Source organism: Papaver somniferum, chromosome 1, assembly GCF_003573695.1.
Source record: "Papaver somniferum cultivar HN1 chromosome 1, ASM357369v1, whole genome shotgun sequence".
In the NCBI taxonomy this organism is placed as follows: domain Eukaryota; kingdom Viridiplantae; phylum Streptophyta; class Magnoliopsida; order Ranunculales; family Papaveraceae; genus Papaver; species Papaver somniferum.
Genome location: NC_039358.1, coordinates 208,785,614 through 208,857,702, shown reverse-complemented (window position 1 = coordinate 208,857,702; position 72,089 = coordinate 208,785,614). Strand labels below are relative to the sequence as shown.

The following is a 72,089-nucleotide window of genomic DNA, read 5'->3' as shown; positions in this document are numbered from 1 at the left end:
TCAATTTCTACGGTTGGAATTAAAAGAAACCTGAACGTAAAATTGAATTTACGGCTAGGTTGATGAAAGGAAAATTTAATAAACTAAACCTAGACGTAAAATTGAAAATTACGGTTGGAATTCAACTAAATCTAGACGTAAAATTGAAAATTACGGTTGGAATTCAACTAAACCTGGACGTAAAATCATTTCTATGGTTGGAATTAAAAGAAAACTGGACGTAAAATCGGATTTTACAGTTGGAATTAAAAGAAACCTGGACGTAAAATGAGCTTCTACGGTTGGAAACTAATCCGAACCTGGACGTTAAACTACATGCAAATAAAATTTTACGGTTGGAATTAATCCTAACCTGGACGTAAAATCACTTCTACGGTTTTTAAGTTTTATTTTAGTTAAAGGGTAAGCTAGACATTTTATATATGTGTTAGGATATCCCATAACTACTTTTTTAGACATTAAAAATCCAAATGAAACCCCTCTATTGGAGTGTGACGCCCCAATAATAGCCTTCTAATGAAAAGAACTTCATATTAGATGAATGAAAAGAAAAAAGTCCCTTCAAGTAATCCGAATTCTGTATACTTTTAGAACATAATAACCCTATAAAAGTGAAAGTAAACCGAAACCTATCTGTGATTGAATTTCATGGATCAGGTGGGTGTTAAATCCATAAAAAACATTAATTAATTATCACAGTTAGTGCACGATCATTTATTTTATTTTTGGCTCATTATTTGAGATTTTGAAGCTTCGACGGTATCAGTTTAGTAGTTGATGGAGTGAATCAACGGATAGAGTCGTAGAGCCATGTTGGTCCTATACTCCCCAGAGTTCCGGAGACAGATATCATCTATATGACCCCCCTTATCAAATGATCATGATGTCCTATATAAGCGGCCCTTAACTAAATAGTACAAAATTAAGTGTAAAGGTTACTGACCTTCAAAAAGTTTAAAACCCTTGAAGCAAATGAAAGGGTGTATTGATCGGCTGATTAGTTATCCTTGACCATTGATTTCAATTAGAATTCATCAAAAATATGATATTAAAAGCTTCTAGTTTATTTAGTTACTTTGAGATTTTGCTTAGCTCATACTTATACTGTAAACATATTCATTTATTAGTTGTTTTTGTAGTTTCCCTTGAACTACAAGTCTACAACTCTTAGATACGTTGCCATGTGATGATAAAGATCATGAGAAATCTTGATGAGAGCAAATGTGGTGTAAATGACTCTTTTTCCACATCGAATTTGGCTTTTCTTATTTGTCATCTATTTCTTAGAAACTTCGTTTTTAACCAATTGAGGGGAAGATGGCGCTGACATAAGAGAAGATCTGAAAGCATGAAATGTCCCGTTATATTTATGAGAAGCCAAGAAACCGATTAAAGAAAACAAAGAGAAGGGAGGAAACAAACAAAATGTGGAGGATTTAGAGACCAAGACGTATCTATACTTCATCATCCGTAACAAATGAAATAGCATAAACTACAAAGATTAAGATTTCCAATCCACCTACTATAACATCAGTGCAGATTTAGCTACCTTATTTTTGGGATATGTGTGCCCTTTACTTGGATTTAAATAATACCAATTTGCGACATTCTTTTATGTTAGTTAGGTAAGCCTGCAAATATATTACAAAAAAAATAGCTAGGCTGCTGCCTCACAAAATAGGGCCATCCTCTAATCATCAGCATATTGCAGACAAAGTAAAGGAGCAGGACTAGCTACCCACCCATCTTACATGGAATCTGCTTTCTAGGCGAAGTGGCCAACTACATTATTACACGGTTGCTAATAGGATATCAGTTTTTTCTTAAGTACCAAAAATCATATAAGACAAATTAGATTTTTATTTTGCATCTTTATAAATTTTGTACTCTTCCAATAATCTGGCACGTCTGTTAACAATGTTGCATCATTAGCCTCCTTAAACTCAAGGTTGTAGGGGTTAGCAAAGGGAAATGTTCGATTGACGGCAGAGTCAATTTCATGGTCTATCCTGCCCTTCATTGTAGGTGAGACTTATGCCCAAAACTACCTGTCTACTAGTCCATGAGTCGGGGGTTTCATTTATTGTGACGGTTGGGACACATCACAACCGACATTTAGTCTAGCAGTCTCAATTACCAAATTATATGTGAATTTTCCAAACTCATAGGATTAAAGATTACCATTTGTTGATATAGTTTGTACCCTTTATAATTAGCCGCGAAGCTTGCTAGTCAAGCCCACCTATTCCGAAGGTTCTCGAAATTTCCAGATATCTTGTTTTCTAGGTTGCTTGACAAATAAGTCTGCACTACTATACAAATATAACCCTAAGAAGAAAGGAAACTCTATGCTTCTAACCTGGAACCATTATATCAAAAATACATCAATAATATATCTCTTCATATCGGGTTTCGTCTGTGGATGTAGGCATAACTCGCCGAACCAAGTTAAATTCTTTTTTCCTTTATTCATTTCTAATCCGTTTTCTAACGCTATTTTTCATAATCACCATCAAATCAATCATGTTTTATGCTAAAAGTTATTTTTGATACAAACACCGATAATTCTCATGAATTTGGTAACCCTCATTGCAATTTTGCATATTCTTATTAGTAAAATCAATTTTTACAATATTATGCATATGAAAATCAAGGAATTGACTCGATCAAGAGATGAGAGAGAGTGAGCGAGAAAAACAGAGTGGTGATGGAGGCAGGAAATTATTGTAACTTGAAAGGAAGAGCTTCGAAATATCCATGGAAACTTTTGGAAACAAATAGATGATTAAGATCCTAGAAATAGGATGGGGCGGATCGAGAGCATGGGTTGCATTCTCTAAGAAGGCTATTTTTTGAATTATTGATTCTCTTAGATTGATTCACAAAGGGAAAAACAAGGACTCGAGGGCTGAAATAGTTGGGGGAGATAATAGTATTGTGATTAAAATACAATCTAACAATGAAGGAGAATATGTAAGGATTTCTAGACAAAGGGAGGGAGATGGTGACAAAAATTATTGCATTTGTATCCCTAGTGGGGATGATAGAAGTTGTTGGTCTATACTGGTTGAGGTACTAGATTTACTCATGGAGAGGCAAGGTTTGAAAGGGAAGATTATTACGCTTCCAAAGGAGAAATATTTTCCATCATTTTCAACTTCTGTTAGTTCAAGGTTGCAAAGAACTGGGGTTGTAAAGATTTCCAGAAAATTAAACTGGAACTTTGTGGCAGTGTTAATCAAAAAGGAGATGGGTTTAAAAAGATATTTGGAGATTGAAAGATTGACATAATCTTCTGCGTTAGTTAAGTTGGAGGAGAAGGAGTGGTTGAGTATCTGGAGTCCTAAGAAATGGAATTACAGGGGCACTGAGATTGGTCTTGCTCAATGGACTAGGGATTTACCAGGTAAACAAACTAAGAAAGATGGTCAGAAGAGTGATCAGAAATCTTCAAAGAAAAAGCCGGGTCATGTTTTCGCTCTGGACAAAGTTGATGAACCATTAAAGTGGCTAAAAATCATAGGTTTGGATCATAAAGAGTGGACATCGCACACTATCTCTAAATATGGAATGAGTTGTCGTTGGGTGAGTTTGCTAAGATCGCAACTGAAACATTGAGAAGAGAAGGCACATATTTCTTCAGAATTGATGTTACCGGAAACTTAAGCCAGATACCGGCGGTGCTGGTTTCGGAGGTGGGTGAGAACAAGGTGTTGCTGACGGTGGAATGTGATCCGAACTATCAGGAGAAATTCCTTTTGGATGAAGCAAATTACGGGCGAGAAATCAGGGAATTTGATGTTTTTGCTGAGGAAAGTTTTGAGATTCAAAATTCGAATGGATTAAAAGTCGACGCGGTAAAGAAGGCACAGCTGGAGACTACAGCTGGTAGTGATGTGGAACATATAACTGCTGACGAGGTGTGTGAGATGGAGCAAAGTCAGTGATCTTATGTACCCAAACCCGATTCGAATCCAGTAAATAACCAATTGGTTATATTCGAACAAAACTCAGTTGGGAATGGTCAGTCTAATGAATCGAATTCTAGGGTTCTTGTGTATCATCAGATGGAAGAGGAAAACGAAGATGGAGAAATTCGAATGGATGACAGACAATTGGAAATGGGTATGAAGGAGATTAGGGAAATTAACCTTCTATCAGACATTGAAAATAGGGTGGTGAAGACGATGAGAGATATTAAGATTTCAAATATTGAATGCATGGAGAAGATTTTGGAGGCGTCGGAGCTGATGATGCTACATTGTTGTAGCTATGGTGGTGTCTGTGAAGGGGAAAAAGAAATTTTGAAGGGGGATATTATGAATCAGATAAAAAAATATAAAGAGAGATGCAGGAAGGCTTTATTGGAGAAGGATGCTTTTGAAGGGGGGAGTGAGTTGTTATTGATGGATGGTACCTCATCTAACATGGAAGCCAGTGAAGCTCAAAGTAGAACCTGATTGATGGATTTTAAACTTATTAGATGGAATGTCTGTAGGATGAATTCATTTGATAAAATTAATGCACTAAAAGCTTTGATTGAGAATCATAGGTGTGCCATCTGTTTGGTGCAGGAAATGAAGATGATGAAAATGAATCAATAATTGGTGAAACAGCTATGGTTCGATGATAATTATGATTAGATTTATCAGCCGTCTGCGGGGAGTTGCGCTAACAGTGGAGGATTACTATGCATATGGAACTCTGCTAAATTGGAGAAAATAGATGTGAGAATGAGGAATAATAACATTATTGTGGTTCTTAACACTAGGATGAATGGTTACAAATGGGCGGTTTTGAATATGTATTCTTCCTGTGAGTATAATTACATGTCTTTGTTTTGGGAAGACATGAAAGAGATTAGGCACTGGTGGAGTGGTCCTGTTTGCTTTGCAGGTGATATGAATTCCATTAGGTCACAGGAGGAGAGGAACAGGGGTGAAGCTGATAGAAGGAATGCTGATTTTTTGAACAACTTTATATATGATCAGGAATTGGTGGATTTGCCATTGTGAGGTGGGTCTTTTACCTGGGCGGACATGCACGTTGATCCATTACTTTGCAGGTTAGATAGAATTCTACTTAGTGTGGATTTAGATTTAAAGTTTCATGAGTCTGTTCAAATTGCATTGGCTAGGGTTATTTCTGATCACAAACCAATAATGTGGATTACAAAACCTAATATCAGCTGCAAACCTTACTATAAATTTGAAAACTCTTGGATTTTGCACAAAGACTTTATAAAGAAGGTGGAAGAGTGGTGGCAAGTGATGAATCTTCAAGGTGGTGCCAATTTTGTTTTCTTCAAGAAACTGAATAATCTGAAGTTTTTCTTAATGAGATGGGGAAGGGAGGAATTTGGTGGTATTAAAAAGGAGACGGTTGAACTTACAGAGAAGACCGACAGTTTAGATTTGTTGGAGGAAGGTGCTTCTCTGAATCAGGAACAATTTGCTGAAATGACTAGGTGTTGTCTGCAATTGAAGAACATAGAAGCTATGAAATCTAGGAAATGGTTTACAAGGGCGAAACAGAATGATTTCAAGTTTGGAGACTCAAATACTGGTTATTTTCATAGCATTGCTAATTCTAGGAGGAAGAGAAATACTATCGTTAAGCTGGAAATAGATGGGCAGGAATGTTTTGATCAAGGTAGAATCAAGATTGGGATGAAGAACTTTTATGCTGATTTATTTTCTGAAAAGAATGATGTGGCTTTCTCTCTTGATAATATGAATTTTACAAGAATAAATGAGGCTGAGAAGGAGGGAATGGAAAAGGAGTTTACAGAGGATGAGGTTTTTGATGTTATTAAGAAAATGGGGGCAAACAAGTCTTCAGGCACTGATGGCTTTTCAATGGAGTTCTGTAAAAGTTGTTGGCATATCATTGGAAATGAATTCATGAAGATGATGGAGGAATTTTATAGATTTGAATCTTGGGATTGAAAATTGAATTTTTCTTTTCTATCTATGGTTCCTAAGAAGGAGGATAGTTGTTCTCATAAAGACTTTAGACCTCTAAGTCTTTTGGGAAGTGCTTATAAAGTTCTTTCGAAGGTTATGGCAGATAGGTTGAGGATGGTTATGCCAAAACTTGTGTCTGATCATCAGGGGGATTTTGTTAAAGGAAAACAGATTTTCGATGGTGTTTTGATTTCTAGTGAGTGTATAGACTGCAGGTTGAAATCAAGGAAGCCAGATGTCTTGTGTAAGTTGGATATGGAGAAGGCTTTCGATAACATCAAGTGGAAGACTTTGTTGAATATTTTGGAGAAACATGGATTTTGGAAAAAATTTTATTTCTTGGATTAGGTGGTACATATATTCTTCTCACATTTCTTTTTTGGTGAATGGGACTTCAACGGAGAAAATCAAGCCTTCTAAGGGTCTTAGACAAGGGGATTCATTGTCCCCGTATATGTTTTTGTTGGTTGTGGAGGTGATGTCCAAGTTAATTACCAATGCTGTGTCGAGGGATCAACTTCATGGTTTTCAGGTTGTGGAGAATGGTATTGGTATATCTCATTTGCAGTTCGCGGATAATATATTATTATTTGTGAATGCATATTTGGAGGAGATAAGAAGACTCTTTGTTATTCTTAACTCTTTTGAAATGTTGACAGGCATGAAACTGAATTTAGAGAAAAATTCTCTTATTAGTGTTGGTGCAGATGATATTATTCAGGATTTGGCCATAGAGTTGGGGTGTGAGGTGGAAAGCATGCCTATCAAATATCTTGGCTTGCCTATAGGGGCAACGTCAAGAAATACTTCTGTGTGGGATGAGATTATACAGAGGATAAAAGTGAAACTTGCTACATAGAAAAAGAAGTTTTTTGTCCAAGGAAGGTAGACTTATACTTATTAAAAGTTGTGTTGCTAGCCTACCAATTAATTTTCTTTCTCAAATTCATATGCCTGCTGGTGTGGAATTAAAGATCACTAGATTAATGAGGAATTTTATTTGGGGTTCCAATGAGAACAAGAGGAAGATGTGTTGGGTGGCATGGATCAAGGCTTGCACGCCTAAGAAGATGGGAGGTTTGGGAATAAAGAATTTAAGGAGTGCAAGCAAAGATTTGAAGGATAAATGGATTTGGAGATACAAAAGGGAGAAGAATGCGCTTTGGAGAAAGGTAGTACAACAAAAGTTTAAGAACTACAGTGATACTTTGATGCCCTCGGATGATGCTAAGACATATGGTAGAGGTATGTGGAAGAATATCTTAAACTCTACTACTTTTATTCATGACTCTCTGGTCTTTTAAGTAGATAATGAGAAGTCCATTGGGTTTTGGATGGATAAATGGACAATTGATGGCCCCTTAAACTCTAAATACCATGCTATCTATAAAGTATGCAGACAAAAACAAGCAATTATTATTGAAGAAGGAAGATTTGTTTGTCATACTTGGAGGAATTTATCTGATATAGAACAACTAGAGTGGGATATGCTCTGTAATGAATTAGGGCCTATTTATCCTATGTCAGAGGTAAATGATTCAGTGAGTTTCTCATATAATGACTCTGTTAGTAAGTGTTATGAGATGTTACTTCAGGAGGAGGATGAATATAACTTTGAGAAGTTTTTGTGGAAGTCGGGAGTGCCACCTAAAGTTAGTTTCATGCTTTGGGACAATTTCCATGACTCTTTACCTATATTAACAATGTTGAAGCACAGAGATATGGATATTCAATGTGTTTTGTGTCCTTTTTGTAAGAAGGAAGATGAGTATACAGATCATATATTTTTGCATTTTTCATATGCATTCGAGGTTTGGGGTCATTTTCTGAAAGCTGTTAACGTCTCATGGTTTGTCCTTCTACTGTGTTAAGCATGTTTGAGTCTTGAAAATTTAACAAGCTTAAAGGAAGATGCAAGAAAATTTGGTGGAAGATAATATATGCTATTATGTGGCATTTGTGGAAGGAAAGAGGCAGTAGAGTTTATGGTGGTGGTAGACACAAGGAGGTTGAGGAGATTTGTCTTTTGATAAAGCAAACTATTCTTCTATGGTTTCATGATACTGATGTTTTTAAAGGTTATTCTGTTAACCAAATTTTGTTTAATTGGGATACCATTTTTCACAGTTAGATGATGTGTTGAATGTTCCTAGGATTGTAAATATTTTTTTTCTTTTTAATATAACCTTTTTTCTTCAAAAAATAAATAATATTATGCATATTTTTAGTAAATGCATTTTATTAAGCATTGATTCATTACTTCATTTAAGATATTAATGTACTTGTAACTGCAGATTTTCCTACAGTCACACCCAAGTCTCCTTTTCACATGATTGACTCATTTCAACCACAAACTCAAAGAAAAATTTCTAGATCTAACTTCTTTGAACTCTAAGTGATAATATGAAGTGCTAGAATATAAGGGAACACACAAATTTTGCATCGCTCGATCTTGAATAGATTTACATCCATGGATTTTACTATGATTTAATTGGTTTACAAGGTGAGACTCCATTAATGAGTTTTTGGAGCTCTAGATTTAGTTTTGGGAAGAAGGAGATAAGAGAGAAAATAAAATCTCCTCCCTTTCTCTCTCTTAGATATTTTCTTAAGTAGTAGAAAGTAGAAATGAATTTACAAATATAACCTTTACTTACAAACTAAGGGAACTAAGCTAAGATACTATGTTTACTATCCTAGAAAGGTTATACTACTTCGGCCTTCATTTGGCACCACATGTCGAGTATGGTATTTTGGTATCTGCATTTTGCCCTTTTTTTCCTTGAGGATTGCCTGATGAGCGATTCTTAAGGAAAAATCCGTTTTGGTACCGTCCTTGGAGCGAGACGTGTGGTGCTTGAGTGGATGACTTTGAGATTTGCTGATGAGGGAATGAGCGAAAGAATAATAACTTGAAAAGTATATACTTGCCTCTTATTCTTTCACGAAGTTCCGAAGCTTAATTGTTATATAGAAGCACCCTTCCTTGAACTTGTTGTTATCGATCATGAGTTATTTGTTGGACCCATTCATTTCTTCGTTTTGATTTTGCCCTTGTACGTTTTTTCTTTGCGAGATATCTTCGTCAACGTTACCCCTTTGCTTTAGACAAAATAATGCTGCAATCTCGTGTTGCCTCTATTATTTTGTCGTGTTACATGTAATGAGCTCGGGTTTGCTTGATCCACTTCTTGCACATCATTTCCAACGACCCCGTCGATTCTATCGTATTTCTCTTGCCGAGATATAGCTCGTTGTTCCACTCGATGTTCCCTTTTTGTTGATTGTCATTGACCGCTGAGTCCGATATTCCTCAACACGTCTTTATAGTCTTTAATTACGTCTGTGCCATCATTTTCAATCCCTACTTCGTTGGCTTTATAGTCTTCACCTGGTGGCTTCCGTCTTTGTCACCTCGCGGCTTTCGATCTCTTCTCAGTGGCCCTTCCTGCTTTCGGTCATTCCGCCTTAGCTCTCCTTTTGGTGCTGTTTCCAACTCTGCACGGGTCAGAGTGGCTGGCACACCTTCCTCTTTCGTCCATTGCGGTTTATCTTGCCTTTGCGAGCTTTCCAATTGTACCCTCAATCTTTGTGGCTCATGTAAGATTTCCTGATCCACAGTCCCTCTTCTTGTCCCGCATGTGCTTCTTTCTCGCACATTGTGTTTGCTTTCATTGTGGTGCTTTCTTCCTTCTTCACATCTTAGCCTATGATTTTCATATCTCGCCTCCACTAGAAGCCTCCTTAGGTCTCTCTTCCGTTCATATCCTTCTAGTATCCTTCTCCTCTGCATTCCTCGTTCGTCTTCTTCCTCGTAATATTTACAAGGTCCTTCCCTCGATATATGATTCGTTTTCGGGACGAAAATTTTATCGTTTCTGAATTTGCATCTCCTTCCTGCAATATCCCCATCACCACTTTGTTGCTGAGTTCATGCCCTTGTCGTGTCATCCGGTCGCCTCGTTTTTCCATTCCAGCTTTCTTTTCGGTTGGTATCTTATTCGACGGGGTGTCTTACTTGGTTATTTCCATGTCATATCCTCGTCAGCATCCTCCTCCTCCACCTCTCCTCGATTCGTCCCCTCTTCCGTGATAGCCCCGACTTTCATGATTCAGACAGGTTCCTTCATAGATTCAGATTCTTCGCTCGGCTTGTTCTTTCGTCGTTTTACGGTTTCTTGTCTTTCCCATGCCACTGATGTCTTCCTTTCTCTCCGGGCCTCCAACCGCTTGCTCCTTGGTTGTTTCTTTGCTTGTATCCCGCGTTATTGCTTTGTAGAACATGATTCCTTCGTCTTGACTCCTCATGTCTAAGATTTTGATCAACGTCATTTCTTCCAAGACCTCTTTGTTGAAGTTTCTTCATTTTTTGCGCGACGGTTGCCTCTCACTTTGTTAGGCCTTCCTTCTCCTCATCGAAGCTCTTCCTCGTATCTCCGATTTATTCCGCGTTGCTTTTCATTTTCTTGTCTCCTTTCATCTTCGTATCTTTGATCTTCCCATCTCGTTATTTCCATCGCCCTTCCCAGATCCTTTTCTTCGTCGCCGTATCTTCGTCGCCTCCTTATTTCCCTCCTCTATCGTCCTTGCGATCATATCTCCTTTGTCGTGAGCATATCTCTCTTGTCTGCTATATGTGTGCCTCCTTTTGCTTCGGTGGGTGAAGAAACTTTAGCTATCCAAAGCAAAAGTAATATGATGCTCCTTTGTTGCCTCCGCCCTTGTTTTATTTAGCGCCTTATGTTCGTTATGTTTTGAAGATATTGGTCTCGCTTCGTGTTTTTTTTGGTTCCTCGTTGCAAGGTTTTGGTTCTTCGTTCGTCCATTTATCTTCACATTGTTCCTTGCGAGCCCATTTTCTTTGCCTCATCGATTTCGCTTTTGCTCCAGGTTCGCTTCCATCCACGACTTCGTTCAACTTTAGCTCTTGCATTGAATCACTTCATTGCCTCCAAGTCTATTTTATTTCATTTTATTTCATGTTCTCTCTTTCTTTTGCCTCTTGAACGCATTTTGTTTCCCTTGCTACTCTACAAGGTCTTATTGCGCCTCCTAGTTAAGGTCTTATTGCGCCCCACTCTGTCATTAAGGGTCTTAATCGACGAAGTCTCAGGTGCTCGTTATTCTTTCGAATGACGATCCGTCAACCTCGCCTTAACATTCTCTATTGAGGTCTTACTTCGCGACAATACGACATGCCTAATTAATCCCATGAATAATAGCCCCATGATATTGCCGTCTTTTTTGGTCACGCAGCTCCCTAATCTGGAGGGTGCCGTCCCTTTATGTTCCCCCTGATTGCCCCTTCAAGGAGGTTAACCCTAACATGCATATTGGTTTCCTCCCATCCGGTTATTACGACATTCATTTGTTTTCGTGACTTCTTATCCCTTTCTCCGATGTGGATATTGGTTACGAAGTCACACCCTAAGTGAGGTTTCTTTGGGACCGAGTGCATCGTAGCCAAGACTTGCCAGACGGTCATGGCCGGTAACAATCCAGACGTCCCAGGCACCCGCAGATCAACCGAATACGTCGACGCCTTGGTCATATTTCTGCACCCCTTACCGAAGGCCATCATAAAAGGGACCCTCAGCGGATAGGTCTTATCATTGCCCCTAGCTTTCTGCCTGAGAGTTGTTCACGACACGCGTTAGGTCTTTGCCTCTTGCATTTTCATGTGAACTAGGGTGCATGCCATGGATTCCCATCCTTACTATGCGGAGTTTTTAAGGTTTCTCTTAAACCATTTCGTGAATCTTATTAGCCTCCTAATGTGAGGTCTTACTTTCTTGTTTTAAGGTCTCGCTTTTCCTTGCTGAGCTTGAATTACTTCGTTTCTTATTTGTCTTTGATTTCACTCCCTTTGCGGTTTTATTCGTGAACCTTGATGTTGTATTGTACTTCGTGTAGCGACTAAGTGAGCCACTCCAGTGGGTCGGAGTTAGTGTCTTCGCTGATTTATCACATTTCCTATCCGGTACTGCGATCGTCCTTTCTTCCACTTCGCCAATGATTTATCACATCGACGGCTTTGCGCGTTTCCTATCCGGTACTACCATCGTCCTTTCTTCCACTTCGCCAACGATTTATCACATTGACGGCTTTGTGTGTTTCCTCTTTTGGTCACTAGTGGACAACAACCGTTTTAAGATAGTCCATTAGTACCGTTTTAGGGAGTTATAAGACACTTTCATACTGCCGCTGAAAGTGCCGTAGATTCAGTGTCTTTTTCTGGAACGACACTTTCTGGTTGACTCAGATTTACGATACTTTCTAATTGTCGCTACGTAAGTCACGTGGGTTACGTCGTAGATTTAATTTTATAATATAAAAAAAAATCAGCTGAGTTCCAAAGCTGATTCAGCTGAACTCCAAATTAGACCTGACTGACTGCAGTATTTCTGACTCAGACGAAATAAAATAAAACCTAGATTTGATATTTAAAAAAAAATCATTGTATTGGTTACACATTTCTTAATTGAGTTCAGTTTACAATTAGGTTCAAAATCACAAAAGAATCTAAATAATCAAATCCTGAATTCATACAAAACATATATCCAAGTTCTAATGTGCAGAGGTTTGTTTTCTATCATTCTATACTATCCATCACCATCTTTCTTAGAAATAATTATTCTTAATGAATTTATAAAACCACAATATAGAAGAGTCCATACAAAAGTCTGACGATAGAAAATAGTCAAGAGTCCCGTATCAGTTGGATATATCCAAGTTCTAATGTGCAGAGGTTTGTTCTCTAACACTTAATGTGCAGTTCTGTTGGTATCTTGTTTCAACATCTCGATTCCCTTAACGAACGAGGCCAATCTGCATAACATAAAACTAATACATAATTAGACCAACAAATATTCTTCAATCAACAGATAAAATAAAAAATTCAAGTAAAAACTAGAACTCAAACAGAAGGGAAATAAAATTCAACTTACCTTCACCTCAAATCTTTCATTTGAAACAAATTATTCTTCTGTTTCATCACCAGAACCCAGAATGGAGTACAATCATAGTTACCTGAGCAAAATCTATTAGAATAAATTTTGAGGAGAACTAAAACGCTAATCAAATGAGTAATATCACCTCAAAACCCTGGACTAGCTTCATTCATTGTAGCTTCTAAGACCTAATTCACCCAAAACAAAAACACAAATAACATTTCAGAGATCAAGTACAAATAAATTACACATACTTATGGAATCAAATACAAATAAATTACAGCGAAAGAAAGAACCTCATATTCTGATGAAAAATGAGAAAGAATATTCATAGAAAAGAGTAAGAAATTATGGGTTTGTTACTGATTCTTACCAACTACGATGAGAATTTTAGACATTAGCGTGACCCATATTCTTCTTCTTCTTCACAACTAAAACCCTAGATTTGTTTAACTTATACAGAGGCGACTGAGAAGAACAAAAAGAACAAACAAGGGAAAAAAGCAGAGAAAAACCCTAATACCAAAATCAAAATGGAAAATCGATTTACCATATGTTGAAATTAAGATCTGCATAGGAAGAAGTGGTTTTGATAAAGTTGGTGAGGAAGAAAGAGGGAAAATCAAAGAAAGAGATAGACGGAGAAAAAAAGAAAATGGTTTCTCTCTCTCTGATAATCTGGTATAGATAAGGTTGTGAGATGTTTCATCTCTAGCCATCCATAAATTAAAAGAGTTAATCCTAACCATACAATTAAATATACATATTATAGGAACTATACTATTCAAATGACTTTGTCTAAGTCAACAAAAGTTCTGATACAACGACATGTTGACTTTAGTCAAGGACAAAGGACAATGTATCGTTGTTTATGTCAACAAAAGAATTTACACAACGACAATTTGAATTTAGTCAACAACACTTTTCAAATATAGTTACACCGAGATATGTACTTAGTGTCGTTTATAATGTCTCAGATAGCTCATTTTCCACTAGTGGTTGATTCCATCGTCTTCATCGATATTCTCTCCCATCTCTTCCGTGGGTTGTTTCCGTCGTCTTCCCTTGTATTTCTCTAGAACTATACCGGTTTTGTTTTGTGGATCGATTGCTTTCGTGAGTCATCATTCTTCTCCTTTGTTTTCTCCTAGTGGGGCCGAATGTTTCTGTTGTCTTGCAAACTTGTCTTCGTTGGCTTTGGCCTTCCGCGAAGTAGCTTTAAGTCCCACAAAAGTCCCACGAAGTAGCTTTCTCCACGAGGTATGTTCTCCACGAGATAACTTTAGTCCCACAAAATATCTTTCATCCATGAGGTATGTCCTCCGCATCCACGAAGCTCTAGTCCCACGAGGTAAATATTCACGAAGCAAAAAGTTATATTCACGAAGTAAAAGCCCTGCTTGAAGTGAGACTCAAAATCGTGTATGCATCTCCCAATTCAGACACTTCGCCATCTATGCCAACTTCCATTCATGAAAGAAATGAACAACACCCTACACTTATTTGCCTTCGCCCTTGACAGCTGAAGGAAAATATGCAAAAAATGTTGCGCGAAGGAGGAATTGAACTCGAGACCTGGCGTTCATTAAACTCAATTTCTCGTCGACTGTTATGCCTCTAGTTTGCGAAATGAAATATGACCCCATAGTATTTGTACTGTTTTTCAATCTTCCTGATTATGCACCGAATTTAATCATTCCTTGCAGATCCCCTTCCGTCTTAGCATCGTCCCTTAAATGGAGTCTCACCTTGTTCCCAATCGTGCATGCCACTTATCTCCTCTTCGTTGATTTCTCCTTGAGTTACATTGTTGATTTCTCCTAGAGTTATTTTGGTTTTACCAACGGTGACGACAAGATGGTTGAATGGTAGTGTCGAGATATCATCTTTGTTAACCTTCTTTCTTCCTTGAACTTGTGTTTCTCTTTTTTCGTCCCTTTTCTCGATGCCTGGGCTTTACTTCCTTTGCAGTTCGTTCCTTATGAATAGTGTTAGGAGTCCCCGGGCCTAACTAACCTCGAAAACCGGCTTGCAAGGTTAGGATTGTCCAAGACTTATTAAGCATGGAACCTAGGTTGCCCTAGGTGATGTGGTACTATTTAACACCCCCCTCAACGACTAGGGCTACACTGAACACGTTGCTGACTGGGCTACACTGGGTATGACACGCCGCTGACTGGGCTACACTGACTGATGAGTGTTTACACAATTAGATAAGGCAAATAAAATATACACCTAACAATATCTATAATATATACAGAAAGAATATATATGCAGTTACAACCAAATAACAAACACAATAATGTCAAGATATATAATATCTTGACCATATCTTAACACCCCCCCTCAGACTCAAGGTGGTGGAGTACACATCTTGAGTCTGGAAATTAAGAATCGAAGACGAGCTGCAGAGTGAGTCTTGGTGAAAAGATCATCCACTTGAAATTCTGATTTAACATACGGAAGAGTGATTGTACCTTTCTTGAAATGATGACAAGTAAAATGACAATCTATCTCTATATGTTTTGTACGCTCATGAAAGACATAATTGTGTGTAATTTGAATTGCAGCCTTGTTATCACAATACAGTGGTGTAGGAGCAGAAATTAGAACTCCCATATCACGAAGTAGCCACCGTAAACAAATGAGTTCAGATGTGGTGTGAGCAAGTGATCTATACTCTTCTCCAACACTTGAACGAGAAACCACACTTTGTTTCTTACTTCTCCATGAAATCAACGAGTCTCCCAAGAACACACAATAGCCTGTAATAAATTTTCTATCCGTAATATCCCCAGCCCAATCGGAATCTGAGTAAGCTTGAAGAGTGAGGTCAGACTTTGATGAGAAACACAGACCTTGATGAAGATACCCCTTGATATATCTTAGAATTCTGAGAACAACTGCATAATGAGTAGACCTTGTAGAAGACATAAACTGACCGACTATGTGAACTGCATGACTTATGTCTGGTCTCGTAATGGTGAAGTAATTTAGACTCCCTACTAGTTGACGATACAGTGTTGGATTAGACAATAGAGTCCCATCTGTAGGACTGTATTTTACATTCAATTCAAGAGGTGTGTCAGTTACCTTATTGTCACATATCCCTGCACGCTGTAGAATCTCAGATGCATATTTGAGTTGTGATATGAAATAACCAGTGGGTGAGAAAGTAACTTAAATGTTTCTTCATAATCAACACCATGCTCTTGTGCATAACCTTTTGCAATAACTCGTGATTTACATCGTTCAAACTCACTATCTGACTTGGTCTTAACTTTATAGACCCATATGCTTCCAACAACTGATTTTTCAAGAGGAAGGTCCACCGTTTCCCATGTGCCTACCTCTGCATGTGCTTCCAATTCATCATCCATTGAATCTTGCCATTCTGGAATGGCTGCAGCTTCTCTGTATGTTTTTGGTTCATAAAATGAAAAAATAGAAGACAAGGAACAGTGATAGTCTGCATACTTAGCTGGTGGTCTTCGATTGCGAGGTGGCAAAGAATTTTCTTCAGAATCAGGATCTCGTTCCTGAGTTGCACTGTCAGGTTGAGTCGTAGAGTGGTCTTGGTCATCCGTATTTGGTGGATCAACAACTAGAGGAGATGGACTTTCAGGAGTAGATATATGAAAAGTGCTAGGATTGGATTCACTAGGAAATGGATCAGAATAAGTGAAAGACTCAAAAGATAATGATTTGCTGCTTGGAAGTGACCAGAATGGAACTTTCTCCCAGAATGTGACATGACGAGAGACACGAAGCTTTCTATTAACTGGATCATAACAATGGTACCCTTTTTGTTCAATACCATAACCAAGGAAGACACACAAGACATTCTTTTGACCAAGTTTATGACGTTCACGTTCTGGAAGGAGTACAAAACAAGTTGAACCAAAGACTCGAAGCTCAGAATAGTTTGGTTTCTTACCATTGAGACGCTCATAAGGTGACAGTCCTCCTATGACAATTGTTGGGACTCTATTGATGGTGTAGACTGCAGTAAGGACTGAGTCTCCCCAGAAATTTGAAGGAACTGAGCCAAAAATTAACTGAGTTCTAGCTGTCTCTATAATATGACGGTGTTTACGTTCTGCAACTCCATTTTGTTCTGGAGTTTCAATACACGACAGTTGAAGAATGGTGCCTTAGGTTTTAAGAAATTCTTTGAATGGATTGGAAATATATTCCCCTCCTTGATCAGCACGAAAAACTTTGATCACTTTACCAAACTGAGTTTTTATCATGGTTGAGAAATCAACATATAACTTAAGAAAATATGCTCTAGAGCTGAATAGATATACCCATGTATAATGCGAATAATCATCAATAAAACTGACATAATACAAAGCACCTCCCTTTGACATAATTGTAGATTTACCCCAGACATCAGAATGTATAAGAGTAAAAGGTTCAGTTGAGACAGAAGTGCTAAGATTAAAAGAAAGAGCTGGTTGTTTTTCCAGTTTACAAGAGATGCAATTTGGTTCTTTATCTAACCGAGTATCTCCTAGTAAACCCTTATTGATCATATATGAAAGACGAGAAAAGGAAACATTACCTAACCTAGAATGCCAAGACATGAAGGAAGATATTGACACAGGTGCAGTGGGAGTAGCAGCTACAACATGACTTTTAGATTCCGCTGAGAGAGCAAGAGATTGAAGGAGATATAACCGACCAACTCTATGGCCTATCCCAACTAGCTTCCCGGTTTTGAGATCTTGTATAGCACAACCAAAAGGAAAACAATATGTGTTATAACCTTGATCACACAGTTGACCAACTGAAATAAGATTCATTGTAATATTTGGAACAAGAAGCACATCTGGTACATAGAAGTTATTTGAATTATTGACCAAGCCTATATGACTTGCAGTTACTGTTGATCCATCAGCAATATGAATCTTACGGGTGATGACAGGATGAAGACTTTCAAAAAACTTTTGATTAAAAGTCATATGGTTTGATGCTCCTGAGTCGAGAAACCATTATGTTGAATAAATACCTGAGGATATAGAGAAGGCAGATGCAGCTGTAGGGTTGTTACCAATTGAGAGTGCTTGTTTAATCATCTCTTGAATATCAGCAAGGTTTGGTGCTGAACCACCACCAGGTACAACTAATGCAGATGAGGTTGTCGATGTTGCATATGGATCTGTTGCAGATGAAACCGGAGCTGTCGTAAATCTGGTAGGTGTATTGAATTTGTTTCCTCCATTAGCATTGATCCTTCTCATGTTTCTTGAGGTTGGTGAGGTGCAGAATCTAGATGAGTGACCAAATTCCTTACAATACCCACGCTGTGTTGTGGGTGTGTCAGGTATTGTGGCAGCAGGTGATGTATTGGCCGATGGGAGATTGCAGTTCCTTGCCAAGTGTCCAAAGGTCTTGCAGTTATGACACTGTACTTGAGACATATCACGTTGCACTTGAGCATTTGAGTTTCTTGGAAAATTGTTAAGGCTGGATCGTGAGGGCACAACAAATACTTCTGATATCTCCGGTGTGATTCTTTTCCTTGTTTCTTCTGTAATAAGTTCAGACAAAGCAACTTCCACCGTGGGAAGAGGTGAACGATGAAGGACTGATGCCCTAACAGACTCAAACTCATCACGCAAAGCCATTAGAAACTGAACTAAACGTGTTTCCTCTCTATACTTCTGCCACAATTCCAAATCTACGGTCCATATTGGTTCCATGAGTGCTAATTGATTCCAGATTAAAGACATCTCAGAATGAAAAACAGAAATAGACTGATCATGCGATTGTTTTATAGATCTAATAACTTGTTCGAGTTTATACCTCTGAGCAAAGTTGATTTGGGTGTAGCTTTTCGATAGAAAATCCCATGCATCTTTGGCTACCTCAAAACTTGTGAGTTGCATGCTTATGGAAGGAATGACTGTGTTTCCAATCCAAGTGAGAATCCTGTGATTGTTAATCTCCCATTCTTCTTTTGGATCCTTTTTCTGTGTTTCATTTTCTTTCCCTTTTTCAACAGAACTGCTTGCTGTAGGTTTCTTTTCTATACCATCGACATACTTCCACATATTCTTGCCTTTAAGAAAACTCCTCATGAGGAATGACCAGTGATTGTAATTGGTTCCATCAAAACAGACAGTGATAGGTTGAGAATCTTCTCTTGACATGATTACTATGTTTTCTCTGGGTTGTATTTTCTCTGGATTGTATTGCAGCGGAAACTGGTTCTCAGATCTTTCCTATTTCTGATGCCATGATAAACATGAGCATAGAGATTCTAATGTAGTTGTGAGAATAATTCTCTGTATCTTCATTGATAGGCAAAAGCCTGATTTATACATGTTTACACAACTAGACAAGGCAAATAAAAGATGCACCTAACAACATCTAGGATATATATTACAACCAAATAACAAACAAAATAATGTCAAGATATATAATATCTTGACCATATCTTAACAAATAGGTCCTGGGGAATTAAAGGTAATTCTTCGTTAAACCCTATTGATGCTACGAACGGCTTTAGCTTCTAGGCGCGCAGACGAAGCTTAACTCGGCTGAACCAATCACTATCATCTTCTTCTCTCGCTTCATCTTTGGCTGCTCTATCGCCTCTTTCAAATTCATTCTTTCGTTGGCAGCTCAAGCTTGTTGTTCCGTCATCATCCACTGACGTAATAGTAGCAACCTATCTTCCCTGTTAATCTCCGACCCTAGCATAGCGGCATCACTGTTTCATGAAACTCTCAAGCTCAATCTCCTTGGCTTCATGATCTCAGTCACCAGCAACAAATATACCACCGTCTTCCATTCTCGTCTGCCAGCAACAGCTTCTCACTGATCAACTTCGCAGCTGCCAGCCAACACCCTTTTCATCCAAAGCTCGTCACCACTGCGCACCGGCTTTCTTCCCTGTTTTTCTTATCGAGCTCTACTGCCAATACCTCGAGTCCAGGACCCCTCTACAGTCTACATTATCCCATCGAGTTCTCCGTTATAGAAACAGCAGCTACTACTGCTAGCTTTTCCCATCTTTTTATCAACAGTTCTTTGTCCCTTCGTCGGCTTTACTCTTCACGAAGTGTGTCTTCGTTGGCTTTACCTTGCTGGTTCAGCTGCATCAACTTCGTCGTTTTATTTCGTTGAATTTACTTCGTGGGCAACGGCCTCGTGTCTTTTCCTCGTCGGTTTTACTTCGTAGGCAACGGCCTCGTCGGCTTTACTTCGTCGGATTTACCTCGTCGTCGGGTGTATTTACGCGAAAGAATAATAATTTGCTCCATCGGTGTTTGGATTTTATTCACCTTGTTGCCTCTTGCACTTTCATTCTCTTACTTCGCAGAGGTGAACAGATTGCTTACTCTGTTGTGAAAGACGTTCATCCATTCGTCGTTCGGTCTGGTCTTCACTCTGCTGTATCTCCTTTCATCTCCTACCTCTGTTTCGTCCCGGCTTTATCTCTTTGCTTCGTCCCGGCTTTATCTCTTTGCTTCACCAAGTTTATGCACCTGTAAATAATAGACAAAGGTAGAAGTTGAGTAAGGCTTATCCTCTCTCATTCATCCCTCATGGTTTTTTAGACAATTGATCGGCGAAGAATTGCGTTCTTCCTTGATTGACACAGTAGTTCTTCCTTCGTGTGTCCGCCTTGACGAGAATCACCCAAGAGAACCTTCACCGGAACTGTTGCCGAAGTTCAACTTCTGTTGTTTCTTGTTCATCGAGAATGGCGCTCTTTCACGAAGTGGTTCCACTACTGCCGCCATATTTATCATCCTTTTTCGTTTATAAATCCTCGGCTGAAGCTTGCAGCTAATCGACGAAGTAGTTCACTCTTTGAATGTTGTTGACGAACTGAACCTTTATCGTCTTACCTCGCTGAAACGTAATTGACCTCGTGCAAATATCATCTTCACGCCTGCATTCTTACTTCGTTGTTGTCAATTAATTCAACGAGCTAAATTCTCTTACGTACTCCTTGTGTCTCGCTTCCTCGTCCTTGACACTGCATACGAAGAGAACCATAGTACTCATCATACTTCGCTGCTAGTGCTTCTTCGTTTTTGGTCTTTGTTACTGTACAATAAGTAATCAAGGAAGGAATTAGATCTGCAATAATCAATAATCAGTGTTTTCAAAATCGATTAAATTAGTTTGGTAATCACAAATCCATAACTAAGACTTGTTTTGGATAAGTTTTCGAAAGGAGATCTGATTCTTTTGTATACCACTAAAGTTTATAAGAAAGCATTTTCGAAGTTCCTTTTATAAATCACCAGATCCAAAAGCAAACGATAATAAGAAAAGGGATTAATTATGAAGGAAGATTTTCTTCTTGATCTGCTGTTGACAGAGATCCCTTCGATCTTCTATTCCGCTGTTTTCTTCAAGTTTTGGTGAAATATGTTGTCGACGTAAATCTTCATCCAATCTTTCATTTCTGCCCCTCAATCTTTGAGATCCAGTGAGATATGTTGCCAAAAGTAACCAAACTACATTGGAACTCTCTTCAATCTACTAACACAGATCTCGTCCTGTTTCTGGCGCCAAAATAAAACTGCAGATTTTCCTACAAATTAGAAATGAATTTATAAATATAACCTTTACTTATGCTAAGATACTATGTTTATTATCCTGGAGAGGTTATACTACTTCGGCCTTCATTCGGCGCCACATGTCGAATATGGTATTTTGGTATGTATAGTACTTAAATAAATTAAGTTATTTTATGTTAGTAAATGTAAGAAAACATCAATGCATGCATGAACGTATTAACTAAGATAAAAACTCTTGCATGAGTATAAGACTATATAAGGGCCATGTATTGTTCGAGAAGACACCGTCAAATTACATGTTTTAATTTGTCAAACAAGAATTTCTTTTATAGTTATCATCTCTCGGGTGGATTCGTGGGAGTGACGGATAATTTTGTTTTAAGTTTGGCATTTGTAATTATCTGTTTAGTGCCACCGAAACTAGCCTCTAGTTCTTACTTTCATACGACAAATTACCAAAAGCTACCAAGGGCAAGCGGACTTATCTCTACAAAACCAGATAAAAGCGCGAGTCACTCTCACCAAAGTTTGGGATCTTCAAGCTGATCATCTGCAACAAAACATCCAATAACTAGTTGTCACTTGACCGAGTGGCTCCCTCAACATTTGTTGTTTGTTAAGGTTAATTCATTGCGGACACAGTGAACTGGCGCCAACGAATCAAGGATTTAGAGGGTGAAAATGACTAGTCACCTACATCTATGAGTACCGGGTGGCGCGAGTCTGTTGACTGTTTTCATGACTAACCTCATATGTGTATGTATGTTTCACTTTCATGGTTGCATGCATGTTCGACCTCCTCTTGATAGTACATGAGAAATCCAAAAAAATCAAATTAGGATTAACGAGATAATCCAACGGTAAATTGAAGAGCTGGGTATCAGAAGTCGGTTTTGGACAAAACCCAAATTTCCAACTGACAGATTGCCTTAGTTTTTGGGACAATACTAAGATAGGCATCAAAATTAACCATCTGAAAGTATTCTAAACCATAAGTCTCCAACTCTTTTGGAGTAATTTTCTCTCAACAATTCCTCTGATCTCCTTTGAATACTTCTTCGATTTTTCTCATTTCACGTGTCAACTATAATAAATTATATATCAGTGCTAACAAAAAAAAAAAATGGTGAATTTGCATGGAGCTTTCAACATTCTTTTCATTTTGGGAGTTGTTATTTCAACCCATATACACGTCGTAGCAGCGCAAGGAGTTTTCGACGTTACGGATCCGAAATATGGAGCAGTTGGTGATGGAGTAAAAGATGATACTCAGGTAAGTAATTCATCTTTTATTTTCTGATCGAAGAATTTATGATAATAATATAAATGGTTATTTGATTAACGACTAATATTTGATAATCAAGGCATTTACGAAAGCGTGGGCTGATACATGCGCAGCAACAGCAGGGATACCAAAATTGGTTGTTCCTAAAGGAAAGACATTTTTCGTCGGACCAACTTCATTTATGGGTCCTTGCAAAGCTAAAAATGTCACCTTTGAGGTATGTAAAAGACTGTTTAGTTGTGCATGGGACGAGATCAATGCGCTAATTCTTCATCTTCTATTTTTATTTTATTTTTTTTTCCGTTAAGCTTGGTGGAACAATTGTCGCGCCCGAAAACCCTGCAGCATGGAATAGTGCCAAGGGTGGTCCAGGAACATGGCTCGTATTCAACGGTGTGACTGGTCTTCTGGTAAATGGAGGTGGAGTTATCGATGGACGCGGGAAGGGTTGGTGGCAAAAGTCGTGCAGCAACACTAAACATCTAGGTGCACCAGGATGCACCAAGACACAACCGGCCGTAAGAATTCTATCAGTATACCAGACAAAAATATTCTTATTCTTCATTTTTGGAAGTTTTTTCTAATCAAAGTTAATGCGCACCGCATCTTCTGGCATTGCAGGCGATAAACTTTTGGGGGACAAGTGGTGGTCAATTCAGAGACATCACGGTTCAAAACAGTGGAATGTTTCATGTAACTCTCTTGAAATTAGAGGGTTTTGAAGCCTACAACATCAAGATTAACTCCCCTGAAGATAGCCCCAACACCGACGGTATTCATCTTCAAGATGTCAAACAGGTCACCATTGCTGACAGCCAGTTTAGGGGTGGTACGTAAATATACGCAGTTGTGGTGGATTCCAGAACTCATTTTTGTTTTTTAGAAACTTATAAACAACTTTCATTGATCAGGTGACGACTGCGTCTCGATTGGAGATCGAAGTTCATTTGTCTACGTCCGCAACTGCCATTGTGGACCTGGACATGGAGTAAGGTTAGTATTATGGGTATCCAAACAAAAAAAATGAAAGAATCTAGCTATAGACATCTAGATCAGATTGTAAATAAATCTCTAAATCAGTAGTCATGTCGAGCATTGCTGCCATGCATATGCAGTATTGGAAGCTTAGGGAAGAATGGAGCACAGGCAGATGTAGAGGAGATCCACGTTGAGAAGATTGAATTTGTCGGAACCATGTTTGGTGCTAGAATCAAGACTTACCAGGTATGTGTACTTACTTATCCGAGGGAATCGAAAAATATACCTTTCGTTTCTCGCTATATTTCTTTTCTGTGAGATTTAACCTCTGCAACTCTTGGTTCTTCAGGGTGGAAAAGGCTACTGCCGAAAAATTTCATATAAGAACAGCAATTTCACTAATGTGATGAATCCTATATTCATCGACCAATTCTACTGGTCCACGAATAAGAATGAGGTATGCAAAAATTCGAACGAACATATACTCTATAATTATTTTTATTCCTGTGGCATCCAATATGTACTGTTGATTTTTGTTTCAACAGGTGGGAAGCGCTGTGAGTATTAGCGACGTAACCTTCGAAGGTTTAACAGGAACAACGGATGTAAAAACACCAACAGCAATCTCTCTGAGTTGTAGTAAATTGATTCCTTGCAGCGGTATTAAAATCAGTAATGTCAACTTAACACCTGCAGTAGCTGGGACAAAGCTCACCTCTAATTGTAGTAATGCCAAAGGAACCATTCTTGGAAAAGTTGAACCAGCCGTAACTAGTCTGATTAGTTCAGCATAAGGATGTGGTGTTCAATGCCGAGCAATAAACTCTGGCTAAGAGTGTCAACAAAAAATTTGACGCATTTACAAGTAGGCAAGTGAAAGAGTGTAAATAAAGGTTAATGACCTTCAAAGGTTCTTTGAAAAACCCTTGAACCAAATGAAAGACTCATACGAATAGTAGTTATTCTTAACCATTGATTTCAATCAGGATTCATCAATCAATCAAGATATATATATATAATAATAAAACCTTCTAGTTTAGTTAGTTTGGGGGATGGATTCCAAACCCGGTCTCCTTTTTTTTCTGGATCTGTTATATTTATTGGGTTGAGGTACCTCTTTAAATACCTCTTTTCCAATGAATCTTTTCCTATTGACCGATGAAAAAAAAAGGTTAGTTACTTTGAGATTTTGCTTAGCTCATATTTATACTGTAAGCATATTCACTCATTTGTTGTTTCTGTACTTCCCCTTGACAGCATAAGTCTTGTAATTTTTACTCTTTTTCAACATTAAACTTGTCATTTATTTCTCAGAAGTTTCATTTTTGACCAATTGAGAGGTTATCGTAAGATGGCGCTGACATGAAAGGAAATCTGAAAGCATGAAGTGTCCCGTTATATTATGAGAAGCCAAGAAACTATACTAAGAAAAAAAATGAAGAGGAAACAAACGAAATGGAAGATTTAGAGACCAAGACGTATCTATACTTCATCATCCGTAAGATAATAGACTACAAATGAAATAACATAAACTACAGTCTACACAGATTAAAGTTTCGTTCCACCCGCTGCAACATCGATGCGGATTTGAGTACCTTATTCTTGGGATGTGTGCCCTAAACTTGTTTTTTTTTTGTTTCAACCGGCTAAACTTGGATTTAATAATACCATGTTGCAACAAAACACTTTTTTCACTTCTCTTTCTTTGCTTTTTCTTTTTTGAACAAAGTAGCCATATATTACATATATTACATCGAAAGATTTGTTACATCATGATTTATATGAGGGATTAACAAGTCGGGTGGATTAAACCATATTCCTGTTAGGATTTTCACGGATCGCCGAACCTTACTTCTGGGCCGACCACATAGCACCGATATTATCCTCACTTGACCACCTGTTGCAGCAGATGTGGGGTTTTAATCTAAAAGGCCTTGGTGCTATGTAAGGAGATGCCCAGGCTTATTAGACACCACATGTACTTCCTCTTATTCCACGTGGGACTATCCTAGCTATACATATGTGGTTTACATCGCGCCACATACTCCAACAATCTCCATCTTGGCGAGATTAAACCACCTCACCAATCCAATCATACTCCACCATATGATCACCGCCCGTATATGCTATCCATCGAACATGATTATTGACACTACGTGCCCTGGAACCCTAATCCACCTTGAGTTAATGGGAAGGCTAGCACTAACTCCACCTTGAGCACAACCTTTCCCACCATAGAACCCTGCTCCACCTGAGTTAATGGCGTGCGGCATTAACTCCACCTTGAGCGCCAGCTCTACCTTGGGCCCTGCCTGCTCCACCTTGAGTTTGACTCCACTTGCGCCCTAAACCGGGTGACATACACAACCACTTCTCCGTTCAGACAGTAGCCCCAACCATACACTCTGATACCAGTTGTCAGAATTTTCTTAGGGAACAATCACTGACAACCGCCGAAACGGATCTTGGGATATTATGATGAATAATAAGTAAACCAAGCACAAGCAACTATAATAATACGAGAAAGATAAATCAACTCACAAGACACAAGATTTATAGTGGTTCGACCAATACATACAACTTGTATATATTGTCTACGTCCATGTAGGATCAAAATCTCGCAACAATAATGCCTCAGCGAAATTATCAACAACACAACACAACAGCGTCGCAGAACAATTTCAGAAATGACATAATAAACGACGTCAGCTAAAATCATGAGAAAAATGTGATGATTTTGCGAAAATAAGAGAGTTTGCGAGATTAACATTTTTAAGGTTGCGAGAATGTCGCAAGACATATCCGAAAATAAAGGACAGATTAGCTGTCATCCACTATGTACTTCCCTATAAATAGTTGTTCAGTTGTAAAGGAAAAGGGGAGAGATCTTTTTCTAGGTGAGAAGCAAGTAAATAGGAGAGAGAAAATCTAGAGCAGTGGTTATTCTTGATTCCTTTATCTTTTCTTGTAAGATTGTTCAAAGATTCATCAATAAAATAAGATTGTTAATCTAAAATGAGCTGAATGTCAATAAAATCATATGAGGGGTGTAGTATAGGATTTCCTGCAACTATATAATGGCGCTAGAAACATGGAACATTGAAGATTATTCTAGAAAAATTGAAGATTCATATTGAGATTTGTGAAGATTTGGAGTGATATTAAGAATTTTACATAATTTCTTGCAATTCGTTAACATTGAAGAAATGGCTAGAAGAAGAAATATATCAGAACAACCAACTACTGTTAGAAGAAGCAAGAGAATTGTTGGAAGAGAAAGAAGTGAAATGGGAAAATCTACTAGAATGAGAAATAATGGAGAAAATCAAATTCAACCACCAGTTCAACAAACACTAGTACGAGGAAGGAATATAGATTATGATAGGGTGAGTATTCACACTTGGCAATCAAATTCCGCAGAAGAAGTAGAAGAAGAGCAGCAAACCAGAAACCATAGACAGGTAGAGTGAAATCAAGAGTCAGATGAAGGAATAATTCATGGAGATGAGGAAATTGGAGCGTTTGAAACGTTGAGACGAAGAATACATGAAGAAAGAAGATCTGAGGTAGAAGAACGTGCAAATCTAACAAGGCAAAATCACGAGGAAGGAAAATATGAGACTACAGAGTAGAAGATCGAGAAGTATTACAAAATCATATTCAAGATCGACTAGAAGAGAGATGAGGCGAAACTCACCCACAACTATTGCTGGAAACAATATTCAAGAAGAAATATCAAATCTTAATGAAGAATATCGCGAAAATAGAGAAAGAACTGATGATCGTTAGGTTCCACAAAATGAAACTTTTGATGATAGGAAAAATGCTAGAAATCAAGAGAATGGACAAAGTCATGGACGAAATGATCAAGATGGCGAAGGGAATCGAGAGGAAGGAAGGAGAATTTTACATGAGAGAGAAACTCACAGAAATCAAGAAACGATTGAAGAAGAAATTGAAAGACATTATGCTGAACAAGCACGTTTAATTTGCGAACGTGAAAGATTGAGAGCGGAAATGGAAGAACAAGAGCTTCAGGAGATAATTTGCCAGAACAATCACGACAATCGAGAAAGAAGGCGTACACAAAACCAGAATAACGGTAATACCAATGAAGAGTATGATAGAGTACAGAGGATGGCTGAAAGACATCGAATGGAATTAATAAGAAATGAACAAAATCATGAAGGGGAAAATGAGAGACATCATCATATGCGAATTCAAGATTGAGATGAAGAAGAGACTCACAGAAGAAGACGAGATGAGGATAATGAAGAACAAATGCAAAATTTCGCGAGAGAAGAAAGACTTGAACGCAGAAGAAGGGAGGCGAAATTAAAAAGACCAATGGATCAAAATTCAGGTGTAAATAAACAAATCTTGAAAGAATTAGAAGAAATGAGAGGAATGCTAAATAATAGAGGAGAAGTAGGCAGAAGACAATTGGATGAAGGTATAGAAGAAGCTGCGAAAACTCCATTTACAAGGGAAGTACAACTAGGAGGAATACCTCCGAAATGCAATTTTCCCGCATTAACCAGCATTTTTGATGGAACAACTTGTGCAATTCAACACATTAAAGCCTACGTGAGGTGTATGTTGCAATAGGAAAATCATGATGCCGTATTATGCAAATATTTTGCATCCAACTTAACAGGGGAGGCGTTAAAATGGTTCGAAGGTCTACCAAAGAATACAATAACATCCTTCAATCATTTGCAGACTACATTCCTGGGGCATATATAAGTAATAATTCTTCGCGACCTGGTATTGAAGACGTGTTTGGATTAAAACAAAGGATTGGCGAAAGTTTGAAGCACCTAACTAAAATATGGAGGACTATGTGTAGCGAAATGGCTTGCCGTGTGGATGAGAGATATCTTATCTTATTATTTATCAATGCTATATTTGCAACCAACCTATTGTACATCCAAATTTTCAGAGTCAAGAATACGATCACAATGACTGAATTACGAGAACTTCAAGAAAAATATATTGCTCTAGATGAAAGGCAAAATGAAATGGAATCATACCCAGTTGCGAACACCAGTTCACAAACAGCGAATGCAAGCTTATTACCCAAACTAATAAACACAGTGGAGAACACTTCGCAAGTACAACAAGAGAAGGTGACGGGTAACAATCAACAAAAACTGGTGGCTATAGGAAGCAGAGATCAAGAGGAGTATGAAAGAGAAAGAAATTTCTACAATCGTGGTGTAAATAACAAAATTCAAAGACTCGATCAGCCACAAGAAACTTATGGAGGTCAAAGACAAAACTATAATAGAGGACAAGGAGGTCACAAGGTAGTATGGGAAGAAATCAAGATGCCACCTCTAAATGCAAGTGTAGAGAAAATATGGGAAGCTATAATTTTGATGGAGAATATACCAACACCATGGAACATGGGAACGAAACCACCTCCAAACCACAGAAGTCATGAGTTTTGTTCTTATCATCATTTTCATGGACATACTACAAATGATCGTAGAAATGTAAAAAGAATTATTATGAGAATGATAGATCAAGGAAAACTAAACCACTTTTTGGTAGGGCACCCACAATCTCAACCATTGCCACCACCACCAGAGCATCACAAAGTAAACACGATGAAAAAGAAGGAAACATTCTTCATAGAAGTCGGTGCTAAAGCAAAGAATATATTCTGTCACTCTATCGTACATTCATACAAGACAATTGAAGATTTTCATGACAATGTTTTGAGTAGAGTGTTCGAAAGAGATAATGATGGAAGAGAAATTATGAATATTGAGAAAATCTCGCCACTAGAGGAATGGCAGAAACAAATTATTTCTTTTACCGCAGAAGAAATCCCCGAAGGTGAAGAGGTGCATGATAATCCATTGGTAGTAAAATTAGAAATTAATCCAAAACCGAAAGAAGATGACGATGATGAAGCTGAAGATTCATGGGAAATTAATAGGATTCTAATCGATACTGGAATCTCTGTGAACATCTTATTTTATCATACTTATAAAAATATGGGAGGAAGAGATGATGATCTTATACCATCAACATATAAGATATATGGTTTTAATGGTACTGCCAACAAGCCTAAAGGGGAGGTTACTAAGCGAATTCCATTGAAGGGAATATCTTCTGAAATCCCATTCTGTGTCGTTGATGTAGAATCACCCTACAATGCATTAATTGGTCGACCTTGGCTACATAGGATTCTAGGTGTAGCTTCAACTTTCGACCGGTGCATCAAATTTCCTCACCCCAGTGGTGTAGGAATCATAAAGGGAGATTGGGTTGAAGGAAAGAGGTGTTACGAAACTGAGGTGGAATCCTGTGAAGGAAGAGCAAACAAGAAGGCAAATTGGCGACAAAAAATCAAAGAGACACAAAGAAGTGATAAATTGATGGTGGATGCAATCGAACGAAAAGAATAAGAAATGTTGCGAAACTAATGCTAGCTCAGAACAAAAAATGATGAACATACCACTACCAAGGAAGCGGTAGCAGAAAATAACAAACAAGCAGAGGATGGCAAAGGTAATAAAAATAAGAAATGTATGAATGATTAATTTGTTGCGATACTCTCGCAATAAGTAAAATTCTCAAAAATACATTTTATTGAATGACAAAATTGAGATTGCGAAATGCAAATACGATATGATGATGTGCGAGAATCTCGCAGAGATAATGAATTTTACAGAAGACAATCATAAAACAATGACAAAAGAGAAAGGGGAGAACCTTTATGGCGTACACCCTAGTTCGCGAATACAATTTCGCAAGAGGAAAATGTAAGACCTAAAGTACGTCATATAAGGGGGTACCTGTTGCATGGCTCAGGGAAAGGCTACACCGCCACCGAAACCTGAGTCATGGAGATTTGGGGTCAATAAAGCCCATCCGGGAGAGGCACCTTGGATTCTCAGCTTAATCATATGACTTAGGTTGGGTGACTAAGGTAATAAAAACTCTCCCAAGGAGTGCAGAATCGGAGGCGTTTGAAGCGTACCTTGCCATTATTGACAAGTCTTAGCTTATACTGCACTCGGCCCGAAGAAAACCCCACTTAGGGTGCAGTCTCGTAACCATAAACCCTATAGGTAAAAGGGATAAGAGGCTGCGAAAACAACTGGTTGTTGTTAAGACCGGATGGGAGGAGCCAACCTTGTATGGTAGAAGTACGCCTCCTTGAAGGGGAAACCAGGGGGAAGATAAGGGCGGCACCCTCCACTAGGGAGCTGATAAGTGTCTTAAGACGCAAATGTCATGAGGATTTTTACTCGCAAGGGTATTAAGGCTTGTCATATTTGTGCGACAATCCTGAAGAGGCAATAATACAAAAGAAAAAGATAAGACGAGATCAATGGGTTTTCGCATGAAAGTGGAAGACGTCCTGCGATTTCGTCGCAAGACGGCAATGTCATGGGGCTTTATTTTCGCAAGAATATTTAGGCCTGTCATATTGTCGCAACATTCCTGATAATATTTTTGAATGATGTTGTAGTAATGAGGTTCAAACTCTCGGACTTGTGAAGATTAAATTTAAAGATTTAATAAAATTATATACAAAAATATTAACAAAGTGGGAGAGAGGTAACCAAGACACTAGATTCCACTATGACGCAAAATTGAATGATACATATTTCAAAACTCTAATTATCTTTTAAGACTCTTATTTCTTAATTCACAAATAATCTGGAAAATTATCAAAAATTAATTGTATCCTCTAAGCATAGATTATCTAAACAAAGCATAACCTATCTAATTGAATCACAACTAATGAAGAAATTTTTTGCAAACAATTAAAAACTCTGAAAAAGCAGTGATTGAGTGAATTATAAATTATAAATTAGAGAGAATAAATAATTACCAATTATTCATGCGTAAATAGCTTCCACATTGCCTTGGTTGTGAGAGAATTAACCGCTCATCATGTTGGAAAACCTCTCAAAGAATTTCATTGATGCTCAAAAATGGTTTACAAATAATGAGAATATGAGAAATACAATAAAACCGGGTTTGTAACAGTTATAAGTGTTACAAACCAGCTGTTACAGAATACAACAGACAGAAAGTGCTGTAAACACTGTGCTGCGACCCCCGCCTCTGTGTCGCTGACACTGTTGAAAAACTACTGTCTCTGGGAGTCTGTTCTTCGCGTTCTTCAGCACCAGCAGCAGCAGAAAACAGCAGCAGGAAGCTTGTTGTTCGTCTTGATTTCTCACTCCTCAGCCCTTCTAAAGCCCCCCAAACTCTCGACACCCCTTCTATGATAACTCAAGACCCTTTTTATACACCTACAACACAAGAAATCTCCTCCATAACTCGAGATAATCCTCTCTTTACTCGGGTGATAAAAAATATTTTCGGGAAGATTTTCTTCCCTGTTTTATGATTTTCACGCGTTCTCAGCTGTGTTTCTTTCCTTTTATACCTTATTCACGCTCCATAATATTGATTAAGTCTTCCAATCACAAGCAATACACGTTTAAACTCGTGTAAGTTTGTGTTTATCCTCCAACTCACTGTTTGGATTAAACCAAGTTATCCAGCCAAATTTGATCGAAACAAACACCCATACTAGCTTTTCTATGACATATCACATCTACCCATGAAGTTTCAGCGATTGAATCGCACAAAAACTCCTCCAAAATCCGATCAAAAAATCTTCTTGTGAAAAGAAATATTTTCCCGCCAAAATATTTTTTTGAATTTGTGAAGAAGGTCACCCCTTATCCAGTGGTCGCCCCTTATCCATTACTGGAGTCCGAATAACACATGTCCTTTGGGGTGCCTTAAGTAATTTTTCTGGGGTGTTTCCAGCATTTTTTCTGGGTTCCTCCGGCGCATTTCTGGGGAGTTTGTAGTCTCTATCCTGGGGTGTAAAACACCACTTTTCGAGCCAATTTCGCCTAAGAGCTTATTTTTCCCAAAACATCTACAAAAACATAAAATAACACAATAAGTATTTAGTCGAGTCTAACAATACAGAACATTGAGAACAAAATAGACACATAAATGCGTCTATCAAATACCCCCAAACTTATTATTTGCTAGTCCTCGAGCAAAACTAAAAAATAAAACTGAGTTAATCTCGGGAGGGTTTACCAGAGGTGTACCCACAAAACCATTATTTCTAATTGGTCACAAGTATCCAAAGAGCTACGAGGACATACATATTCTCAACCTATCTCCAAGTAACTAGAATGCCAGAGAAATTAAAGGTGTCAGCTCTAAAGCTGACTGAAGAAAAGGGGAGACACATCCGCAACACTGCTAGATAAAGAGATATCCGCTACACAGCTAGATAAACATTGTAAGATGTGTCCGCTGTTTTACAGCTGGATAAGATTAGGAGAGAGATAAAGATGAGAGGGATATCTGCTACATAGCTGGACTAATTACGTGTGATGAGTTAAACCAGTGCTAGAAAGATCTTGTACCAGATTGAAAGAGGACTAACAAAGCAACCAAATGTATCTTTCTTAGACTCTCTCATAGTGCTCAGTAGAAACAACGTCTTCTTCGGTCTTCAACTGTTGATGATAAACTATCGAACCTCATAGAACCTTGACAATTAACTCTTCTCTTCGATTTCTTCCTTGACTTATAAATTTCTACTTCCCTTTGGCCTTATTGAACAAAACGTAACGATGATTTTTTTCATTTTTCATTTTTTTTGATTTGTTTTTTTTTTCAATTTTTTTTTTTTTGGAAACAAAAATTACAAGACAACAATTTACATGGCCATGAGATAAGGACTTTCAAAACTTGGATCTTAGCAACTTGTGATGTCTTGGTATCATGGATTCTAACAACTTATATCATTTGCTCTTATAACTTCAACTTTGATTTTTGAATTATTCTCTTCTATTGTTGCTTCTAAACCTAAAACGTCTTCAATTTTCTTCATAGATTTTGATGTCGCTCTGCTTGTTGATGATGATAAGTTTCTACTGAGAGAGAGTCGCAATTCAGTAACTAAGACTACATTGTGAGGTTGCTTTGTCTTTCTGGCATTTCCTAACCTACTTGCCTTTCCATCATGTATGGTTAGGTCCATCACGGTTACCCTCTAAAAGGAACAAGTTCTATCCTGAATTTCAACGATCTCAATGTCTTTTTCTCTAATGTCTCAAAAGGTTGTTATCCCTAGCATTCCAATTTCTATCTTTTCGGTGAGAAACAATATGTAAACTTAGCTAACCGGATACCATGTGACGCTAGAAGTTTCAAAAGTGCAACTAAAAAGTTCTTCCCCACCCCCAAACTTAAATCTAACATTGTCCTCGATGTTCTAAAGATAAAATTAAAAGCATGAACAAAGAGAAACTGTTACCACTTGAAGAAAAAGAGTTAAGGAAAGATATTACCATGTTTCATGAGCATGGGTTACCTCCAAAGAAGTGCTAAGTTTAAAGTCTTCAGCCATACTTAGGAAAGGATTAGTCAACTCGAACCGTATAACAGTAGCCGAAATAATTGTGGGTCTTCAAAACCAAATAGAGCTGACCAAAGGAAACTGCAGTAAACCAAGAAAATGAACAAGACTAGCATGCCCTTACCTAGTTTCCTGATTAAGACAACTACATCTAATTGTGGTTCAGGTTCAGGTTATATAAAAGGGTATAAATATATTTCTTTAGGCTGCAACTCCTCAAAAGTGAGATACGAATTATTAGTTCCCAGAGTCTGTAAAAACTCAAATAAAAATTTAGAAGCACATAATAATAACCTAAATAATTGAGGATCCTCTAAGTCAATCAGGTTTGACTTACAAAATTGACCACAGTGAGGGTAGTAGTCATTCTTAAGAAAATGTGTTGATTCTAATTTCCTAAAGCATTTAGGTTTAGTCTCACAACTAAATATTCGACACATTTGAAATATAAACGTTCCCACATTTGGAAGAAAACTATTTGGTGGGAAAACAAAGTCAATAAGGGTATCATAGCCTGGGCAAGCCACATCAACCGGAGGATGGGTTTCTAATGACTGAACTTCTTTCTGGATATTATTATGTTCGGGAAAACGTGTGTGGAGATAATCTTGTACGATGGTTGAGGCACAAATGTCAAGCCCTACACGAGGGAACTTTCTAAGAGTTAAAGGTAAAGCACATGGAGAATGATAATCACCCCCAAACTTAGAGTTTTGGGTGTCTCTAGGTAGACTAACTACAATTTCCCTAATTTCTTGATCATCGGAATCCTGAAAATGGTAAATTGCTTCTGTTAGGTTATACTCAGGTGATGCATCCTCACTCATATTTAAAATCTCTACGAGTTCATCTTCTTCGTCTAAGACTATTGTTTCTAAATCGCTAGACTCTAAAACATTATTCTCAGAATAAACTCGTTCCTCTAAATCATTATCGGCTTTGTAAACAAGAAATACTACATCGTCTAAAACGAGGGTATCTCTAGTCAAATCCTCGTCCTTTTGAATAGGTGAATAATTATTCAAATTATTTGGATTTGAAATAGAAATAATATTATCATTGTAAAGATCAATTGGAGTATCCATTTCCTGATCACTATTTGATTAAAGATTTTTTGTGGGTTGTAGTAATGAGGTTCAAACTCTCGGACTTGTGAAGATTAAATTTAAAGATTTGATAAAATTATATATACAAAAATATTAACAATGGGTGCGAGAGGTAACCAAGACACTAGATTCCACTATTATGCAAAATTGAATGATAAATATTTCAAAACTCTATTCAATTCTTAAGTCCTCTTTTATCTTTAATTCACTATCAATCATACAGATTCTCAAACATTATTTGTAAACCTTAAGCATAGATTATCAAGAGATTAAACCAAGCATAACCTATCAAAATGAATAACAAATAATTAAGACAATTATTCAAACAATTTAAAACTCTGCAAAAGCAGCGATTAGGTGAATTATATAATTAAATGAGATAGTTACCCATTTATGTTGCGTGAATAGCTTCCTCCATTGCCTTGGTTACGAGGGAATTAGCTCATCATAGTATAAATGCTCTCAAAATAATTTATTATGGCTCAAAAATGATTTACAAATGATGAGAAGAAGAGAAAATGGTGTAAAACTGTAATCTGCGACGCACAAAAAGCGTCACAGAATGAACGATAAAAGAGAAGTGCTGCTGCTGTTTAGACTGCGCTGCGACCCACAGGTGTGCGTCTTAGACACTGTTCATAAACGACTGTCCTTGCGAGTCCGTTCTTCGTGTTCTTGGTGTTCTTCATCATCAACAGCAGCAGCAACAGAGTTTCATCAACTCTTGATTTCTGCTTCTCTGGACCTCCTCTCGACCCCAAACTCTCGACACCCCTTCTGCTCAACCCCAGCAACCTATTTATAGCCAACATACCCATCGAATATCGCTCATTCACTCCATATAATTCTCCATTACTCGGAAAATATTTTTCCATTTTCTTCACTGTCAGCCGAGATATGATCTTCTCCATCCCCTCTGCCTGCGCATATGAGCTGTAATACTTCCATAGTTGCATAAACACTTAAGAAGATCATATATCTTCCCCATTTAGTCCACAAAACTTCCCAAAAATTCCTCTCACAGAGAACTCGAGCGTATCTTCCCTGTTTAACTCTCGATTGAAAGTTAGCGGATTCTAGCCAAATTTAACTCATTCCAACGCTCAGAATAATCTTGTTATACTCAATAGATATGACCCAATTAATTCCAGCCATTTAGTTTATCCAAAAATCCATCGAAAATCAATTTGAAAATCTGTCAGGGAGAGAATATATTTTCCCGCCAAAAATGAAATTTGAATTATGAGAAGAAAAGTGTCCTCCCCCTAATCCTGTATGGGTGTCCCTTTAGCAATTGGGGTGGAAATAGTAATTTTTGGGTGGAAATAGTAATTTTTCTGGGTTCCTCCGGTACATTTCTGGGACGCTTCCGGTGCTTTTCTGAGGTGCCACCGGTACATTATCCTGGGGTGTAAAACACTACTTTTCGAGCTCATTTCGCCGCAAAGGCTTATTTCTCTAAAAATATCCACAAAATAACACAATAAGTACTTAATCGAGTCTAACAATACAGAAAATTGAGAACAAAATAGACACATAAATGCGTCTATCAAATACCCCCAAACTTATTATTTGCTAGTCCTCGAGCAAAAATAAAAAAATAAAACCGAGTTAATCTCGGGAGGGCTTACAAGAGATATACCCACAAAACCTTAATATTCCAGACCCTAGCTATCTACAACGAACCTTGGAAGGCACTAAAGAATCTCCTTGGTTGGCATACTTATTGACTACAAGAGGAAGTACCCTGATGCGAAATTCCAATTGATGTACACGAGTTTGCACTCAAGCATACTAAAATTCATATATAAGTGACAGAGCTCTACTCAGATAGTTGCACTATGGACATCATATTCGGAGTCAAACTAATCACATGGAAAGATTAAGAGATGGATATAGAAAAACATAGATGGTTTTGATGTTTACTAAGTGAACGGCGTTTCCCATATCTGTCTGAAGGCCACTGCCAGAATGAACCTATCCTAATGGACTGAGATACCGGTCTGACTAATATCAACACAACTGGCATATACAAGGGAACCAGTGGTCAATAACTTAAATCTAGATCAAAAAACTGGCAAATACAAGGGAACCAGCAGTTGACTACACAGAACAATAACCATTTTTTTTTTAACTTAACGGCATGAATAGATCTTTTTGATCCAAGCGCATGCTTCTTGTCAGCAGATTCCACGCTTGCTTAGGCGACGGAAACAGGGAGAACACACGCATATTGCTATCCAAGTGTTAATACTTATTCCGATTGGTCTAACTGGTCCGGTCTTTTTTTTTTTTTAGTAACTCAGTCACTCTAATTCACCCTAGCAGTGGTAACAACTTGAATCGTGTACCCCACCTAATCACTTAGAGTACATAGTTTAAAAACAAAATAAAATAAAAATAGAAGTGAAAAGGACTCAACGAGATATGGTGAAACTATCATGTTATTTCTAACACCTGAGCTCTGTGCTTTTATGAATAGACTCTTTAGATGTTTCCATCTAATCAGATTGGTTCCTCAACTCCTACAACCAAAATGCTTCCATCCATTTAGATTGGTTAGTGCCATCCTAAATACGCATAAATTTCTAGGCTCTGGAGTTTATTTATTGCAACTAAAAAGTTTCTCCCATACCCCCAAACTTAAATCTAACATTGTCCTCAATATTCTAAAGATAAAATTAAAAGCACTAACAAGGAGAAACTGTTACCATTTGAAGCAAAAGAGTTAAGGAAAGATATTACCGTGTTGCATGAGATTGGGTTACCTCCCAAGAAATGCTAAGTTTAAAGTCTTCAGCCAGACTTAGGAAAGGATTAGTCAACTCGAACCATAAAGTAACAGTCGAAATAACTGTGGGTCTTCAAAACTAAATAGAGCTGACCAAAGGAAACTGCAATGAAGTAAGAAAGTGGACAAGAATAGCATGCCCTTACCTAGTTTCCTGAAAACTATCGCTAATTGCGGTTCAGGTTCTATGAAAGCGTCTAAATAGAATATTTTCATTGGCTGTGTTTCTTCATAGATGGGATCTGAATCACTAGGTCTTAGAGTCTGTAAAAACTCAAATACGAACTTAGAATCACGAAGGAATAACCTAAATAATTGCGGATCCTCTAAGTCAATCAGATATGACTTACATAGTTGACCACAGTGAGAGTAGTGGTCATTCTTAGGAAAATGTGTCGATTCTATTAACCTAAAGTACTTAGGCTTAGTCTCAGAACTTAATATTCGACTCATTTGAAACGTTCCCACAGTTGGAAGAAAACTATTTGGTGGGAAAACAAAGTCAATCTGGGTATCATAGCCTGGGCAAACCACATCAACCAGAGGATGGGTTTCTAATAACTGAACTCCTTCATGGACATCATTAGGCTCGGGAAAACGAGTATGAAGGTAATCTTGTAAAATGGTCGAGGCACAGATATCAAGTCCTAAGTGTGGGGACTTTCTGAGAGTTAAAGGTAAGGCACTAGGGAAGTGATAATCACCCCCAAACTTAGAGTTTTCAGTGTCTCTAGATAGACCTCTAATTATTTCTTGAATTTCCGTATATTCAGAGTCCTTAAAATATTCAAGAGATTCTTCTAAGTTATTATCAGGTAGTGCATCTTTACTCATCTCTACGAGTCTATCTTCTTCTTCCAAGACTATTGTTTCTTAGTCGCTAGACTCTAAAACAGTATTTTCGAAATGAACCTGTTCCTCTAAACCACTATCGGCTTCGTAATCAAAAGGAAAATCTACATCGTCTAAAACGGTGTTATCCCTAATCAAATCCTCGTCCTTTTGAATAGGTGAATAATCATAAAAATTATTTGGATTTGAACTAGAAATAATATAATCACTATACAGCTCAATTGGATTACTAGACTCCTGATCACTATGCCTACATATTTCAGATTCTTCATTACTTCTATCCTCATCATCATAGTACGAAGATGATTGAACCTTATCTAAATAAGTAGTGTCTTTTATTCTAACCTCGTCCTCTAAATTAGGCAAATATTCACTATTTACATCAAGGGTAAAATTGGAAACACTATTTTGGAATGTAAGATTATTTCGAGCAAGTCTTTCGTTCGTATCAGCCATCAGCTTGAGGGATTCCTCTATAGAAAGTTCACTCATTATTGTAGTTCTTTCGTCTAGAATTACACTATTCATCTCAGCTAACTTACGCGTCGACTCAGCTAACTCCCTGAGGGACTCTTCTAAAGGAGGAATAGGAACAGGGGGATCATAAAAAGGACTACTTTTCAATAGTTTGATTGTATCCTCTAGAGACGAAGAACTAGTACTATAATCTTCTTGCTCGTAAGACTGATGCATGTGTGGATAGTAATTGGGCTCACCAGGGTATGACCCATATCCTTCCAAATGATGGCGTTCCCAACCACTATTCCCAACATGGTCATAGAAAGGATGATGTCCATATTCAAATTCAGGTCGATATTCATTGTATTGGCTTCTATCATACCATCTCGACATTCTTAAATGCAAGGGAATTCTACACAACCACAAACAAGGCCGACTCGACTCCACCAAATCAAACCTAAAGATTTCTAGCAAACAAAAAGCATGATGGCTCCACTTAGATTGTTTTCTAGACCAGCTTCTATTCCTTCGAAAAGGAATTCGTTACAATTTGAGCACACCCCTCTGGAATCAATCCGAGCTAATGTAAGTTGAACCGAGGCGAGGGAAGCTTAGTAGAGCTTTGATACCCAAGGCCTCACCGCATTAGAAGGCGGCGCAGTCACGCATTCAACTCACAGAAACCATCATGAACTTTGAAGTGTGCTTAAAGAGGAACCAATATTTTTCGAACGTGTTTTCTATTAAGCTCGTTACCCTATAGGTCTCGTTCTATTCCAAATTTTAAATCTTGGGTTCGCGTTAGGTTTCGTTTTCCTAAGGAGGGCAAGAAGGGAGCAGTGATGAAATCCGAACCCTTATCTTGTATTGGCCAGGCCTTGCCCTTTACTAGGAATTTAAAAACGTTCCAAATTCGTCCTCAATCAATGAATCACCTTAAGGAATACAGTAACTCGCTTACAGGAGATTCGCGAGTGTTTCGATGGACTTAGCTCCCGTACCATACGGGGGATGAACCGTTGAAGTCGACTCGGGCCACGACTCCTATGTCATGTACGAACCCGAGGGGCCGAGACGATATAGTAATCGTCGTCCTTCCCTGCACACAGTTTATATAAATTTTTTTTTTTAATAATACCCTTCCGTAGGGTAAAATAAATAAATAAAGTACAATTGTTTAAAGTCCAAAGTCCAAAATAAATAAATAAAAATTACAGTTTTCCCCACACACTCTAAAAAAAATTAAAAAAAAAATTAAATCCTAAAATTGTCCTTTTTTTCTTCTCTTTTCGCTTTAAGCTTTTTCCTCTCCAAGTCCTTAGTGCTCCACTTCGAACCTGTAATACAATGACACAACCAAAGAGACGTAAAAAAGAACAAATGGAATAATAAAAAAAATAATAAAAAAAAAAACCTAAAAATTCTACCTAAGCACAAATCCGCGTCGGCGGCGCCAAAATGATTAAAGATTTTTTGTGGGTTGTAGTAATGAGGTTCAAACTCTCGGACTTGTGAAGATTAAATTTAAAGATTTGATAAAATTATATATACAAAAATATTAACAATGGGTGCGAGAGGTAACCAAGACACTAGATTCCACTATTATGAAAAATTGAATGATAAATATTTCAAAACTCTATTCAATTCTTAAGTCCTCTTTTATCTTTAATTCACTATCAATCATACAGATTCTCAAACATTATTTGTAAACCTTAAGCATAGATTATCAAGAGATTAAACCAAGCATAACCTATCAAACTGAATAACAAATAATTAAGACAATCATTCAAACAATTTAAAACTCTGCAAAAGCAGCGATTAGGTGAATTATATAATTAAATGAAATAGTTACCAATTTATGTTGCGTGAATAGCTTCCTCCATTGCCTTGGTTACGAGGGAATTAGCTCATCATAGTATAAACGCTCTCAAAATAATTTATTATGGCTCAAAAATGATTTACAAATGATGAGAAGAAGAGAAAATGGTGTAAAACTGTAATCTGCGACGCACAAAAAGCGTCACAGAATGAACGATAAAAGAGAAGTGCTGCTGCTGTTTAGACTGCGCTGCGACCCACGGGTGTGCGTCTTAGACACTGTTCATAAACGACTGTCCTTGCGAGTCCGTTCTTCGTGTTCTTGGTGTTCTTCATCATCATCATCAGCAGCAGCAGCAACAGAGTTTCATCAACTCTTGATTTCTGCTTCTCTGGACCTCCTCTCGACCCCAAACTATCGACACCCCCTCTGCTCAACCCCAGCAACCTATTTATAGCCAACATACCCATCGAATCTCGCTCATTCACTCCATATAATTCTCCATTACTCGGAAAATATTTTTTTCCATTTTCTTCACTGTCAGCCGAGATATGATCTTCTCCATCCCCTCTGCCTGCGCATATGAGCTGTAATACTTCCATAGTTGCATAAACACTTAAGAAGATCAGATATCTTCCCCATTTAGTCCACAAAACTTCCCAAAAATTCCTCTCACAGAGAACTCGAGCGTGTCTTCCCTGTTTAACTCTCGATTGAAAGTTAGCGGATTCTAGCCAAATTTAACTCATTCCAACGCTCAAAATAATCTTGTTATACTCAATAGATATGACCCAATTAATTCCAGCCATTTAGTTTCTCCACAAATCCATCGAAAATCAATTTGAAAATCTTCCAGGGAGAGAATATATTTTCCCGCCAAAAATGAAATTTGAATTATGAGAAGAAAAGTGTCCTCCCCCTAATCCTGTACGGGTGTCCCTTTAGCAATTGGGGTGGAAATAGTAATTTTTCTGGGTTCCTCCGGTACATTTCTGGGACGCTTCCGGAGCATTTCTGAGGTGCCACCGGTACATTATCCTGGGGTGTAAAACACTACTTTTCGAGCTCATTTCGCCGCAAAGGCTTATTTCTCTAAAAACATCTACAAAAACACAAAATAACACAATAAGTATTTAATCGAGTCTAACAATACAGAAAATTGAGAACAAAATAGACACATAAATGCGTCTATCACTATTCCTACAAAAGTATGATTCTCCATCAACACTATCCTCATCATAATAAAATGAAAAAGATCGAACCTCATCAAAACAAGTAGTGCTACCAATTCCAACCTTGCTATCTTGATTATGTAAATACTCCCTCTGTTCTAAAATTTTAGTCCGCTTTGACTAAGTCAATATATTAAGGAGACCAAAGGAATATACAAAACTACCCCTATTAAATAAATATATGACGCATGTAAGAAAAATACATGTTTGGAAATGTTATAAAAGAAGATAAAAATAAAAATTTGTATGCATTGATTATAAGACGAATTGTTAAAAAAATTTCCCTCCAACTGATTTTAGTTTCCCGCCGTGACACTTGAGAGAACAAACCACTGGCGAGTTTAGAGGGAAAACAAAAAAATTCATTCGAGAGGGAAAACAGATTGAAAAGTGAATATCTAGTTTATTTCCTTTTCGTATATACGCTTACCATGAAATTTTAGATTTGTCATAAATTTTTTTGATCCTCTCTTATGTATATATATCCCTGTTAACCATCCCTAATCCATCAAAATCTTCCCGCTCACAACATTACGGTAAAGTTACCGAATCAAAATCAAAACGAGTAAAATTTTAGAACTGAAGTTTTGGAGGGAACTCTAAAATTTTGGAATTGAAATTCACTTCAAAATTGCATTCATAGATTATTTCCTCTTCTGTGTATATGCTCACCATGGAAACTTAAAATTTTCCTTTGAATTCCTTTGATCCTCTCCATTGTTTATATACCTGTGTGGGTCACCACAAATCAGTCAAACCCTTCCTAACTAGTACAAATCTCTCTCAATCTCCTTATAATCTTCATACCTTCAATATCAGATTCAGCTAAGGACTGGATAATGGAATCCCCAAAGAAAAAAAATCTTTCCAACACTCAACGACAAGCCATTTATGAGACGCTTCTCAAATAAAGTGCCAATGGAAAAATCAAGCACGGTTCAGGAGTTGAGATTGCTGCTAAGTTTTCTGTAAGCACAAGAACTATCCGTAGAATCTGGCAACAAGCAAAATCTGGAATGACCAATGGCTCTTTGGTTGATGTATCTCATAGCCTAACTGGACGAGCTGGCCGTAAACGAATTGAAATTGATCCAACCATGATATCTTCGATACCTTTACGACTGCGCACAAACATTCGAGTAATGGAAAGTGCGGCGAATATGTCTAAGTCAACGATTCATAAAAGAATCAAAGAAGGTGCCATACGACCACACTCAAAAACCTTGAAGCCAGCGTTAACCGATGACAATAAAAAGGCAAGGCTTCTATTTTCTCTATCAATGCTCGAAGATTATTGTTTTGCTAATAAACCTATTTTCAAAAGCATGTATAATTACGTTCATATTGACGAAAAGTGGTTCTATATGACCAAGGAGTCGCAAAAGTATTATCTTCTCCCAAAAGAAGATGAACCTTTGCGCAGTTGTAAGAGTAAACGTTTTATTACCAAGGTCATGTTTTTAGCAGTGGTTGCTCGTCCTAGGTATGATTCTGCTAACAATGAAGAATTTTCTGGAAAGATAGGAATTTTTTCTTTCACTTTCCAAGAGCCTGCACAACGCAATAGTAAGAATCGTACTGCTGGTACTATGGAAACAAAAGCAATTTTGTCTGTTACCAAAGATGTCATTTGTTTGTGTCTGATTAACAAGGTTTTTCCAGCAATCCGAAGCAAATGGCCACGCAGTAGTAACATGGAGCCTATATTTATTCAACAGGACAATGCCAAACCACACATAAACCCAAATGATCAAGAGTTTCTTGAAGATGCTTCCAAAGATGGATTCGATATCCGCTTGTCTTTCCAACCACCAAACAGTCCAGATTTTAATGTTTTAGATCTTGGTTATTTTCGGGCAATTCAATCACTACAGTATCGGTATGCGCCCAGCACAATTGATGAATTAGTTCAAGTTGTGCAAGAGTCTTTTGAAAATTTATCTTCTGAAAACCTTAATTACGTTTTCCTGACGTTTTAAGGTTGCATGATAGAAAGTATGAAACAGTTGGGAGGAAATAATTATAAGGTGCCGCAAATGGCGAAAGACAGATTGGCGAGAAATGGTAATCTACCCATTCAACTTGAGTGTGATTCCGCATTAATAGATAGTGTTCGAAACTACCTCAATCACCTCAATCAGTAAACTCGGTCTGCAGTAGTAGGTAATTAGTGTTTAGTTTGCTTTTGTCATGCTTTAATTTTCGTTTGGTTCCTAGGGTACTTTGATCATGTTTCAGTTTTTATTTGGTTCATTAGCAGTTAGTCTATCTATGCTTGTGCATGAACTGATTGGTTCAATAAAGTTTCTTATCTAGTACTTCCTCCTTGTAACTCAATGCTTGTATCTTTTTTTAATTTCTTGTTTGATTTTATTGCTAGAAGTAACTATGAAAGTTGCAGTCATTACAACTACGGCTAATACTCTATGAGTATTTTATTTTGTGTACTGTACTTTACTTGGTGCACTGAAGCAGAACGATTATGTATGCCATGGGTCCAATGCATATTTGTGCACATGGAATGTCTGAGTAATCTATAGTTATCTCTTAACCCAAATTCAGCTGCATTTACTAAGAATCCATCACAGTTCAACAACAATTTGATAGTCCTAAATTTTGTAGTACTACTAGAGAATCAAACTCTTGTCATTACCAGGAGTGCAAATTTTGGTGGTGACAAGGGAGAAAATCAGAGCATGCCAAATGCTTCTACAGCCAATAGTGACATCCGTGTCGGTTCTCTGTACATGCTCCAGTTTGCACCACTTGGAGACTATTCCATCCTGATGGAATTATCTAACGCTTTTTCTTCGAATCAATTTTTTTTGAACGGAACGGGCATGCTCTGCCTAGTCTTAAATTTACATCCAAAAATAGTTTTTGGTTAAAAATAGAATGAAGATAAATAGGATTGATATTAAACAGGTTTGTTACCTATTATAAAGATTTCATTTAAGATTTTCTTAAATTGGTTATTTTAAAAATAGTTTTGTAATTATAAAAATTAAGGGTATATTTGAGAGTTTGACTAAAAAATATGACTATAAACAGAAGCTGGACAGAATTTTAGGACAGACGAAAATAGAATAGAGGACATAAATTTTAGGACAGAGGGAGTAACTATCTTCATTCTCAAGGGTATTATTGGATACACTATATTGGCAATTTAAGTAATTTCGAGCAATTCTTTCGTTCGTCTCAGCTATCCGCTTGAGGTGGTCTTCTAAAGAAGGTTCACTCATTATTGTAGTTCTTTCGTCTATAATTATACTATTCATCTCAGCTAACTTACGCGTCGACTCAGCTAACTTCCTGAGGGACTCTTCTAAAGGAGGAATAGGAATAGAGGGATCATAAAAAGGACTACTTTTCAATAGTTTGATTGTATCCTCTAGAGACGAAGAACTAGTACTATAATCTTCTTGCTCGTAAGACTGGTGCATGTGTGGATAGTAATTGGGATCACCAGGGTATAACCCATATCCTTCCAAAGGATGGCGTTCCCAACCACTATTCCCAACATGGTCATAAAAATGATGATGTTCATATTCAAATTTAGGTCGATAATCATTGTATTGGCTTCTATCATACCAGTTCGACATTCTTAATTGCAAGGCAATTCTACACAATCACAAACAAGGCTGACTCGACCAAATCAGACCTATAAAATCTAGCAAACAACAAGCATGATGGATCCACTTAGATTGTTTCTAGACCAACTTCTAATCTTTCGAAAAGGAATTCGTTACAATATGAGCGAACCTCTTTGGAATCAATCCGAGTTTAAGTAAGTTGAATTGAGACGAGGGAAGCTGCAAGGAGCTTTGATACCCAAGGTCTCATCGGTATTATAAGGCGGCGCAGTCACGCATTCAACTCGCAGAAACCATCATGAACTTCAAAGTATGCTCAAAAGAGTAACCAATATTTTTCGAACGACTTTCCTATTAAGCTTGTTACCCTATAGGTCTCGTTCTAGTCAGTATTTTAAGCTTAGGTTCGCGTTTGGTATCGTTTTCCTAAGGCGGGAAAGAAGAGAACGGTGATGAAATCCGAACCCTTATCTTGTATGGACAGTCCTTGCCCTTTACTAGGAAATTAAAGCAGTCGTATTCAGTTCCTCGACATATATTCACACGAAGGAAGACAGTAACTCGCTGACAGGGGATTCGCGAGTGTTTCGACAAACTTACCTCCCGTTCCAGACGGGGGATGAACCGCTGATGTCAACTCGGGCCACGACTCATATGTCATGTACGTACCCGAGGGGCCGATACGATATTGTATTCGTCGTCCTTCCCTGCAAACAGTTTTATATTTAATGTACCCTTCCTTAGGGTTTTAAAAAAAAAATTGTCCAAGTCCAAAGTCCAAATAAAGTGCAAAAGAAAAGAGATAAAAAAAAAATAATTACAAAAAATGGAAGGTCTCTAAAAAAAATTCTCTTTTTTTAAAATTTTTTTTTCTTTCGTTTTTTTTTTTTTTTTTTTTTGCTTTGTCTTTTTCCTTTTCTTTTGGCTTTAAGATTTGATTCCAAGTATTTAGTATCCAACTTCAAACTTGTAATACAAAGACACACCCAAAGAAATGTAAAAAGAACAAATGAAATAAAAAAAAACCTAAAAATTCTACCTAAGCACAAATCCGCGTCGGCGGCGCCAAAATGATAATATTTTTGAATGATATTGTAGTAATGAGGTTCAAACTCTCGGACTTGTGAAGATTAAATTTAAAGATTTAATAAAATTATATACAAAAATATTAACAAAGTGGGCGAGAGGTAACCAAGACACTAGATTCCACTATGACGCAAAATTGAATGATACATATTTCAAAACTCTAATTATCTTTTAAGACTCTTATTTCTTAATTCACAAATAACCTGGAAAATTCTCAAAAATTAATTGTATCCCCTAAGCATAGATTATCTAAACAAAGCATAACCTATCTAATTGAATCACAACTAATGAAGAAATTATTTGCAAACAATTAAAAACTCTGCAAAAGCAGTGATTGAGTGAATTATAAATTATAAATTAGAGAGAATAAATAATTACCAATTATTCATGCGTAAATAGCTTCCTCGTTGCCTTGGTTGTGAGAGAATTAGCCGCTCATCATGTTGGAAAACCTCTTAAAGAATTTCATTGATGCTCAAAAATGGTTTACAAATGATGAGAATATGAGAAATACAATAAAACCGGGTTTGTAACAGTTATAAGTGTTACAAACCAGCTGTTACAGAAAACGACAGACAGAAAGTGCTGTAAACACTGTGTTGTGACCCTCGCCTCTGTGTCGCTGACACTGTTGAAAAACGACTGTCTCTGGGAGTCTGTTCTTCGCGTTCTTCAGCACCAGCAGCAGCAGAAAACATCAGCATGAAGCTTGTTGTTCGTCTTGATTTCTCACTCCTCAGCCCTTCTAAAGCCCCCCAAACTCTCGACACCCCTTCTATGATAACTTAAGACCCTTTTTATACACCTACAGCACAAGAAATCTCCTCCATAACTCGAGATAATTCTCTCTTTACTCAGGTAATAAAAAATATTTTCGGGAAGATTTTCTTCCCTGTTTTATGATTTTCACGCGTTCTCAGCTGTGTTTATTTCCTTTTATACCTTCTTCACGCTCCAGAATATTGATTAAGTCTTCCAATCACGAGCAGTACACGTTTAAACTCGTGTAAGTTTGTGTTTATCCTCCAACTCACTGTTTGGATTAAACCAAGTTATCCAGCCAAATTTGATCGAAACAAACACCCATACCAGCTTCTCTATGACATATCACATCTACCCATGCAGTTTCAGCGATTGAATCGCACAAAAACTCCTCCAAAATCCGATCGAAAAATTTGCCTGTGAAAAGAAATATTTTCCCGCCAAAATATTTTTTTGAATTTGTGAAGGTCACCCCTTATCTAGTGGTCGCCCCTTATCCGTTGCTGGAGTACGAATAACACATGTTCTTTGGGGTGCCTTAAGTAATTTTTCTGGGGTGTTTCCAGCATTTTTTCTGGGTTCCTCCGGCGCATTTCTTGGGTGTTTTTAGTCTCTATCCTGGGGTGTAAAACACCACTTTTCGAGCCAATTTCCGCAAGAGCTTATTTTTCCAAAAACATCTACAAAAACATAAAATAACACAATAAGTATTTAATCGAGTCTAACAATACATAACACTGAGAAAAAAATAGACACATAAATGCGTCTATCAATTCCTGAAGAGGCCATAATACAAAAGAAAAAGTTAAGGGAAGATCAATGGGTTTTTGCATGAAAGTGCAAGAACGTCCTGCGATTTTGTCCCAATGACAAGAGGTGTCATAATAAGACCTTTAATTAGAAAGGCAAAATAAGACCACACAGGAATGAGATTTTGAAAAGAATCAAAATTCACTTCGCATAAGATTGAGAAATTATACATAAATAACTACAAAGTTGAGGCACAAAATAAGAAAAATCTGCAAAATCTCTCATTTGGATACAAATAACAGAGGCAAGTATGGGAATGAATGAAATTAGAAAATGTTATTTGTCTCCATATGATAGATTTACACAAAAATTAAAAATTTAATGATTATATTGATTAACTGTATTGCAAGGAAGAATTGTTTTAGTGAATGCAGGTCAAAATGAAAGAAACTCATATATTAAGGAGTATGGGGAATCAAAAGAATTCGCAAATATACAGAAAGAAGGAATAAATGTACAAATATTACAGAAGATCAAAGAAGGAAACAAAGACTACTTCTTAGTTGATACTTCATCATCTTCATCAGAATTGTTCCTTTCTTCGTCTGCATCAGAACCTTCATCACCATTAGATTCTTCATCATCAACTTCGCTATCGAAAATAGTCAGACTGGGAATGTTCTTTTGGATCTCCTCCAAGAGACAAGGATAATCAGAATGAGGAATACTATGGTCATCACAAACCATTTGAATAGTTTGATTGCGAAAATGCACAGCATCATTCTTAAAGTTCGCAACAGTGATCTTGATTTGATTCTTTAATCTAGAATACTTGTCGTTGCAAGAAGAAAGATTCTTTGCGAGTTCCTCTTATTCAGCTTCAATTTCCTCAATTCTTTCGCGATATCTACTTTCAGAATCTGCGAGCAAAAGGCAATCAATTAATAACTTGATGAAAATTCATACGAAACAAAAGATTAGTGAAGAAGAACAGTTAATAACCTTCTCTGTCAGAAATCATATCTCTAATCAAGGATGTATGCTCAACTTGGAGACTAACATTTACACCTAAATCTTTTCTGGCATCGTCTAAGATTTTCGCAGCCCAAGCGAATTCATCCTCCTTACTTATAAGAAGACGAGAACGAATTTGGTTTTCTCTTTCGCAGAGCTCGATATTCTTGCAGTTAGCTTCATCTCGTTCAAGTTGAACTTCAAGAACGGTCTCTTGGAATTTCCCCAAAGCCTTAGCACCTTGATCAGAGATGCGATCCTTATCATCTATGAGACCGCTAATTTTGGTTCTCAACTCACTGATTTTCTCTTTAGAGTTAAGAAGAAGACACTTAAATTGGTTGGCTAAGCCTAAACTAGATCTATGGTCAATTTCTAAGAGGCGAAATTTGGATCTTAGTTCATGCAGAGAAAGAGATGAAATTTTATCATTTGAGAAACTATTCAAAGATTTATTAAGATGCTCAAGAAGGGTATCATTATCCAAGGCATTAGGAAATGAACGAAGAATGGTAGCTTCATCAGAAAGACCATAAATGTCTGCAAAAAGTATCAATTAAATAAGATAAAACAATAGGATGAATGAATGAAGGGAAAGGAGAAAAGTAACATACCATAGAGTTGATTATTAGCTTGCTGAAGACTAGAGATTTTGTTCTTATACGAAGAAGAATCAAATTCTAGTTGTTTGTTCTTCTCGCGAAGACATTTGATTTCAGCTTCCAGTTCCTCATTCTTTGTACGAAATTGAAGATTTTTCTTTTCAAGAATTTCGCGTATGCTCTCTAGATCTGAGGCAACAACGAAAGAAGCTTTTCCATCCTGCGAGAAAATATAAAAAGTATTAAAATAGAAAGAGACTTTGAGTTACAATAATGAAGAAGTAAAAGGATGAATGCATACCATACTATTAAGAGAATGCAGAAAATTGGGAGTCACTGATCTAGAAACTCCACGAAGAAAATTATCACCATCCAATAAAAGAACATTGCAAATTGTAGCGAGAGCTTTGCAGGTATTAGCGAATTGACTATCTCCCATTCCTTACAAAGAATCAGAAAAGAGGCCAGAAAGCTTAGCCGTAGAAGATTCAGATGGAGAATCTTCATTTGCAGCAAGGTCATCATTATCCTCATTATCCTCATCACTCTCGTAATTTTCATGAGAAGGAATATTTTAAGGAGAGGAAGAACGGATTTTTCTCTTCTTTGAAGGAGGAGCAGTTGGTTTTTCCCTGCGAAGAGCACCTTTGCCTTTATCTCCAGTCTTCGCAATATTGGTAGGCTCTTCTATTTCAACAATAATCTTCACACACAGATAGAAATAAGAAATAGAGGCAACATTATACTGTTTAAAATCATAAGAGAATATTTCTTACCTCATCTTTGTATGAGCGAAGAGCTAACAAGGTACTAGCCTTCCCAGTCCTGTGATAGCTATCTTTCAGTTTCTGGATCTGTAGAATTTTGCAAGAATCAGCGAACAAAAGAATAAATATAAATAAAGAAATGTAAAGTGATCGAAACTGTAAGAAACATACCTCTTTCTCCTTCTCGGGCCAAGAGAATACCCAAGGTTGATATGTAGCGAGATTCTCAGGAAGAACATTTGACCCAGCAACGTAAGGTCCTTTTAGCATCAAGGTAAAAACACACCATTTGTCATCTTTGGATTGGCGAGGAGTTGTGTTCTTACCAGAATTCCAATCAATGTCTTGCATGAGTATTTTAGCTTCATCAATGTTATCTTTCCTTTTCAAACGAATACCCCAACGAGTATTCTCTTTCTTCATGGAGATCAATTCATAATTTTCAAAGAAACTCGCTACAGTGTATTTCTCAGAAATTATCTCCAAGTCTGCGAATTTAGGATCCCTAAGTTCTTTGGAGTACAAATATCCTTTACCAGCACCACGGTTAGCGAACTCTAGCATCAGACGGATGCAATCCCCACTCATTTGGAAGATAGCTCGCGAAAATCCCGAGTGAGCGAGAATTTCATAGAACAGAGGAATATCTGGGTCATAAAGAGGAATGGGGAGACCTGCGAGAATTTGACCTAGCGAAATTATGATTGATTGATCATCACAATATTTATCATAGAAAAGTTTGATAGAAAGAATTGACTTGGCACTTTCACCAGGAATGGTAGAAAGTGTGAAACCTTTCTCAACAAGATCTTTTTGGACGTCTTTTAAGTTTTTTTCATGTTTGTGGCCACTTGGAGGCATATATGAATATAGAGTATGGGAATGAATAAAAAGTAAGAAGATTGAAGAGGGAAGAATTACAGTAGCAGAACTTACGGAAGAACAATAGAGTTGCAGAGATGAGAGAATAAAAACATAAGAGAAAATAAAAAGAAAATGGAAAGAAGAGTAAGAAGAATATATAAAGAAGATTTTTTTTAATCGAAGAGATAAACACCATTAATGAGAAAAGACGTGAGTGGTTGAAAAGCAGCGGTTACAAAAGACGTATCAAGAAATAAATGGAAGAAAGGATAGTGTGATAAATGCAGCATATGAAGAGATGGACAGCTGCGGCATTTCTCACATCATTCTCTACTTCGTAGAGAATATATGAGAAGAGGCAAGATGTAGGATCAGAATCTCGGAACAATAATGCCTCAGCGAAATTATCAACAACACAACACAACAGCGTCGCAGAACAAATTCAGAAATGACATAATAAACGACGTCAGCTAAAATCATGAGAAAAATGTGATGATTCTGCGAAAATAAGAGAGGTTGGGAGATTAACATTTGTAAGGTTACGAGAATGTCGCAAGACATATCCGAAAATAAAGGACATATTAGCTGTCATCCACTATGTACTTCCCTATAAGTAGTTGTTCAGTTGTAAAGGAAAAGGGGAGAGATCTTTTTCTGGGTGAGAAGCAAGTAAATAGGAGAGAGAAAATCTAGAGCAGTAGTTATTCTTGATTCCTTTATCTTTTCTTGTAAGATTGTTCAAAGATTCATCAATAAAATTAAGATTGTTAATCTAAAATGAGTTGAATGTTAATGAAATCATATGAGGGATGTAGTATATGATTCCCTGCAACTACAGTCCACTTTGAGCCGCACCAACTCAAATCCACTATGAAGAAAAAAAAACGATTACAACGTCGTGTGAACCCCAGCAAACCCTTGGTTACACCGCAACAATTACCCAAGACGATAACCTTGTCTCTTGTTCCTGACCAATATGCTCTCACAACGAAACCCTAGACCTAAAAGCTATACAAGAAATCTCTCACCGATCTCTTAATCGTTTTCTACACAATGCACAAATTCTACAAGGACTAACTACCTATTTATATAGGTTACAAACTTGGCCACCAAGAATTCTAACCGGTTTAGGAAACCCCTTCCCTAAATAACCACGGCTAACTTTAGGAAATAATTAATTAGTCTTCCATAACTAACAATTCCCCACATAAGCTATGTTTACGAGCAGATTTTACCAATGCATCAACTACCTTATTACACTCTCTATAAACAAAATCAAATGACCAAACAAAGTTAATATTATATAATCTTACACACTTCCTAAGAAGATGAGAACTCTGTCAAGGAGATAAAGTAGTCTGCCGTTGAAGATAAGAACTAATATTATATAGAGTTTGCTTTATAGGGTGCCTCACCAAAAACAAGGGAGAGCCATCCCTCTGATCATTACTGGGATCAGATCATTCTCCATTATTACATAACTTCTCTATTCCGGATATCTATTGGTTGTTTTGAACTTTGGTTATGCGAGAACATAATTGCTTCGAACTAGATTATCAATGCCCAAAGATCCCCAGCTTATGAACTTGTAGCTAGCCTCAAGTCTAATATATTGGCACTTCAAAAATGGAAATATGCTACTTTTTAGGGATATATTAACCAATATTAATAGGGTGTTTGGATACAAATCTTTTTCTGACTTCTGCTTCTCTTGAAGTAGAAGTCAGAAACAGAAGTCAAAAGCAGAACTATTTTTCTTCACAGAAACTTAACTTTTTTGCTTTTAAAATTCGTTTTGAAATTTTATATCCAAACTGACTTCTTATTTTTTGGCTTCTAGAAGTCAAAAAATAACTTTTGAATGTGCACCCAAACAAGCTATAAGACCACTCAAATATAACTTCAGGAAGCTACGGATTCAAACTTGGATTAAATCTGTTGGGTCACATGTATGACTCATACGATAAAATGATTTTTCAACAGTCTAGACTCAAGTGATATGTCTTCAGTGTGACGACAAAACACCAAATGTCAAAGGCCTATAAAGATGGCGCAATCATGTCACTAAAAGAAAAGTCACTTTTAGTGGTAAAATATTGTGTCACGAAAATCAATTTTTTCGTTGCAAAAAGAATTCAGCGGCGCAAAAAAGTTTCATCACCTATAGAGAGTCGTTGAAAGTGTTCTGTGACGTCCTTAAGAAATCGTCACCGAATTTTTTAATTAGCGACGTAAGTCTTTTTGCCACCAAAACTGTCTTTTCGTGAGCAAATAAAATTGACACTGTTCACTAATTTTGTGATGAAGAATTTTGTCACTCTAGGTATTATTGGTGAGAAAAATATTTTATCACTTAAAATAGCTTTAGACGTGAAATTTGTTCATCTCGAAATATACTTATCGTGAAGAAACAAGTTCGTCACATAAAATTGTTTTAGCCGCGAAATTTGTTCCTCTCAAGATATACTTACAGCGAAGGAACAAATTCGTCACATAAAATAGTTTTAGCCGCGAAACTTGTTCATCTCAAAATATACTTATAGTGAAGATACAAAATCATCACATAAATAGTATTAGCAGCGAAATTTGTTCGCCTCAAAATACAGTTATAGTGAAGTAACAAATTCGTCCCCTAAATAGTTTTAGCCGCGAAATATTTTTATCTCTGAAAAATTAATGATTTAGCAGCGGAATAAATTTAGTCATCTCTGAAAAATGAAAAATCAATAAAAAATTTAGTCATCTCTGAAAACAAGTATAGTGACCAATTAGGGTTGCCTCTGTATGGTCATTTCAATAACGAATCTCATCGTCTCCAAAATAATTTCACCTGCAAATGTAGTCGTCTCCAAAAAAAAAATTCAGACAAAGTCATTCGTCTCAAAAATAATTAGAGACATGACACTGCCTCACCATAAATATTTTCTCATCGTATACCAAGCTCGTCACCATTTTTTCTTTGGTGACTAGACTAGATTTAATATTAATATTATTCAAAAAATAAATATAAATAAATAATATAAATTGAATAAATAATAATTTCTCATTAAAATAAGTTCTTTAGACAAAATCCAAACTAGAAAAAACCTGATAAATAAATTCTACCAATAAATAAACATCACTATTAGAAAAGAAAAAAAATACTAAGACTAAAACATTAATGTTGTTCAGATCCACTAGCAGTAATATTGTTCAACCCGAGAGAACGTATCATCATATCCTGCATGTTTCTTATGACCTTTTCATTGTCTTCCTTCATATTTTTGATAACCTTATTTTGGGCGCGTATCTGCTTTTCCTGAGCTTGAATTCTATCAGCATGCTCTTGCAGCATTTCATGAATTCCTTCATTGTTAGAAACAGTGGTCGCAGAACGACGTCGTCTTTGCTTTTTATTTAAAACCTGAGCACATACTTCAAGATAGGGATGACAATTGCCATTCCAATGGATATGATATCACTTCGATTCTCATTCAACATTTCAAGTTTTAACTACTTCTTCCAACCCACCAATAGATACATATTTTCTATCTCTTATACCTAACTGTATCACAGAAGAAGACAATGTCAACTCAATATCAATTTATTCCTCCGCTGAAATCAAAGATATTGTCTTCCAGATTGATTCATGGGAAGCTTCAAGACTGGAGGCTTCGAAGCAGGTTTTTATCAAAAATAACATCATATTATGGGACATGTTGTTACTCAACTGGTTATTTATCAAAACAGTTTTATCATAATTTTTAAGTTCTCATCCTAAAATCTCAAAATGTTCATAAGTCCAACGTTGTCTTCATGTAAATTTATGTAATATATCTTGCAAAATTATATTGAAACTTCTCATTAATACACTGAAACCAATCATTGCTAAGATAGTTTTTCCTTGGTAAGCTGCTTCTGTACCTAGTATATACAATACAATTATAGCTCATGAAGTGATTGCATATATCAAACGAATATGTAAAGGTATTATGGAGTAATTGGTATCAAACTGGATATGTCCAACGCTTTCGATCGTATGGAATGGTCTTTTTCTAATTCAACAGTGCATCAATACAACATCTATTTCTCTATTGGTAAATGGTTCTCCTACTCCAGCTTTCTTCCCTACAGTGCATCAATATAACACTATGGTCTAAACATTAAATTTCTAACGGTGTTACTATTATTTACCTTTAAAACATGCACATTAAAAAATAATTTTTGGGTGATTTTTAGAGATTTGAGGGTGGTTGAGCACCCTTAAGCCACCACCCGGTACCTTCCCCGGATACGTTGCGCAAAACCCTAATTGATTATTAGAAAGGAAAACAAAATGAGGACATGCTAGCCTTTATTGATATAATTGAGGGGTTAATGTCTTTTGGAACCATGTTCTCTCCTATTTTCATTTATGGTGGGTTTGGATGTAGAATTTTAAAGGTGGGATTTACGGGTCCAGGGAATTTAATGGAATTATGTTTCCTTTCGTATGTTTGGTTGCCCAAATCCCCGGAATCACGTTTCCCATTGGATTCAGTTTTCCAGCAAATCTTCCATATGGAGTCCCACCCCTCCCCCCTAAGATTTGCTGGGAAACTTACCAAGGGATTTATGACCCATTTTTTTTTAACTTTCAATCTCATAAATATACAATTTTAAGATTCTGAGGGTAATACCAAGTAATATATGGACTTTAAAACAAGATAACTTTATGAATCCTAGGAATTTTAAATGAGTTACCAACACGAGGGATTTACATGAATCTTAGAATTTGTTATCCCATGGGTTTATAAATTCTGGAAATCGTGAATTCCGCAAACAAACCCACCATTACCTTATTCTCTTATCTCTCATCGAATTCTCCTCCTTGGTCCTTTTTTTTCTTTTTTTTCTTCTCTTTTAACCCTAAATCTATATCTGCAGAATAAAATCGAAGTTTGCAGAAATCAAAACTCATTCTCCTAAACCTTAATCACAAAAATCAAGAGAAATCTAAAGGACTTATTCAAATTGTGAAACCAGTAATGCACAACCCAGCTATTATCCATTTGTTTTCCTCTGGTGACTGTGTATTATTCTTTTCTTTTTGTTTTTGATAAATAACTCAACTTCATTGATAGTAAAGTTAGGTTACAAAGGGTTTCAATACATCAAGATTTAAGGAACACAATGAAATATCATACCATACAAGTACAACACCAACTATTCTAACAAGAAAAGAGAAAGAAAATTGGTAAAAGACTAGAAACAAGTATGAATAGAGAACCGATTGAATCGGTAGAGAAGTGGTTTTCGGAATGTAAATCCACCATTTTTGAAAGTTTTCTTCTTCTTGAGAAAGAGATACTCCATAGAAGGAGTGATTTGCTTTTGTTCTTGAATTTTCCGATGAAGTTTCTGGTAGCCGGAGATCGCCGGAGATGTACTTGAAACCTTGTAAACCCAACATAAAACGACCATTGAAGTCGAGATAGGATGCTCCAAGAGCACAAAGACAATCGTCATGAAGACGAAGATAACTTGCCGCCGGCAAGGATGGGTGAAACCCAAAACTAAATCTAAAAAACATCTAAAACCTAGCTAAAACAAAGAAAATCAAACAACAAAAACAAGGCAAAAGAGGGTACTGCTCAGATCTACCTCAAGGAAAATAGATCTGAGCAATAGGAGATCGCCGGAGAAGGAAGTGTTGGTCGCCGGAAATCACCTGTGGAGAGAGGATGAGAAAAGGAGAGAGGTAATGGCCGGTGACTGTGTATTATTCAGTATGGCTAAAGGTAACTATGTTCAGAATTTAATGGTTATGGTCCAAAAATTCAATCTACTTTCTGGGAAGATGATAAATTATTCAAAGACTAGCGAGTATTTTAGCTCTAATCCGTCTCCAACAGCTGGTGAGAACATTTTGCGTATGCTTCAAATGCAGCTGATGTCACTAAGTGAAAATAATTAAGATTCAATTTATTCACTGGCAGCAGTAAGTCGCAATGTTTTACAACTATTATTGACAAGATAAAATCTAATGACAAGACTAGCTAGGAAAAATTATCAATCACACGGGGAGATCAACTAAAATACAAAGATATATAACAAACTTTCATATTAATTATTTTCTTATGTCTCAGTCTACGGTTGCTGTCTGAATATAAAAACTTGAATGCCAAGGGATTCAATTACTTTTGGTGCAAGGATGATGATCTAAACACGGATAAGGAGTCTTGTGACTCACGAGGGTCATGTTACTTTTGTTAGTGGGTTTTATCTGAAAAGTTAAGCAGAGATGAGAAGTGTAGATAATGAATGATGTAACACTTTGTTTTCAATTCTTTCTAAAAGTAGAGAAGAAGAACATTCTAGCTTGAATATCGTGAGTATTCAAAATTTGAATTTGAATGGGTTTTTATTCGTTCCGTTGAATTTGGCACTTCTGGTTTGAAACCATAAGGTAATCATATAATAATATTGGTAACGAAATACATAAAATTAATAATAAACACTGATATAGAAATGTGGTGACATACGAATAGACATTGCATGATATATAAAGGATTGAAGAAGAAATTAAATACTATATATTAATTTAATTCATTTCCGTTTGTCAAAATTGATTGAGATCGAAGAAGATTACAGGGGAAAAACAAATTTAATTTGTCATAATCAAATACGATCAATGATTAATTATACCAAGACTTAGAAGTACTCGAAGGTTGGACCAAATTATTTAACTTGTTGACACTCTTAGCTAGACATTGATGCGCGGTATTGAACAGTACAATATCCTTATGCTGAACTAATGAGACCAGTTACGGCTGGTTCAACTTTTCCAAGAATGGCTCCTTTGGCATTAGAACAATTAGCGGTAAGCTTTGTCCCAGGTACTGCAGGTGTTAAGTTGATGTTATTCATTTTAATACCGGTGCAAGGAACTGCTTCACTACATTTCAAAGTGATAGCTGCTGGTACTTTTACGTCGGTTGTTCCTGTTAAACCTTCGAAAGTTACGTCGCTGATACTCACAGCGCTCACCTATACAAGCAAGAATTTCATTAAATGCCACCGGAGTAGAAGTAATTTCACAAGAGAATAGCTAACAGTTCGTTGGAATTTTTACATACCGCATTAGGTGTATCACTCACTCCTACATCAAGGTAGAATTGATCGATGAATATAGGATTCATCACATTAGTGAAATTGCTGTTCTTATATGAAATCTTTCGGCAATAGCCTTTTCCACCCTAAAGAACCAAGAGTATAGAAGTCAGATTTTTAATCAAAGAGGCCACAGCAAAGAAATGTTGAGAAAAATGAATTCCCTCGACGATACCTTGTAAGTCTTGATTCTAGCACCGAACATGGTCCCGACAAATTCAATTCTCTCAACATGGATCTCCTCTACGTCCGCATTTTTTCCACCCTTACCTAAGCTTCCAATACTGCATATGTATGGCAACCGTATGTATACCTCATTATTTATTTCGTTGTCATAATTTCTTAACTATGTCTAATAGCTAGATTTTCTTCTGGATACTCATACTAACCTTACTCCGTGTCCAGGTCCGCAGTGACAGTTGCGGACATAGACAAATGAACTTCGATCTCCAATTGAGACGCAGTCGTCACCTGATAAAAGTTGTTTATAAGTCTTCGGAAAACAAAAAATGTGTGACATTTTTATATGCATCCCAAGAATCCACAACTATGTATGTTTACGTACCTCCCCTAAACTGGCTGTCAGCAATGGTGACCTGTTTGACATCCTGGGTGTGAATACCATCGGTATTGGGACTATCTTCAGGGGAGTTAATCTTGACATTATAGACTTCAAAACCCTCTAGTTTCAAGAGAGTTACATGAAACATCGGACTGTTTGTAACCGTGATGTCTCTGAATGCACCACCGCTTGTCCCCCAGAAGTTTACCGCCTGCAATCCCAGGAGATGTGTAGTGCGCATTAACTTCTATGGGAAGAAAAACTGAAAAATCCGTCAGATATATATAACGACGGAATACACTTACAGCTGGTTGTATCTTGGTGCATCCTGGTGCGTTTAGATGTCTATTTTGATGGCAGGACTTTTCCCACCAGCCCTGACCACGTCCATCGAAAACACCACCTCCATTTACTAGGAGACCAGTCACACCATTGAATACGATCCATGTTCCTGAACCACCCTTGGCAGTATCCCATGCTGAGGGATTTTGGGGTGCAACAATTGTTCCACCAAGCTTGACGAAAGAAAGAAAAAATAAATAATAATAATAATAACAAGAAGAAGAATTAATTAACTCATTGATCTCGTCCCATGCACAACCAAACATTCTTTACGTACCTCAAAGGTGACATTTTTGGCCTTACAAGGACCCATAAATGAAGTTGGCCCAACGTAAAATGTCTTTCCTTTAGGAACAACCAATTTTGGTATCCCTGCTGTTGCTGCGCATGCATCAGCCCACGCTTTCGTAAATGCCTGGATTATCAAATATAAGTCGTTAATCAAATAACCATTTATATTATTATCATAAATTCTTCGATCAGAAAATAAAAGATGAATTTCTTACCTGAGTATCGTCTTTTTTTCCATCACCAACTGCTCCATATTTCGGATCCGTAACGTCGAAAACTCCTTGCGCTGCTACGACGTGTAAATGGGTTGAAATAACAACCCCCAACACGAAAAGAATGTCGAAAGTTCCCTGTAAATTCACAAATGCGGAAGAAGAAGACGAATCAACTTGTATATATATGATTAAGAAAATTGTGAACTTTAAATGATCATAAGATTATCTTGCAACTGGATATAAATTTAAGCTTTTCTTACCATGATTATTTTTGTTAGCACTGATTATTAATGTTGACAGGAAAAATGAGAAAATCAAAGAAGTATTTAAGGAAGATTAAGAGGAAATGTAGGTAGAAAATAACTCCAAAAGGGTCGAAAACTGATGGTTTAGAATTCTTTCGATGGTACATTGTTAGTTACAGTTTCTTAAAAAAAAAAACATTGGTAGTTAAATTTTTATGCCTTAGAATAGTTAAGCTAAAAGAGGTATAGTATGATTGAATTTGTCATATGTACAAAACCGAATTTCGATACCCAGCGTATCTTTGGATTATCGTGGATATTTTTTCTTCTGATGCATTGTTCAAGTATTTTTTATCTAACACCATCACATGCGATTATTAAAACATATGAATGGCATTTGTTCAATTCAGTTAGTTTGGAAAAATTTCAAAAGTATTTGTAAATTATCAAAATATAAGTAAAATGCTACATCATGGTGACCCTACTAAAACCAGTGAATATATGTTCTTACATCAGAAGATAGTTTTTGAACTTATTCTCTTTGTTACAGGTTTCCTTATTTGGAAATGTCAGAAAAAAAACACAAAATTGGTTAAAAAGACCAATTCCTGGGTGAAACAGACTTCTACATTTTGATAATATTTATATGGACATTAATTAGGAAAATACTGTTCAATTATCCATTTTGAATATTTCACCCAGAAAAATAAAAATTAAAAAAATAATAAAAAAATGTCTTTTACCTAAAATAACCCTTAACCTTTTAAACCCTTTTTGCGCCTACTTTAGTCTGACCATCACCAGTCCAACACCCCCATTGCAATCAACCCCAACAAATCACCAGTCCAACATCCCCATCACCACCACTGCGTTTTCCCAAGCATTTCTTTTATACTTCCTCTAGATGCATCACCGTATCGACATTCAAACCCAAAAAATTTCTTATCTTTTGGCTATTTAATAGGCAAAAGTATTTAAATAGCCAAGCACCAAGAGTTGAAACTGGTCTATCTAACAACCTTCTTTGGAACCTCCAAGCATTGTGTTGTATCGTTCCAAGCTGTTGAAGTGATAAGTTTAGCTGCTGCAAAAATAAACAGCCTATTAGTGCAACGATTTTACATATATAGTTTGCATTACATACGGACAACTAATTATTAACCAAGCATTGGTCAAAATGCATGAACAATTTTGATAGATGACAATGCAAAAGTGCAGCTGGAATGGAAGAACCAACCTGGTAAAATTGGATTGTGTTGCTTCTAACGTCCATGACATTAAAAAAATTAAAGAGCACCAACAATCTTATGAAGATAATGAACCAAAACTTATACATTATAGTCAGTAGTTTTTGGAAATAAGAAGCACTTTGGGGATTAAAAAAGCCATGAATATGAAAGGTAAACCAGTTTAAGTGGAATTAAATTAGTTTCAGTCCAATCTAAAACACGATGAAACCAGTTTCATCCTGGTTTAAAATAGGCAAAACCAAATTCAACCCACTCTAAAACACGATGAAACCAGTTTCATCCTTGTTAAAAATGTGTGAGACAAATTCAACCCACTCTAAAACACGATGAAACCAGTTTCATCCGAGTTTAAAATGGATGAAACCAAATTAAACCCAATTCCAAACACGATGAACTTAGTTTCATCTCAATTTAAAATAGGTGAAACCAAATTCAACCTAACCTAGAACACGATGCAACCAGTTTCATCCTAGTTTAAAATGGGTGAAACAAAACTTAATCGAGTCTAAAACACGATGAAACCAATTTCTTCCTAGAATAAAATGGGTGAAACCAAATTAAACCCAATTCAAACACGACGAAATCAGTTTCATCCTGTCTATATTGAACAATTTCTTTTATACAAGAATCCATATTACCAAAAGAAATATAAATCAATATGAAAATTTAAAACAGGATGAACCCAGTTTATTCCAATCAAAATGAACATGCAACCATTTTCGGTAAAATAAGTCCAAATGCTTCAATCATAAAATTCTAATTTCATACTTACATATGTACAGGTGCATCAAATTTTTAACAATGATAAACCAATTTGAGCTCGAACGTAATCTGAAAGACTATTAAGGTTATGAAACTTATAAATTGAGAATATTCTTCATTACTTATCTTCTGAAATTGATTTAACACAAATCCCTAAAAATTTTAATTTGAAAACTGAAAATACCAATCTTGATGGTGGCGTTGTCGGTGTTTACTATGGTGTTATTGGAGAGAGATGACGAATTCGATGTTGGTGATGGTGAAGAGATTAAGATGACGGAGGAAGATGATGTTATCAATAATTATGTTTATGTTAACGGTGGTGGAGAAGAGATCGCAGAGGAAGATGATACCGATGGTGGAGTTGTAGTTCCGTGGTGATGGAGATGATGAAGGAAGAACCAGTAATGGCAGTTGAAGAGAGATGGTAAAGGAGATCTGCTTTCGATATTCTCTATGCAATTTCCTAATAAGAAGATATTTTGTAAGGGCACTTCTGTCTGTTTCAAATAAAATTATCTCACGTCCATTTTACCCAAGGGAAAAGTTTAACCGTCCATTTGAACCGGGAAAAGTACCCTTTTGGAGAAATAGCCCATTTTCTGAAAAAAAAATTTGGCTAGTTTCGATATATGAAAAGAAAAATGTTATGAGTTTACTAATGTACCCGTAAAGGGACCACTTCTCTTTCTCTTAACATAAAAGGTGGCCGATTCTCTCTCCCCTTTTCTCCAATATCAAATGAATGGGACCAAAGACTAATTAGGAAAAAGTATGAAAAAATGTCTACAATGATTAGTTTTCTTAATCTTTGTGCAAACCTAAAAGTGTAAATTTAGAAACTGAAGGAGTACTTACTAGATAGTTCGTCGTAAAATGTGTCTTAGCAAAATATGTTTGGGAATATTACGTAGTAATGAAGCAATAAAACAAGTAAAAACAGGATTTAAATAATTTGGAGTTTATTTTGTCGTTTGGTATTCAGTGGGAATTATGTAGGGAGAGGAATGATAGACTTTACAACAATGTCCTAGTGAGTTCTAAGCAAATCATTATAGCAGTGTTTGTTATTTAATTGGTTTGTAGATATTGATATGTTAGCAGAATTCAGTTTTTTGTGGGAAGTTAAACGATTTTTTTTACAAATTGTCTCTTATATATATATATGTAGTCACCACATGAAGTAGGCACACTTCATACTGATGGCGTAGATCACACCATGTATGTACCATTAAGCTTTGCCCAATAAGCTAATTTATGAGCAGTCTTGCTAGCAAATCGGTCGGCCTATACAAAAAACGAGAGATTGAAATTTAAAAACTAGGTTTTTAATATTTTGATATTTCAGGGAGGTTTGCAAATCTCCTATGAAAATCTTTCAATTGATTTGCTTCAGAATAGTCGTCTCGGTATCGCTCTCGATAATGATTCGATTCTGTTTTTTCTCCTGGCCAAATTTTAAGATATCTCGATAATGATTTGCAGAATTTATTTTATAAAACTCTCATATGTAATTGAAATGTTGTGATTGGAACATTTTCATAACTCTTATTCCTTGTTATTATCGGGGCTCGACACTCTTTTTTACAAAATTTGTCCTTTTATGTTAATATAAATAAGTAATAGTATAATTTATTGGGAAGTACTGGATGAAATTAGAAGCAGAAAGAAGAGAATAGTAGTATAATCGCGAAAAGGTCGAATGTGTAATTGGAACCAAGAAACATGCACACAGAATTTTGTTATGTAGTCGACAATCAACAGACTAACATCATGTAGCATAGACGGAATTAGGTGGGTTAAAAAAAATCTTTCCCAAACTAAAACATTAAATAAGCTTACAAATTTTTAGGACAAAAAAATTTAGTAAGAGGACATGAAGAGTTGACCTACACTGGAATTTCAGTTAGCCCCATATTAAGTTTGTCATTGTCGCATGACATTTATAAATGTTAGTGACAAGTTTTTTTACCTTTAATCCTTGATTGGAGGGATCTAGTTTACTAGCTAGGTCGGCATGTTTCAACCTCAACAAACGGATGAGAGAGCGATTAGTAGGTCATGTTTAAAGAAGTTACTTGGATGATTTGTTACCTATGTCGATGTTTATTTGTTGGTGGGTTAAAATTGATAAAACAGTGCCAAGAAGGCACTAGATCCAAGAGCGGAGCCAGGTTTACAGGAAGGAATAGGGCGCAAAAGAAAAATTTACCTACCGATATTAAGGAATATAAAATGGGCTTAGGAGAACATTTTATTTCCAAAAGGATGCATATGATCATCACCTTGAAGATCCCATAATTTTTGATGAAAGTGACCTGCGCTTTTCTGAGGTTTTGTAGAAATGATCAATCTTCATGTTTGTGGTAGTTTTTCAAACTTATTTTATGATTTAGTTGATTGTTTGGTCAAAATAGCACTTGAAGAAATATTCCCTGATGAACTCATATTGTGTAGCTAATTATTTGGACATATGGAATTTAATAACTCCTGTGGAAGCTGTCACATGCCCATTTAACAGCCTAAAATTTTCATGGGACATGACCGGAAATACTTTGTGGTTCAGTGATTCAATTTCACCACAAGTATTCATCCTTGCATACTTGCATCAAAGTATGCATCTACCTTCACTCTTAAGGCTTTATGCAACGGAAGTCTTCATCTTCTTTCTCTCTAACTCTTTATTCCCCCATAAGCATAAGAGGTTTTCCATGCATCAAACCAATTGATCAACTCAAGCAACATAAGAACACAAAAATTTACTGCAACAAACTCATTTTATTGCACCAAAGAAAGATTACAAAACTTGGCCATCACACTACAAGAATATGGGGCTTTAGTATCAAAAAATTTTGTCAGGAAATCCTCTTTTTTTGTCTTTAAATATTTTCTGAGATCAATTTTTATTTGTCACGAAGTTGTCTCAAATACCCCGTCTGGGAAAGTATACCGTGACAAAATTATGAACGGTCACGAGGAATATTAATTAAGAACTAAAAATTTATTGTTAACAAAAGTCTCTTTCACCGATGAAATAAAGTTGTCTGCGAAAGTTATTTTAATGGCTAAAAAATTCGACACCAAAAGATATTTTTTGCGAACAAGATTTTTGTCGCAAAAATGTAAATTCTAGGACAAACTAATTTGTTTTTAATGATAACTATTTAAGTCCAATAAAATTGTCTCAAAAACGAAAGTTTTGTGTCAGTTTAATTTGTCTTTAATGGTAACTGTTTAAGACCAAAACAATTTCTCAAAAACGAAAGTTTTGTGTCAATTTAAATTGTCTTTAATGGTAATTATCTGGAACAAATAAATTTGTCTCTAATTAATTTAATCAGAGACAAAATCAATAGCCCCTAAATATCAAATTTTGAAGACTAACTTGTTCATCTCTGAATATTTTATTAGTGACCAAATGTTTTGCCTCCGAAAGAATTTTTGGAGACAAATTTCCTCCTCTCCTAAAGATTTATTCTTGTCTCTAATTTATTTTATCAAAGACAATTCATTTTGCCGTTAAAACAAATTTTGAAAGACAACATTTTTTGCCTCTAAAAGAAACATGTTTTGCCTCGAAACGTTTTTTCAAAGACAAATACTTTCCCTCTGAAAAAATCGCCTCTAAACATACGTTTTTTTCAAAGACAAATACGTTTTTTTTCAATGACAATTAATTTTGTCCTAAAAAATGAATTTCTCAGACAACTTTGTTCTTCATTAGAAAGGTTTTTTTTGGTCCCTAAATACTTTATTATTAAGAACTACTTGTTTTCCTTAGAAGAGAATTTCAAAGACAAAATTATTCGGCTCTACAAGTTATTTATTAACCGTATACGAAAATAGTAACAAAAAATTCACAAAAGATTTAAATTTTATTAAATCAAATATTTAAATATGAGATTACAAACAAGCTAAAAGTAATAAAACTAGCATAAACTGAAATTAATCTACAAACGAAATCTCTTATGTATTATACTAAACACTAAAAATTTAAATATTATATTCATAACTTGAACTATTCATCCAGGTATATTTGGTTCAACATTTGAATCCTGTGCTGGAATAATTTGTAGTCTGCTTGCATCTTCTGGATTTTATTTTCTAAGTTTTGAACCAAATCTCCATAAGCCACGATGCTCACTTCTTTTAAATCTTCTTCCAAAAACCTCATTGTAAATATCATCTTCATTTCTTTGCTCTCCTTCAATAATGTTTTTTTTTCGAAGCTGAATCATCTTATCCTTTATAAAAATTACATGTTAGTTTACCAGTTAATGAAATAAAGAAAAACAATTAGACCGAAATCAAGATGATATATATTTATGTTGATTACAAAATCTTATCTGGTCTTCTTCTGTAAACCATATGTGATCCCTGGTAGTGTGTAGATGTTTATAGACTTCAAAAAGTGTGGGTTCTTCTGATTTATTTTTCTGTTACACATCAAAAAGAGTCTCATAAGTTGTAAACAAAATCATGAATTACCAGTGTTAGAGTAAAAATAAATTTCAAATAGTAATTAGTAGTATTATGCTTATAAGATGTGTACCATTTTGTTGTGTTAAACGAATGACCTTAACCCTATGTAAACCTTTTTTCCCCTATTTGAGAGTTACTTTGAGAGAGTTACCGATCGTTTCTACAGCAATGATAAAAGCATTAGCCCATATCTAAAACAAGTATAATTATACTGAAATTGTGTTAGTAATACCTTAGAAGTCATTCTTAAGTTCCTTCTTCGCCTTTAAATCGACCATTGAAAACAAAAAAGAAGTCCAGTGAGATACTCTTTTACCTGATTCCATTATTATGTAATTAAACATCTCAAGCAAAAAATGTCCATGACAATGAACTCCATCCTTATTTGGTATGCACTTCTAGATTCACAAATAAAAATATAAAAATAAAACCGATCTACGATTAAGAGCCGACCATAAAGAACGCACCTATCAAATTTCTAAGAGATATAGTACGGCTAAAATCAGGTAAATCTTATAACCCTATCAAATTTCTATGAAAATAGATTTATAGTAAAATCAACATAAACCCACTGATAATAAGTTTCACTAACGAGATTTGATAAAACAAGTATAATTGAAAAGAAATCTACAACTGGAAGAGGGAAGATTTATTACTTGAGAAGTAGAAAGTTGAACTTCAAAACTTGAGAAACAATGGAGAGAAATTTGTATAGAGATTTTGGAGATTCCTTCCGCCCAAATATTTCTTCATTTTCGTTCCTCTTCTCTGTATTTTTCTCTCTTGTTGCAACATATCTTCTTATTAGGATCTGTATGTTTCCTGATTTTTAGAATAGTATAAAACTATAAAGAGTATATGTTAACTAATATTGAGTTTTTTCCGTGTATTTTGAGGAACAAATTTATCTCCTAATAAATTAGCTGAGAATTTTCCATATATTTTGAGGAACAAATTTATCTCATAATAAATTAGGTGAGAAATAAAAGGATACTTTGAGGGACAAATTTATCTCATAATAAATTAGGTGAGAAATAAAAGGAGTAGCAGACATGTTATTTTTATAAAGATATTTTTATAAAAAAAATTGAGAAAGTGAAGCTGATATGAGCCGTTTGTCTGGCTCCCCTTCGTTAGTCAGATATGTTAAAGGACTTGAATGTCTCACACTACTAACAACGCTTTTGCATAATAGATTAAAGAAAAAAGCAACCAGCACAATGACATAATAAGAAACCCTTCAGTACAGTAAGGGATATTCTTCTCAACTGATCCATAATCAAAATTGAACGATAATATGGTTCAAAAACAAAAGACAGGGATACATATAGTCGAGTGACTAAACACGAGATTGAAAAAAAAATGCACAATAAATAGAATCCACGGCATAATAGATAGGAGAAGTGATTATCTGAAGAGTAGGAACAGAAAACACAAAAGGGCCACCTACTAAAGAAGCCATTGACAGTTTCAAAAATTAGTGCAGGTAACATCACTATATACCAGAGATTGATTTCATATTACTACCTTATATAATTGGACAAGAATCTACATAAAAGTTTCATATTTACTAGCATCTAGTACACTCTTGTAGGAAAAAAGAGAGGTTGAATTAGCACCTTCCAGAGGCAATAACAACAAAATATCCAGAGAGAAGAAACTCCGGCGCAAATGCTTTCCATGTCCCCTGATACAGACAGGAAAAACCTATTAGGAAACGTCCGGAGACACATCAAGCGAAACAAATAAAAATTAAACTTTTTTTTAGCTAGAAAAAGAGCAAATTGATAATCAAGATCGTGTTAGTCACCCATGATATCTGAACTTCATTGTATATAAACATATCTCACCAATCCAAAATTATTTGCAATTCTAAAACTACAATCTAATTTCAGGCACATGATAAATAGTTCTTTGAGGCATATTCCATTCCAAGGCCTTAATAACAGCTATCACTTAAACAATGAGACAACAAACTCACCTCTGCCATCTTTATCAGTAAATCTAATGTCTAGAAACACAACATTAACACACAGGGCGCAAAAACAAACCAAAATTGAAACTTTTTTTTCTCTAGAAAAAAGAAAATCGATTATCAGGATGTTTTTAAGTCAGCCATGATAACTCGACTTAACCAATTTGGTGTTAGGAATTAGGTCAAATCGCAGCGGAATTGAGATATTAAATTTTAACCAAAACCCAACATGCAATTACATAGATAATAATATCAATCGAGAGTTTGGGGGATTTGTGTACCTTATCTCTCTAATCTAAATTTCCAAGGAACCGAACCTTTAATTTTTCACCAGCTACTATTGATTACTTCAATTTATAAGAAATAATTGGTGAATAAGAACTTATGTGATTCTTTTATAAACTGATCCATCACCGATTGCAAACTTGTGAGAGTCTAATTTTAGAAGTTCTTTTCTTGTGAAGCAACCAGAAGTTCTTCAATTCATAATAACTAAACGTGTGTTTTGTTGTAGTGATATTACATGGACCAAAACAGGCCATCACCTTCTTGGTGATGCCTTATTCTCTCAAACAATGAGACTACCTATCTTTTATGTAGCCTATTGATTTTATAATGTCTCTACACTAATTTATACAGTGGTTACAAGGGTCGAACCCGTGAACAATACTTGCATACAAATGGAACAGCCATGTGTCCCATAAGGTAGTTCCATAACCGCCAACATTGTTTTTCAATTGCTAACTTTTGTGTTGTCCATCCAATTGATGTTGTACTTGTCCCAAACGGTTGTGCATACTCTATTAAGGTTATAAACTCATTTCATAACCCTCCAACTTATCTCACATCTTTGACACACTTGTGAAGCCAATAACCAACTTATAACCGCCACCTGAGTCATATTGCACCCCTGTTGCGCATTTTTGAACTTGACCTTGATCTAATGCACGGCCATCTTGGCCTTGCGGCCTGGTTTAATCTTAACAAGTCTCTTTCCTTCTAATCCTTGACTGGAGGGATCCAATTTACTAGCTAGGACGGCATGGTTTAATCTTAACAAATTGGTGAGGGATCTATTAGTAGGTCCTATATAAAGAAGTTACTTGGATGATTTGTTTCCTATGAAAACGTTTATTTTTTGGGGGATTAAAATTGATAAATCAGTGCAAAGAAGACACTAGATTCAATAGTGGTGCTAGGTTTATAAGAAGGAAGAGGGTCCCGAAAAAAAAATTGCGTACCCATGTTAAGGGATGCAAAATGGGCTTGGGAGACCATTTTATTTCCAAAAAACCAAAATTTTTATAGTTGGACTTGGAAGCCAGTTGGGATGGATCCAAACGAAAGGATGGATATAATCATCACCTTCAAGATCCCACACTTTTTGGTGAGAGTGACTTGCGTTTTTTTCAGGTTTTATAGAAAGTGAAAAATACTAGAACCCCCTACTATATGGGTTCAACATATACAAGCCCCACTAAATGGATCCTCCACTATCAGCTCCACACTTTCCATTTTTGATATTTCTAGGTCCAGAACTTTTTTTTTTTGGGTCTGGTTTTGAATTTTCCCGGATTGCTGATGACATCAGGATTTTTAATTAAAGTGAAAATATCATAATTACCCTCCAGTATTTAAAGTTGTTTTATACGGTAACAGAAACAGAAAATCAAATCAAATTAGTTTTCAGCTTTCTATTCTCTCTGGCTCTCGTTGATTTTTTCTTCAGAAACAGAATTAGGTTTTTTCTTCACACGAAATTGTTGCATTGAAGAACAAGAGTTCGTTAGTCTGTTGCTGTGTTGAAGAGGAGACGAAGAACAAGGATTCATTGTTGCTTTTTCTCAATTTATTGATGTTTTTCAGTGGATTTCAGATCTGACGAGTTTGAGACGATGCATTGAAGAACAACAAATAGGTTTGTATCGAATAGGTTTAATTCATTACTTTTTATGATTGATTGTTTGATTTCTATCTTCTACTGATTTTTGGATTTTTGTTTTGTTTCGATTTTATTGAGTCTGAGAAGAAGAAGAAGAAGAAGACAGTTTGGAATAGAGAAATCAACGTAGGGACGAATTGTGATTTCGATCTAGTTTTCAATTCAATTGATTTTGATTGTTAAAAGGGAATTGCGATCTAGTTTTTTCACTTTTTTTATTTGGTTTTGATACTGAGTATGTTTTTGTTGATGCTTACACAGGTTTGGTTGATACCGAGAAGAGGAATAGTAAGAACATTGTTTCAGAAGTAAGAAAACAATCAATCTAGGTAAGAATTTTATTTTGTTTTTGATTTCAGATCTGTTTTCAATTTATTTATTTTTGAATTATTTGTTCTTCTTGCATGTCCGATATGTTAATTTTTGTTGATACTGAGAGGAGTATGAAGAAATAATTTTGTTTCAGTAGAACAACTTCAATTTGATTTGTTAGTCATGCTGTTTTTTTGTTACAGTATGTGTAACTTTAGGTTACACACATATATCATGTTGTATTTTTAAGCATGTGTAAGGAAGGTGCAGATGTTTTTTAGTTGCAGCATGTGTAATTTTAGTTTACACATATATCTCCTATTTGTATTTTAAGCATGTGTGAGGAAGAAGCAGATGTTTTTTAGTTGTAGCATGTGTAATTTTAGTTTACACATATATATCATGTTGTATTTTAAGCATGTGTAAGTTGAAGTTACATATATATGTCCTGTAACAGGTTTATGTGTAAATAGTTGTATCATATGTATCTTTTACTCATATTTAGCTTGCCGCATAGAATATACTTCTCACGAGGGGGAAACTCCCCCGAGTGAATTGCGTTCGTTTTAAAATTTTGATATTGTTATTGTGTGTTTTATATTTTTCAGGTTGTCATGGATCATGTTAGTTGCACTGATGTTAGTTGCATTGCTATTGTTCGCTACTCTTCAGATTTTATTACCCTGCGTGTTAATACTGGTATCAAGCTTGAAGAGTTTAAGGAACAAGTTT

General features: G+C 36.3%; 4 protein-coding genes and 1 long non-coding RNA gene across 5 annotated transcripts; 3 read left to right on the top strand and 2 right to left on the bottom strand.

Moving 5' to 3' along the window:
• Positions 1 to 4,733: 4,733 nt before the first annotated feature.
• Positions 4,734 to 5,948, top strand: LOC113359257. The gene is made up of 2 exons (XM_026602925.1): positions 4,734 to 5,011; positions 5,066 to 5,948. Exons 1-2 carry the CDS (start codon positions 4,734 to 4,736, stop codon positions 5,946 to 5,948), a joined length of 1,161 nt encoding a protein of 386 aa, XP_026458710.1.
• A 16,583-nt stretch (positions 5,949 to 22,531) lies between these two features.
• Positions 22,532 to 25,013, top strand: LOC113336059 (polygalacturonase-like). The gene is made up of 8 exons (XM_026582052.1): positions 22,532 to 22,735; positions 22,827 to 22,964; positions 23,056 to 23,265; positions 23,369 to 23,576; positions 23,659 to 23,740; positions 23,863 to 23,971; positions 24,075 to 24,182; positions 24,271 to 25,013. Exons 1-8 carry the CDS (start codon positions 22,586 to 22,588, stop codon positions 24,517 to 24,519), a joined length of 1,254 nt encoding a protein of 417 aa, XP_026437837.1. The 5' UTR covers positions 22,532 to 22,585; the 3' UTR covers positions 24,520 to 25,013.
• Positions 25,014 to 43,426: 18,413 nt separating this feature from the next.
• LOC113359240 lies at positions 43,427 to 44,389 on the top strand. The gene has a single exon (XM_026602911.1). It carries the CDS (start codon positions 43,427 to 43,429, stop codon positions 44,387 to 44,389), a length of 963 nt encoding a protein of 320 aa, XP_026458696.1.
• Positions 44,390 to 58,391: 14,002 nt separating this feature from the next.
• On the bottom strand, positions 58,392 to 60,780 carry LOC113314368 (polygalacturonase-like). Its single transcript, XM_026563166.1, has 9 exons — positions 60,650 to 60,780; positions 60,390 to 60,524; positions 60,161 to 60,298; positions 59,847 to 60,056; positions 59,545 to 59,752; positions 59,369 to 59,450; positions 59,155 to 59,263; positions 58,946 to 59,065; positions 58,392 to 58,856 (listed from the first exon to the last, which is right to left on the bottom strand). Exons 1-9 carry the CDS (start codon positions 60,650 to 60,652, stop codon positions 58,611 to 58,613), a joined length of 1,251 nt encoding a protein of 416 aa, XP_026418951.1. The 5' UTR covers positions 60,653 to 60,780; the 3' UTR covers positions 58,392 to 58,610.
• A 5,904-nt stretch (positions 60,781 to 66,684) lies between these two features.
• Positions 66,685 to 67,886, bottom strand: LOC113336054. Its single transcript, XR_003353602.1, has 5 exons — positions 67,785 to 67,886; positions 67,361 to 67,391; positions 67,199 to 67,288; positions 66,983 to 67,082; positions 66,685 to 66,890 (listed from the first exon to the last, which is right to left on the bottom strand). It is a non-coding gene; the product is annotated as an uncharacterized LOC113336054 (long non-coding RNA).
• Between the last annotated feature and the right edge of the window lie 4,203 nt (positions 67,887 to 72,089).

Bases quoted from the DNA above. Each gene is read 5' to 3' on its own strand.
- LOC113359257 (XM_026602925.1), top strand. From the start codon at position 4,734: ATGAGGAATAATAACATTATTGTGGTTCTTAACACTAGGATGAATGGT. The intron at 5,012-5,065 runs GTGAGGTGGGTC...ATTACTTTGCAG, and splicing joins GAATTGGTGGATTTGCCATT to GTTAGATAGAATTCTACTTA.
- LOC113336059 (XM_026582052.1), top strand. From the start codon at position 22,586: ATGGTGAATTTGCATGGAGCTTTCAACATTCTTTTCATTTTGGGAGTT. The intron at 22,965-23,055 runs GTATGTAAAAGA...TTTTCCGTTAAG, and splicing joins CTAAAAATGTCACCTTTGAG to CTTGGTGGAACAATTGTCGC. The intron at 24,183-24,270 runs GTATGCAAAAAT...TTGTTTCAACAG, and splicing joins GGTCCACGAATAAGAATGAG to GTGGGAAGCGCTGTGAGTAT.
- LOC113359240 (XM_026602911.1), top strand. From the start codon at position 43,427: ATGACCAATGGCTCTTTGGTTGATGTATCTCATAGCCTAACTGGACGA.
- LOC113314368 (XM_026563166.1), bottom strand. The intron at 59,451-59,544 runs GTACGTAAACAT...AACTTTTATCAG, and splicing joins TGACAGCCAGTTTAGGGGAG to GTGACGACTGCGTCTCAATT. The intron at 58,857-58,945 runs GTATGTAAAAAT...TTGCTTGTATAG, and splicing joins TGAGTGATACACCTAATGCG to GTGAGCGCTGTGAGTATCAG.